Source organism: Camellia sinensis, chromosome 6 (genome assembly GCF_055761805.1).
Source record: "Camellia sinensis isolate YWXY chromosome 6, ASM5576180v1, whole genome shotgun sequence".
Classification (NCBI taxonomy): Eukaryota; Viridiplantae; Streptophyta; class Magnoliopsida; order Ericales; family Theaceae; genus Camellia; species Camellia sinensis.
The window spans coordinates 74,631,874-74,703,962 of NC_138966.1; positions in this window are offsets into that span (position 1 = coordinate 74,631,874).

Sequence of the window (72,089 nt, forward strand, 5' to 3'; positions counted from 1 at the left end):
TTGTTTTCTCTTCTCTCAAGCCTTCTCACATACTATCGTGGGTGTTCTTTCTCTTCAACTCCAGCTTCTAACAGTGTCCAAAATACAGCGACATCAGTGGCAGAGTTTGATAGTGACAATGACGGGTGTTGATATAGATCTTGCTTGGTTTGATTCAGATAAAGTTTTTCAAACCACGTCTATGAGAAGATTAGTGGTTTTTCTCTAGACCATAACTGATTTTTTGGCGAGTTTGTTTTTGTTGTTTGTGACTTGTTCTTTGGTTGTTTATTTGGCCCTTTAGAGCATGTTTGTTTGGATGGCTGGATAAAGGGTAATTATAATCCATCAGGCCGTTAGTCCTGTGATACATTATTCCCAGACTATTTAGTTGGACTGGATTTGTATCCTATTTTTGTTTAATCATGGGATTAGATGTTTAGATTGGATTATTTTTAATGAATCCAATGTTTGGTTAGACGGACTAGATAATGATAAATGTTCAAAAAGACTATTTTACCCTTGTAATTTATAATTTTTATTTAATATATAATTTTAAATTTGTAATCTATAATTTATAATTTAACAATATTAAATTTTTTTAATTTATAGGGCCATAATTTTTAATTTATTATTTTCAATAAAATTTAATTTATATTTTTTATTTTTTATTTAATATATTATTTTAAATTAACAATACTAAAAAAATAATTTTATTTAATATATAAATTTAATATTTTAACAACACTAAAAAAAATTAATTTATAAGGCCATAATTTTTAATTAAATTAAATTTATAATTTATATTTTTTATTTAATATGTAATTTTAAATTAACAACACTAAAAAAGTAATTTATAAATGTTTAAAAGACTATTTTACCATTTTCTAATTGTTTATTAAGTAATAGCATGAGGGTAAAATTGATATTTCACACATTAGTTCCATAGGATACCAATCCCATGGAAATAATCTCACCCCATCCCATAGGATACAACAATCCCTCATATGATGGACTAATAGTCGGAGAAAAAAAAAATTGAACCAAACAATGAACTATTAGTCTAGAGGAACTAATAGTCCAATCACATGGTTCAATCCTTCAAAACAAACACCACATTAAAGTATTGTTGTTTTTTATTTTCATTTATTTTATTTTAATATAACTGTTTTTCATAATATTCTTCAAAAAAAATAAAAAATAAAAAATAAAAAACTCTCTTGGACTACATTCAAATTTAACGTGAGATTTTTATCTATGAAGAGTTCCCCCTCATAAAAATAATAGGGAAAATTATGTAAATAGTTCCTATAATTTATACGATATGTCAATTTAGTTGTTATAATTTCAATTTGTTCGATTTTGACCCTTAATTTAACAGATTATGTCATTTTTGTCTAATAAATAATGGTTGTTAAGTTAATTTAACGGAAAGTCAAACAATGTGTCAATTTGATCTTTGTATTTTCTACAATGTGTCAATTTAGTCTCTATCAAAATCGAGAAAATTGAAACTACATAGACTAAATTGATATATTGTTTGACCTTTCGTTAAATTAACTTAACAACCGTTATTTATTGGACTAAAATGACACAATCTGTTAAATTAAGGGACAAAATCGAGCAAATTGAAAACTACATGGATCAAATTGACAGATCGTGTAAACTACAGGGAATATTTATATAATTTATCCAAAATAATAAATAATAGTGAGAAATTTTTTGTCATGGGTGAAAATTGATGTATGTGTAAAAATATATATTAGAGTTTTATTTATTTACTTTTTTATATTATTTGAACACAGTACAATTTAAAAGAGATAGGGATCAAACTTTTTGTATCTAAAACTGAAATTTTATTTCAAAAACATTAGGATACTAGTCTCGTTTGGTAGAGTTGTGGGAAAATAATTATAATTTATAACTTAACAGTTTATAGTTTATAGCTATAAACATAAACTGATTTTTGACATATAAATTAAGTTTCTCCTCCTCCACTCAAAGAATAAGTTGATTTTTGACTTACAAAAAGCTATAAGCTGTATAGTTTTTTGTAAATCAAAAATCAATTTATGTTGTTAAGTTGAACCAAACACATCAAAATAGTTTAAATTAAGCTAATAGCTGAAATAAGCTGAAAATAAGTTAAAAATAAACTCTACCAAACAGGGCCACTATCATGAGAGTCATCACTAAAAAGTTGTCACCAAAAGTCAAAAAAATAACTTTTAGCGATAATTTTAAAATGTCAATAATAAAAAAATCATAAAAAATGATTTGGTGTAAAAAAAATAACGAAAATTTGGTCTAAAAAAATAATAATTCATCAATAACTATCCAATTTCGTCACTAAAAAATTTAAAATGACAATTTTGATAATTAAGATATTTCAATCAATAATAAACATTTTTTTTTTTTTTTGGTGTGAATTGATGTTCTTACATTCTAATTCCTTCTCTTTCGTTCCAAAAATGTGGTTTCATCTTTGAAATTTGTCTTTATTGACAATAACTAACACTTATAAGACGGTGGTTAGCTTTGAAGTAACGTTTTTTATTAAAGAAAATGAAAATAATCCTTGATTTACATTTGCAAATTTTTATTTATTTATTTTTTTTGTTACAGGGAAATCTTTCTACCCTTCCGCAGGTCCAAAACAGCGCTTCATAAAGAGATCACCAAAGTGTCTTATTGTCCGTTCCGAATAAGTGAGTATAACCTAGCCTAACCTAATTGACTTAGCCAACCTAGCCTAACTACTTCCATGATGAACACGTTGGCTAGCTCAGCTTTAATTCGAAACCGAGTGACGAGACGACCGACAGACGTAGACCCACACCATACTTGCCATTCAAACCATTTTGAGATGTGAAAATGCGACTACAACCCGTATATCTAACTTTACGCGGCTCTTGCGGAATACTTTAGAAAAAAAAAATTATTGAAAAATCTAATTTAAACAGAATATACGCGTTAGATTCTATGAATATTTACTTATTTAATTATTATTATTTTTTTGAGTCAGAAGTACACTCTATATAAAATATTATAATGAGAAATAAATTTTGTTATTTTAAAAGATACTAATTAAAGCACACGTACAACGCACGTGAATATTTTGGTCCAATCTATTTTTCACCAATTGTAGCAGGTAGTTTTCATGAATTTAAGTAAAATTTTGTAAAAATTTGAGATCAACTTGTGAGGGATACTATTTGTATGTATATCATTTAAAAATGAAATTAAAGTTAGGTGAAGCAAAAAATATAAATTAATATGTGAATTAACGTATGTGTAGTTGTTTACATTGCATAAACTAAATATAGGCATAAACTGTATGTAATTTGGACATAAACATCTAAAAATGTATGTTTAAACATAGTATAAGATTGTGTGCCACAACCACTAAATCAGCCAGTCAAATGTAAATGAAGATTTTTTTTTCCCTCCCTTTTTTACTAATTGATAAGAAAATATAAATGTAGAGAAAAGAAAACTGAAGAAGTTATCAAGATTGAAATCTATTACACAATAAAAATTTAGGAATTTTAAAAAATTTGACGAAGTTCACACAAGACTGAGTTGTACTCTTTGTATATAAAGTTTCACGTTATGTAGGTCTTACTCCTTGTAAGATCTTTGTCTCATTCTGTATTTGGTACTTTGTGTATTTAGACTTATTAGGATAATTCTGTGTACCCAAAAAATATTAAGTACGCCCAATTTTTTAATACATTTTCATTAAATTATTTAGAGTTATAATTTACTCTCAATACACCCTATATATATATATATATATATATTTTTTTTTTCCAACTTATCCTTCAATGTACATCCAAATCCCAAATTAAATCACTTTGAAAAATCCTTTAAAAACTCTTTAAATAGATTTCTCATTACAGTTATTCATTTGGAATTTATTACTCTTCACATGTTCTCTCATTCTTCTATTCCACAGCCAACCTAAAGCTTCTTGTAGTAGTTGTTGTTTGTGTTGTTGTTTGCAATGAGGAAGAAGATGCAAAAATAATTGAAACTTGGAAAAGAAGATGAATAGAGTTAAATATGAACAATATGTATAAGTGGTTTGGAGGTACCAGGAGAATTTTTTTTTATAATTTAATCTGTATTGTCCTTATTAGTAAATTTATGGGTGCTTTTTCAGTAAATCCATTATCTAAGAGTGTTATTCCGTAAGACCCATAGTGTTTTATAATAGAACAATGCTGGGACCCTTAGTGAGGGGTGACCCTCAGTACCCCCACCTCCATGTGGGAGACTGTGAGAGTAAGACAAAAAAATAAAATAAAATTGAGCCAATCAAAAAACAGTGGGGGTCCAAGTCATTTTTGTTTATAATATTCCATTAGGTCCATTTCATACCAACAGACCAAAAAAACCCTCAAACAAACACGCGCCTATGTGTCTTTCAATCTAATAACTTTCTCTCTTCCCCTCTATTCTTGCACAGGAAATCACGCACAGTATCTCTACCATTCCAGAAATCCAAATCCGTATTTCATATCGCCTCAATGCCCAGAAGATTGTCTTTGTTCCATCGTCGCATCATCTCATCATCTTCTTCGTCATCCCTACGCCATCGGTCGCCGAAATCGTGGAATCACCATTGCTGAACATCCATAAGGTCCATCTTCGTCAAAATCACCTTTGACGACTATTTGTGACAACGTAACTGTCGAAATGGGAAAAAAATGTAAGCATTCTACTCATTCGTGTATTTAAACCCTAAATCTCTTTTTCAACAAACAATATTGTGAACTTTCACAAATATCCCATATTTCTATTCATACAATATATACGACTTTATATTGTTCATATCCTAACCTTTAATCTGAACCCCTCAATCATAATCCCTAATTATATTTATTTTTTCAGTCAAAAACATTACAGTTGCTATTATGTTGTGTTCACAACTGTGAACATTCAAATGGTTTGGAAAGATGTTGGCCAAACCAAATTGTTTCTGTTGTTGAAAGCTGTGAACATTTACATTGATTGAAAATGTTTGGATAATCAAATTATTCCAGATAATATTGGTGGTGTTGTTGTTAATGCTGTGAACATTCACATGGATTGAAAATGTTTGGCCAATTTTGTTGTTGTTGTTGAAAGCTGTGAACATTCACATTGATTGAAAATGTTTTGATAATCATATATTATTGGTTTTGTTGTTCAATGCTATGAACATTCACATGGATTGAAAATGTTTGGCCAATTCTGTTGTTGTTGTTGTTGTTGTTGAAAAATGTGAACATTCACATTGATTGAAAATGTTTGGATAATCAGATATTATTAGTGTTATTGTTCAATGTTGTGAACATTCACATGGATTGAAAATGTTTGGCCAATTCTGTTGTTGTTGTTGTTGAAAGCTGTGAACATTCACATTGATTGAAAATGTTTGGATAATCAGATATTATTGGTGTTGTTGTTCAATGCTGTGAACATTCACATGGATTGAAAATATTTGGCCAATAATTGGGGATATGTAGATTTTTTTCCCCCTTTTGTGAATGTTTGCCTTGTTGGTATTGTTGATTGTTAATGTTGATCCAATAATTTGAACCTTCAATTCTTCATTATTTTACATGAAAGTGGCATGAAATACAGTCCCTGCAAATATTGACACTATCATTCCCCCCCTCTATCAAATTGTTGTTATTAACCATAGTGAACATTCACATTTAATGTTCCTTGTGTTAGATGTTTTTGTGATACATAATTATGTTGTGAAAATTCATTACATGTGTAAATTAATTACACTTTATGAATATTAATAACCGTGTTTAGAGGAAATATATCACTTTTGTTATCCCATGTTTCAAATTGTATTTCAATTTTGAGGTTGTTTTTATAAGATTGGCATTGCATGATTGTAGTAAGAATGTGCATTGCCATACAAATTAGGACTGTAAATGTTCACAACATCTTTTTATATGTTTGTGTTGACATCTACATGTTCTTGAATGTTGTTCATGGTTGTATAAAAATATATTGATTTTTACACACTCACACAATATGTAAATTGTGTTTGTGCTAACACAGTCAATATACACATTCATGTACAGATGTGGATATTCACATCCATACTCAAACTGTGGTCATTCACACCCATGTACACAACTGTGAACATGCACATCAGTGGCAATGCTGTGAATGTTCACATCTGTTCCATTATGTTAATCACATGAGCCTTGACTTAATTTTTTTAAATGCTCCATTTTGCAGATCTTGCACAGAAGAAAACCTCAAAGAGAAAAATAGATGCGTACCATGTCAAGGAAGAAAGCCCACAAGCAAATACTAGCAGCAATGTTGACATGCGGCTTGTGAACTACAGATCTAACATGACCGGACTGGTGAAATTAATGAAAATCACCAAATTCACAGAAGCACAGCTTGGCTGCCTACAACAAACACTTTTTTGGCATTTGTTAGATGCATTGAGAAATAGTGAGATCGACCTTGACAAATGCATGAAGTACGATGATGTTGTTGTGCATGTCCTACAAATGTACAAAGCTTCAAAAGATGCCTTCAACATTGGGGAGAAGAAGATGAACATACACGACAACGACATCAAGCTGATTTTTGGGGTGGACAGTGGCATCAAGCCGATGGACATATCATATGGTGCGAAACCAAAGACTGGCATTGTAAACAAAAGGTGCAAAAATGTCATTCGATTGACTTCAAAATGGATACGCACCCTTTTGACCGAGGCATTGAAAGGCAAAAAGAAAGATGACAACGAAGAAGTCGCCCGACTAGTCTGCACCCAGTTTTGCCTGTTCTTGAGGATCCTTCGAGGTAGAAGGAGATTGGGCGGATGGGCCTCTGCTCTGGTTCCTGTTATCAGAGGAGGAGGAGAGTTCTTCGTCAATATATAAATTGTTTATATTATTTTTGTGTATCCCTAATCTAAGGAAATCGTCTTCCCTCCAAACGGAGAGACAGCAATTTTGACATAACTCGTACTGAATGCAATTTCGACTTACAAACAAAATATTATTTTCTGCCCATTTTTTTACTTCTTCATTTAAGAAAGGAAATGAATTAAAAGGGCTAGTATATGGGGGCCTCTCTCTTTTGTAATGATCCTTGGAAAATGTTTTTAATTGGGGGTATTTTGTGACGTAATCGGTGGGACATCTTTCTTTACAGAGGACAAAGAATTGTTCCTCCGTTTCTGCTTCGCCAAGTATTCCTTTCCAGAGTTCGTCTCTGTTTTTCGAAGGACTTCTCCCCTTAGATGAAAATTCTCCCCATTCGACGACCTCGCCCCCTTTCTGTATATACTGTCGACTTGCTGTTGGTGAGTGGAGTTTTTCTATATTTGGATGGTAGATCCTCCCATTGGTTCCAGTGAGATCAAAAAATCTCGGTTTGGAGGTTTGGATCTTCTTCGTACATTGAACCATGGCATGAAGGTGAGGGTTTCCATCTTCATGGAGCTCCCTTGCGACAAGTACGTAGTATGGCTGACAGGCTAGTTGGAGGAGAGATTGGAGGAGTTCTAAGAGTTGTTCTTTCGGGCATGGGCATTGTGGGTAGGTGAGGAAGACATTCTTGGCATAAAAACGGAAAGAGGCTTGGTGAGGCATTATCTAGCTTATTTAGTGATTAACATTTAACTTACACCGGTGTGAATGTTGTTTGTTGAGGCTTTATATAGGGGGAGGTCACACCAGCTGGGGGGGCGCTATATATAATATTACTAGCGCCCCCCTGTTGAAATTGTACCTGTTAGGCAATTTCATCTGTTGATGGACGAACGGATGGTGACGTGTAAGACGGAGATTAAATCCGTACTCACACCAAATAGTAATCACTATTTGGTGTGAGTGGTGTGAGTAGACGTGGCCGGATCCTGTCCACCCACGTGTCACGATCGGGGTGGTTTTGCTTGGATATAAAGCAAAGGTGCACAGAATTCCGCGTGAATGAACAGTAATGGGCGGGAATTCAAATTTTAAATTCTGAATCTTCGTATTTACAGCTGTCTATATATCTGGGTCCAGCCTCAGATATTTGTCGGTGGAGAGAGATAAGAAAGATATGCTTTTGCAGTTGGAGAGTTATTACACTGAGGTGATTTTCTGGTACCTTGTTTCGTCCCTCCTTTTCTTTCTGCCATTTTTGTCGATTTATTTGGTATACAATGTTGTACTCCTTAGAAGAGTATCCCGAGAATTACGTGCAGTTCACTCAAATGTGTGTAGATTGCTTTTTGACGTGGCAACTAGGACTGTGGGAAGAGAGCCGGCGGAGAGCTCCGGTGAAGTTTGTTCTGGTGTACGAAGATCAGAGGGCAAAAATATCAAAGCTAAGGTGCCTGAACAGAAAGGTTAGCAGAGGTAACAGATCCTGTAGAAGTGTTCGTATAAAAGATTTGGAGTTATTTATAAAAAATGGAAGGAATAGGAAGTAGCCATTACTGGAGCCCTCTTGCGTACCGGAGGTCAAGGACATCGGCGGCCAGTGGATATAGGCGTAGTTACCGTAGTCGTGCACCTTTTAAGACCCAATATGTTCACAGACGGTACGTTCAGAATATTCCCCGATTTATTAAGAAGACTAAGAGGGGAGTAAGGAAATTACAGCTATACGATGAACAATTAAGGGACGTTAAGTTTGATAATAAAGGCGTGGCGAGATTACTTAATGGTATTGAGTTGGATAATAAGAGATCTGACCGTCAATCAGACAAGATCGTGGTTAAGGGTATCAAATTCATTGGTAATGTTCAATTGGGACAGGATGCTAAGGACGAAGTTGTGGTCCACCACGTGTTGTTTTTTGTCATCAGTGATAATAGTCCGTCAGATTCCGTCCCCACACCTGACAAGATATTTATACAATGTGTAACCACCTAAGAATACATGTACACATGTAAGTAAAGCATGCAGTAACGCAAGCAATGTGTATAGCAGGAATGAACACATGTAAGTAAAGTATGCAGTAACGCATATAATGTGTAACCTCCTGTGAGATGCATAAACACATGTAAGTAAACCATAAGTGGAAACGCATGCAATGTGTAAGCAAGCAAGGTATGAACACATGTAAGTAAAGCACACGTCGAAACGTATACAATGTGTAACCACCTAAGAATACATATACACATGTAAGTAAAGCATGCAGTAATGCAAGCAATGTGTATGGCAGGAATGAACACATGTAAGTAAAGTGTGCAGTAACGCATGCAATGTGTAACCTCCTGTGAGATGCGTAAACACGTGTAAGTAAAGCATACGTGGAAACGCATGCAATGTGTAAGCAAGCAAGGTATGAACACATGTAAGTAAAGCACACGTCGAAACGTATACAATGTGTAACCACCTAAGAATACATATACACATGTAAGTAAAGCATGCAATAATGCAAGCAATGTGTATGGCAGGAATGAATACATGTAAGTAAAGTATGCAGTAACGCATACAATGTGTAACATCCTGTGAGATGCATAAACACGTGTAAGTAAAGCATACGTGGAAACGCATGTAATGTGTAAGCAAGCAAGGTATGAACACATGCAAGTAAAGCACACGTCGAAACGTATACAATGTATAACGACCTAAGAATACAAATACACATGTAAGTAAAGCATACAGTAACGCAAGCATGTGTATGGCAGGAATGAACACATGTAAGTAAAGTATGCAGTAACGCATACAATGTGTAACCTCCTGTGAGATGCATAAACACATGTAAGTAAAGCATACGTGGAAACGCATGCAATGTGTAAGCAAGCAAGGTATGAACACATGTAAGTAAAGCACACGTCGAAACGTATACAATGTGTAACCACGTAAGAATAGATATACACATGTAAGTAAAGCATGCAGTAATGCAAGCAATGTGTATGGCAGGAATGAACACATGTAAGTAAAGTATGCGGTAACGCATACAATGTGTAACCTCCTGTGAGATGGATAAACACGTGTAAGTAAAGCATACGTGGAAACGCATGCAATGTGTAAGCAAGCAAGGTATGAACACATGTAAGTAAAGTACACGTCGAAACGTATACAATGTGTAACCACCTAAGAATACATATACGCATGTAAGTAAAGCATGCAGTAATGCAAGCAATGTGTATGGCAGGAAACTGTGACAACTGATGATGAGGAAGTGCATAACGATGTGTGACAAGGAAATGCATGGCAATGCAAGATAGGGAAAATGCATGACAATGCATTTTAGAAATATGCAAAAACAATGCATGTGAACTGGACGGGTGTTTACTGTAACAGACGAATGCTAATTGACAACAACAGAAGAGGAAGACGCTTAATAAGGACATCTTAAAAAGAGACCTCCGGCTTACCTCCCAGAGGGTTTGGGATGCGTCAAAAGGATACACCTCGTGCGCCTTGATTGGTGTAAATCACCGTATATTGAGGATGTGATTCCCGAGTTCCCACGGAGGCGATTCGAATCAATTTTCAAGCATTCCTCGGGATTATTGGGGCCTGGGGACACATACCAAGATCAAATAGGCCAAGAAAGTTGATATGAGGCTGTTGGTCACTAGGGGCAACTGCCAGCCATCGCCGGCCATCAGAATACACTGCCGGCCATCGACAATAGTCTGTCTGCCATCGGTGGCAGATTTGGGCAAAGAGGGCTTTTAAGCCATGGGTCTTTAAATAGGCTCAAAACCAACCCATTTCTTCACAAACTCTTCCATAGAAAACAATTTTCTTCCTTCCTAGGTGTGTCTTCTCTCTAGATTCGCGCATTTTACGCGTTTCCCAACACCCTATACAAGCTTGCATCACTAAGGATTCTTGGTATCCTTCGATTTGAACCGATCAGAAATTGCATCTGAGGCTTCTTTCATCATTTCCCGCATTCAAGGATCATTTCCCCCGATCTTCTCTCGAGGTTAGTTCACTTTCCCGGGTTTTTTAACTTTCCTTGAATTTTCTCTCTCTTAGGGTTTGAGTTTATTCAAAATTTCAACATTTTGCTCACTTTTGCTCATTTTCGCATCATTCTTTTGCATCCACCTCAGATGGCTGACGATGTGCCTCTTGCCGAGGGCTTCCCCGCACTTCCTCCAGTAGAGTTAGCGGCAGAGTTTGCGGCTGAGCCAGAGGTTGAGCCTCAGCCGTTACCATTGGACATACGTCCCTTCGACGCCGCAGTGTACCATCCGGAGACTCACATCATTCCGGTGGTGGGAGGCATCCATGCTTTTACCGATTTCGATGAGGATGTGCCAGACGACCTCTTGTCGAGAGACCCGATGTCTCACTTGTCGGCCATTGCCGTGGAGGTACCATCTCTGTTTTTCTGTAGTATCACTTTCGAATACCTGTATTTCTTGCACTGTTTCAATTTGATTGTGTCGCATGCTTTGATCTTACTGTATTTCATACATTATTGATCTGCACTTGACTGTACTTTACACATCATTGCCCTGTATATACTGCACACAACCGCATCTCATGCGTCACTGTTCTGAATTCAAATGCATTTTTGACACATCACTACTCTGGATGCAACTGTATTTTCAATACATCATTGATCTGATCTGAACTGTGCTGATCTGATTTGAACTGTGCTGATTTGGTTTGAAACTGTACTGATTTGGTTTGAAACTGTATTTTCAACAGGAGGGATCTCGCTCCTTCCGGGGCTACGGCGCTACGACTGCTCGAGATTGGTACGATCTGCTCCCCGCGGGGGTCTGCCAGATTGTCAACGAGACCGGCTTCGGTATATTTGCTGCAGCCTGATGCGGGTTACAGCGAGTCGCCCTCTCCTGGGGGCTCTTGTGGAGAGGTGGTGGGACACCACCAATTCCTTTCATTTTTCCACAGTAGGGGAGATGACCATGACTCCTTTTGATTTTGCTATGATCACCAGCCTGGACGAGGGAGGTGACCCGATTCCCCTAGATCCCGACATAAGGAAGTGGGTGGCTGCATGGGATGTGTTGCTTGGAGCACGTCCACCCCTTGCTCGAGCAGGTATGGTTCGATACTCTTAGTTCGAGGAGCAGTTCTGCGGGGAGGATCCTGAGACCGATGAGGGAGTGGAGCAGTATGCCAGGGGCTTCCTGCTATTCCTTTTTGGTACCACCTTGTTTTCGAACAGGTGGAATATCGTGGGCTTGTACTTCTTGAGCACCCTGGTGGTGCTTCCGCGGGTCTGTTCCTACAACTGGGGCGCAGCCGGCCTCACCACTCTTTATGGATACATGAGCTCCACTTCTCGGATGCGTGGGAGATTGATTGGAGGCTACTGGCGAGCTTGGGAGGTGCACAAGCTAATTTCCCCATTTCATTACTTTGCTTAGCATTTGTACGTTTTGCTTTGTTCAATATTTGTACTTTCCGTACTCACTATCACACTGTATGCTTTCTGCTTTGCATTTTCTGTACACCATACACTGCACACTGCACACCATACACTGCACACTGGATCTAATGTCCGCTTTTCTAGGCTTGCCCTTGTTATGTACTGTACTGCATTCTGTATTCTTGTTCATACGCTGTACTGATCACATCTGTTCAACAGCTTTGGGTATATGCATACTTCCCAGCGCTTGCTCCAGATCCGGTGGAGGAGACTGCAGTGACGGTCCCGTTCTCTGATGTATATGATGGTCCGCTCCGTCGTAGGAGTCGGGAGGGCTTCATGTTCTTTCGGCAGTACTTTGACACGGTTGCAGCGGGCGAGGTAAGTCTGCAATAGGATTATTTCAATTAAACCAATGCACCTGCCTTAGTTATTTTGACGACTGATCATCTTGCTGATTCTCTTTCTCATATTACATGGCGACCATGGGAGGTGATTCCGTCAGGACTCCGGGATCGGTATCGCGTTGCCCAGATTATGTCTCAGTACCGTATCCTCTTCGAGGGGCCGATCTGTCGAGCCTGGTTTCTGAGTGAGCGCTTTGTACGTCAGACTTTGGGGTTACCCGCCCCATTTGTGCCGATGGCGCCTCCACCATCGATGAGGGAGACACACATGTTATCTGCTGACCAAGTGATCCAGTTCATGGTACGGTTGGAGACAGATTACTTCCATGCCGAGGGCGGCTACGCGACCTTCATTCAGACACATCTGATGCCGCCTTTGACTGGTGTCCGAGGAGGAGAGGGAGCGAGGGCTCCAGCTACGAGGGGCAGAGGTGGAGCGACCAGGTCTCGTAAGAGGAGAGGTCCTAAGGAGAGGCAGGGGTCTAGATGACTAGTGATGCCTGCTACTATGACACTTCGAGGGCGAGCTGGAGAGATCTATCAGGTTCCCTTTGCTCCTCCTCCAACTGATCACGAGCTTGTCGGAGGTTATGGCTCGACTCCGGTATATACTACACTATCATCCCTTGTATAGTCATTTGATTTCACTTGATATTCTGCTGAGTACTAATGATTTCAATCATTTTTGCAAGCTCCCATTGAGTACACTCATCAGTCTCTGGCGATGACGGCTTCAGTGATAGGGATGTTGCAGACGAGCATGGACCTACTCAGTATCTACAGCATTCCAGTAAGTTCGCTCAAACTGCACTTCGTGCCATGAAGTCTGTTCTTCACACACCATCATTTGTACGGCTTGCACACTGCATTGATCTGATACATTGTTCCCATACACCACTCACAGCATACATTCACTGCAAATCATTCACTATTCACAGTACATCATTTTTTTTTTTGCATCTGATACATTTTGATTACTAATGCATTTTGGTGGATTGTCCCTCCTTCAGATTCCTTTCTTGCCGCCAAGCCCATCGGGTGTTCCAGCAAGAGCAGGGGTGGGCCCTTCAGCACCTCCTCAAGCAGCAGAGGAAGCAGGACAAGGGACTAGTTCACGGGGGCCTGCCCCTGATGATGATGAGTCTGACGAGGAGGTGATGAGTCCGCAGTCAGATTCAGGGCCAGATGCTGACGATGGAGGTTCTGGACCTTCGTCCAGGAAGAGGACCAGGACGGATTCCCGCACTTGAGACCACTGGCGCTGATCCAGACATTTTGCTACTTCAGATGCTGATCCAGACATTTTGCTACTTCAGATGCTGATCCTCTTTTGTTTTATTTTCCTTTTTACTAATAGTTTTGCACATTGTACTGCGTTAGGCAGATTTGGTTTAAAACCAATCTCTTTTGTGAAAAGAAACTATGACGGAATGAAAACAGCCTTTTTGTTGAAAAATTCTTTTGTTTGTACATGCATCGCATCGCATTGCATTACTTTACACAACAGTGTAAATGAAATCGAAGTTTTTGTTTTGAAAACCAAACGCTTAAATTGCACTAATCAGGTAGTGAATTGACTAATAACAAAACAACTCGATAAACAAAACAAAGCCTAGCAAGTTATAACTCGATAAGCAAATTGCAAGAACTCGATAAATGAAAGGAAGATAATTACAACCTAACACAGAAAAATAAAATAATACGCCTTAAACGAGACACGACAAAGTCCAACAGGACAAAACAAGACCTTGAAAGACACAAGGGATAGGACTCCACTGCAACGGACAACTGGGTCTTCAGGGAGGGAGCCAATGAGCAAGAGGGAAGTACTGCCGGCTATCAATGGAGCCCTGCCGGCCATCAGTGTGCCACTGCCGGCCACTGATGAGCCACTGCCGGCCATCGATGGCAGACTCTCCGAAATGACGACATCTGTCCTCCACTCACTTCCTTATCTTCTGTATGAGTTCCAGCTTCGGGATTCTCTTCATTTCAACTCAAATTTGCACCAAATGGAAGCACTCCTTGCCCAAAACCTCACAAATTGGATCGCTTCTCTAGATGGCTTGGAAAAGTTGAACTTCCGGGGCTTTGGCTTGAATGCACTATTCACGCTGGGCCATACTCCGCTGCACCTTCCTTTCCTCCATGCCGCGACAAGGTTTTGGAATCTGGTAACACATGTCTTTAGCTTTAGCAGGCAAGAGATGTGTCCTACCTTCGAGGATTTCCAAGCTTTGATGGAATCTGAGCGTAACAAGGAAATCTTGCCTCAACTCCGATTTGACCACGTCCAAGCCCTAAGACAAATGTGCGGCCTCACTTTGCATGATGCTCGATCATTGATTCACAATGGGGAGTTGGACATCCCAAGCTTGGTTTGTCGGTTTTCTGATGCTGGCGATCACGGCGACCATTATCGACAGGGCCATCGACGACACGTGCTTTGCCTATGCTTGCTATCTCATTTCTTGTTTGCCCTAGGCTCCGAAGGATTCAGTGTCCGGTTGATTGAGATTGCCCAAGGCTTGAAGGAGGGCAAAAGCTGCGTTGTCATGACTCTGGCTGAGACATTGATGGGCTTAGACGCCTTCTATCGCCGAGAGACGACCAGATTTGCAGGGAGTCCACTACTACTGCAGGTAATGTTTCCCACCCAATCTTACATATGTATTGCTCATATCACTCGGCTCTCAGGCTCAGTTTTTCTCGCAAAGCCCTTTTCTCACTTTTCTCTCATCGCACATCTCTCTATTCTTCAGTCTCTCATTTTTTATCCCTCCCCCAGGTGATTGATGGATAAACAAGAAATTGTGGGCTCTTGTCCCTAGCTTGCTGCTAGATTCTTTTTGTTCCACTCACAGCTAGTGAGTTCCTCCCATAGAGGGGTTGCACTAAGACTGGGTGTGTAGCAAATCTGCAACTGACATCGGTTGATGATGCTTTGCTGGGGAGTTTGGACGTGATCAGATCTGTCCAGATGATGGAGTGGAATATCTTGCCCCATTTCAGTTCGTGCTTTGCACTTGGCTTGATACCTCGTTGCTTGAAGGATGTAAGAGCTTTCTGCCCTTTACTGATAGCTTCAGCTCTGTCCTTTCTGGCAGGTAGAGTGCCCTTTCTTGGCAAGTATGGTGCCCTTCCTGGCAAATGCAAAACAGGGAAAAGATAGGAAGCCTGACTCAACTGTGCCCCTAGTTCACCATTTTGACCATTTTTTGTTTTGGTTTTCCACTAAGACAATTTTGACCAATATGAGAGTTAGATTAACATGCTTGTTCAACTTTTGATTTGAAATCATGCAAGTTAAGCTATGAGCACTGAAAATTTTCCTTTTCTGGATCCAAGGAATGGTTCGGTTTTGAAAAAATGGAATAATTTTTCGAGAAAATTAGTCAACCTCAGTAAAAATTCTCAAAAACTATTTTTGCAAACGGCCACTGCTCAATGAGCACGGAACCTAGTCTTGAGATGCACAACCTCAGATCCAAAGGAAAATTGCCCCTCGCTTGAAAAGAGTTGTATGGCAACGGAAAGTTGCCCCTTGTTTAAAAGGCACCGCAGCACACTGAATGGCAACGGAAAGTTGCCCCTTGTCTGAATGGCACCGCAGCGCATTGAATGGCAACGGAAAGTTGCCCCTTGTCTGAATGGCATCGTAGCGCATTGTAGTCAGTCCTCAGAGTGATGAACACAACCAAATTCTCGGATACAGAGAAGGTAAAGATGGTCAAAACCATTACATGGACACAATTGATTTGGAAGTGTTTGTGGCTAGACTTCAAAATGAAGTTGCCTACGTATCCCAAAGATGGGAATCAAGCCTTGCGTAGTTCGGAGTTAAGGTACACTCGGGTATTAACCTCTCCTTTTGCGCTGTAACTTTTACCAAGGTCGCCCTTTCTGGGTTTTCAACCTTGCGAGCTTTGTTCTTCTTTTCTTTTCATTTCTTTTCTTCTTTTTTTTTTTTTTCTTTTTCATCATTTTTCTTCCTTTTTTTTTCATTCTTTGCATTTTTCTTTCTTTTTTTTTCTTCTTTTTCTTCTTTTTCTTGCTCTAACTTTTGCCTGGGTCGCCCTTCCGGGTTTTCGGCCCAGCGAGCCTCTCAAGGGTAAAAGTGTAGCTTGGTCCATGTCAAATGGTTTTGAGATCCTGAAGTCATCTGAATCGAGGAGAATGGCTGCTGTTCGCTGACGATGCAGGAGTCCATCCAATGGGGGCTGAATTTGTCCCTAGTGTTGTGGATAGGAACTCGGTTGTCCTTCAATAGTATTTTCTTCTTTCCTCCCTTCTGGGGTTTGGCATTCTTGCCGATCTTCATTGATTTGTGGAATGATCCATCTTCGGCTCTTCGAGCACAATCTGGCATCTTTTGCCCCTAGTTCGAGGGGTGCTTCTGATCTAGCTTTGCAAGCTCCTTTTGATGACATCTGATCTTCTTGATCTGACTTGCCCCTAGTTCGAGGGCTGCTTCTGATCTAGCCACACGGGCTTTACATGGTGGTTGACCGTTGAACCTTCTGAATCCAAGTTCAAGGTTTGAAGGTGAGGGGTCGAGCTTCGAGGCTGAGAGCGATCCTAGGCTGCACAATCTCAAGAGCGATTCCACACAGGTCTTCGTAGGACCGCGCAAAACAATTTTTTTGAAATCTTTTAAGAAAGCGACATATCGCTCGTGCTGAAGACAGTGTAGAACCAATCTGGATCAAGCTAGGATCCTTCCTATTACTCACACTAACAAGCATGATCTCATTCATTAAGGGCTTGGCACGCCTCTCTTTCTCTCAATTGATCAAAAAATTTTGCAAATCTCGAGGAATTCCTTCATCTTTGTTTTCCATCACAATGTTCAAAAGGTTTTAAAAAACTTAGGTCCATGCAATGAGTTCGAGGCACAGAAAAGTAGGCAAAAGGTACTGCCGTTTCATTTAAACCTTTTGGCACAACTGGCGCAAGGCAGAAGCAAACACAAGGGTGTGAAAATCACTGTTGTTTCATTCAGATCTGTTGGCACAACTGGCTCCCTGGCAAAAGCAGACTCAAAAGAAAACAAAAGGACAAACACAAAACAAAATAGTGATATCCGAAGTAACACCCCCGGAATCACCCGACTTCTGTACAACAGGATTGACTCGATACAACAAGACAGACCCTTAATAAAAAAGAATGACCCAAAACAAAGAAACAGACTCAAAACAAAACCACAGAACTGACTCAACACCCATGTCAGAGGCTACAAAAACCAGCATTCGCAAATTCTCAAAACAGTGCGTGCCACACGCCACATCTGAAGTATACCGAGCGCCGCCCGCAGGTGGTCTAACCCCTGATCACATACTCGTGGTATCCTCAAAGTCCAAAAGCTCAGTGGTGACAGACTTTGCTGAGGTAGGTGGGAGGATGACCTCATTGTCGATCAAGTCCTATACTTCATGGCGAAGACGGAAGTAGTTGTCGGTGGCATGACCGGTTTGCCGATGGTACGCGCAGTACTGAGTAGTGTCATGGCCTGCTGGAAGATGACTAGGGAGAGGCCTAGGCTCGAGGGGTTTAAGAGGCCCCTTTTCAGCCAGGATTTGAAGTGCCTTAGACAGAGGCATGTAGAGGGCGTGAAAGAGTCTGTGCCCTCGGGGCAGATACTTCGAAGTCTGTGGATTCTTGCTAGATGCACTAGCGAAAGGGTCGGCAGGCACTGCCTTGGCTTTCTGATCTCTTCCAGGTGCAGGGTTATGAGTGGAAGGAACTGTTCTGGCATGACGAGGCTAATCCCAATTTTTCGTCTGGCTTGAACTGCCCTCGGTTGGAGTAGGGAATGCATCATCAACAGTCTTGGCCACAACTGCGAATACCTGCTGCTTATTCATCCCCCCAGCTTTCAAAGCCTCGACTGCCCACAACAGTTGTTCAATAGGATCGGTGTCTGCCTTCATTTTGTTCTTACCTCTGGCCTCAGCTTGATTAAGCGTTTGGGTTGCTGTTGACATGTCATTGCAATAGCTCGGGACAGCCTTAGGTTAGCTGAGCTCGATCACAATTCGCCCTAGTAGCGGGGGCTCCTGCGTTACAAAATTTTTGGCATATGATGCAGTTGGTGGCGATGCTGACATTCCGTAAGCGAGATCCGCCACGGACCTCTGAAGGTCACCAATCATTCCCATTAATTCAAACGTGGTAGGTTCACGGGCCTGAAACAACTGGGGCTCCCAGATCGGGCGCGCAGCAGGCGACCTGGGTGGATGTGGTACATCAACATTGGTCTCGCTTTGCAGGATGATTCCTTGGTGTAATGCGGCTGCCATAACCACGATTTCCTCTGAATTTTGCGTCATCATAGATCCGCTGAACTGAACGGAGGTGGTGCAACTGGTGACTGACGGATCAAATACCTGTCTTGCCTCAGCAAGGGGGAACACTAGCTATTCTGAACTAACTCTCTGAACCCCCCCGCCCCTGGAAGAGAAAACACACAGCATTTCAGCCCAAGGAAAACAGACATAAGCATAGCTGAATCACTGTACTCTACTACTGATCACTGTTCTGCAAAGTCGCTGTCCCAAAATTGAATCTAATACCCGCAGATATAACTGATTCCCAGATACTGATAGTGGTGCCCTTAGGCCTGGTTCTCAGATTTGCAAACTGATACGTGCATTCTCTGTAGAGGCCAACTCTAAAGCACATAACAAACAAGTGAGAGCCAAAACACCCCTATGTTGAGGTAGGGTTTCCCTGTCCTATTTTGTCAGGAGCTAGGGTTTCACTACGCACGCAGCGGTTTCAAACAACCTAAACTCAGGTAAGCAACTTGTCCTAGCTTTGGAATGGTCACTATGGATTCTGAATATGCACTAGGTCGAATGGTCAAAAAGGGAGCCCCAGTAAAACCGGGGTTTGTGTTCCCGTCATGGCAGAGCACGCAATCGGTCAGTCTTATGGCACGCTTCTCGAAGCGAGCCTCCGGCAAATCGCTCAGGAATAGCATACGGTAAACACGGTGTCCTAGGCGCACCAATGTACATGCAATGCAAAGAAACACATAAGTGTGATTAAAACAAGATATCATGCGTTCGAGTCAAGCTCTCTAAATCCCCAGCAGAGTCGCCAGAAACTGTAGACGTCCCCGAACGTCCCGGGAGGAAATCTCCCGTTTTGTTCATTGGGCTCACTACAGTTCAGGACTCAAAGTCATGGTCCTGTATCTAATCTCGCAGAGTGCAATGCAAGACCGATGAATCATCAGAGAGTCCAAATCCGGCAAATCGTTTTTGAAAACAGATTTTTTTTAAAAAATGCCAAACGTGGACTGCTTTGCCAGATACAGAGTTGCCACCTACATATTTTATTTTGGGAAATTTAGGAAACCCTGACTCGTTGCCTAAGGCCACGTGTCCGTCATCACCAAAGTTGCCTCGGCTCGGGAACTTGGGTACGATTAGATAAGGTCAGCTATGAGCACCCCTGCTCGCCCGATCAAAGATCGGCCTCTACTAACCATGATATCGAGTTTTGAAAACATTATGTGCTCTTATTTCGGTTATTAGCCTAGAATTACTATGTGATGCACACAGCATACAAGTATAGACTGGATTGCCTAAGTTGGAACAAAGTATTCCACATCCGTTTGTTTTGAAAATGGATTGAACTTTGCTACTCACAAGTAGGCTAAAACACGGGTTTTGACGAATTATCCCAACTCAAGCAACCCAACCTTCACCCACAGGCATTCAGACAGTTATATCACATAAGCAGTTAGCCTCATGGCAAGCATGCTATCATGTTAACACTCACACTCATGCAAGATGCTAAAGCGTAAAATCTTACCTAGTACTCCGAGCCAAAATAGAAACTAGTAGTAATCAAATGCATGATCCTAGTTCATGTTAAGATGGCTAATGTAACACATGCTAAATGCGACTAGAAATTGGCTCGGCTATTCTAAGACGTCATGTGAAATGCAACTTGATACATGTATTCAAATAGGAATTGAAATACAATGCAGTTAGTATGATGCGCCGAGCCTGGTGTGTGCAAGACAGATGAATGATGCACGCATCCATAGCATAAGGATGCTAATTGAAATATGCCCTAAATCTAACCATCGTAAGCGGTTAAATAAAAGAGAGAAAGACGTGGGGTTAGAAGACATACGTCACACGCATGCACACTTGTTACAACATTGCCCTCGCTCGGAGGGTCCGAATAAATAATACAAGCCGCCTAATTAACTAGCTAACAAGCTACTTAATTATTACAAAACCCTATGAATAACTAGTTACAACTAATTATTACACAACTTAATTAATTAACAAATTAATTATTACAAATAAAAAATGCTAACTAACTAGTAAGCAGTAAAAGAGAATTTCTCCAGCTCTGTTTGAAGAAGAGGGGGTATGCATGCTCGCTTCGGTTCCTTGCCTCGAAACGCCTTCCGGTTGCTCTTTAGAGGCTCTGTTTGCAGGGTGTCTTCCAGTGTTTGTTGCTGCAACTTACCAAAACACTGCTGGGGAATTCACCAGTGGCCTGCCGGCCATGAAAGGAGAGATGCCGGCCAACAACAGGGCACTGCAGGCCAAGGGTGTGACACTGCCAGCCATCAGTGGTGCACGACCGGCCACTGGTGTGCTATGACACCAAACTGCAACAAAGCACAAAATAGAGGAATGGGAGGGTCTCCCAAGGGTATATACGCACTATGCCACCCCAAATCACCTCAAAACATCAAGGGAGAGGCCTAGTCGGATCCACGACCATCAATCACGCATCCCGATGCATGATGGCCAAAGATCCAACTTGTGCAAATCAATATGAAAATGAATGCACAAATAAAGCAAGTAAAGCCTAGAACTCTATCATGAATCATCAAGAGCTTTGGCGACTGGGAATTGAGACGCGTTCCATCACTCGGAGTATGAAACGCCCCTCGTTCCTCATGTTCGGATTAACACTTAATCCAAACAATGCAACGCGTAAGGATGGCAAACATGCAATGTAAATAACCTAACAAGGCTAATGACATGCAACAAGCACATAGGCATGATGTGAGGTGACAACCTTGAACAACATGGCAAAATGCAACATGGATATGCAAACATGCAAGGCACTCAAAGGTGGACAAGTATGCAACAACATACAAGATGAAACAAGCATGTGACAACTTGGTAAGATGGGCTTACACCAAAGATGGATAACTCTCAAATAGGTCCAAATCAGTAGCCATAAGTGATGAATTGATGGCATGAAAAGCATGAAATGGCAAGGCAAGCATGCATGCTAAGTGGCTCAAGTATTAAGGCACAAAGAGGACAACTCTTAAGCACACTTAAGGAGCAACAATCACGGATGTATGACAATGAGGTAAGCTCTGAAATTTCATGTAAAGTGATGCCAAATCAAATCAACCATGCAAGCATAGCATGTCATGATGCTCAAAGCTCAAGGTAAGCAAAGGGACTTAAGCCACGGCCATACAAGGCAAGCTCCAAGGGGCCGAGGGGAACCTAAAACAGTCCTAGGGTTGGTCCAAACAAGACCAAAACTAAGCTCAAAGCTTGCCAACAAAGGCTAGAACAGAAAGCCAAAAACATAGAGCATGCAAGGCTTTAAAGAGGCAATGCACTACACCTATTGAAACCAATCGTGGCATGACTTGGACGACATAAAACATAGTTACATCATGGTATAATAGGACCCAAAATGCACTGAAATGATGAGCCAAAGGCTTAGGCTTAATGGCATGCACAAAAGCTCATTCTTGAGGCATAAAGCACAAGCTCTATAATGCATTCAAGGCATGTCAAATGCAAGTGTGTGACAACATTTCATGGACCGAAATAGCATATGGAATGAGGGCAAAGCATGCAAACATCACATGTATGGCATGGTAGGGGCCTCAAAACCTAAGACTAGCCTAAGCATTTACATTATAGCTATACAAAGCACGAGTGATATGGCCATGGCCGCCCAAAACAGTCCTAGAACACTTCAAAATAAGCATAAAATCAAGTTTGAGTAAAGCCAAAATATGCTAGTATGATGAGTCAAAACATCATGCACAAATGGCTAGTAAACAAGATTTGTTCTACACCTATATGGAGCATGCAAAGGATGATCAAACCAACTATGGATAGGGTCATAACATGCCAAATGATGACTAAATATATGCTGAAATGTAAACCAATCAAGCTAAAATGACATGGCATGGCATGGATCATATGAAGCTAGTTTAGGAGATTTACACTACAAGTGTATCATGCAAGCATGGAGTGACAAAACCAACCAAAAATAGGTTCATGGCATGGTAAAACATCACTAAAAACCCACTGAAATGGACTCAACACAAGCTAAGCACACATGCTACTTTGATGAGCTATGGATGGAGTTACACTACACATACTATATGCATGCAAAATATGACCAAACTAGCCATGGACAGGGCCAAGGCAAGTCCTAAAAGTCACAAAAATAGGCCTGAACCAAGCCTCAAAAATACACAGAATGATGGTCCTTTGGAAGGCCAAAAATGCAAGCAAAGAGGAACCAAAAGAGAGGGGGCCACCCCCTCTGATTAAGGACCTCAAAACCACACCTTTACCACTGAAAATCCGCTAAATTTCAGTGGTAGGAAGGCCAAACCAAGGCTAGCTCAAAACAAAGCCAAACAAAGCATGCAAGAGGGCTACACACCCCTAACAGTAAAATGACCTTAAACAAACTTAAAAAGGACTTAAATACAAGACTTTTTCAGTTATAAGAAAAGCCTAAATCAATATGCAAAGAGGGCTAAAGTAAGGTGCAAGAAAGTGCAAAAACTTCAGGGGGTAGAAACTCACTTTCAGACCTCAAGAAGACCTCCCAAGAAGCTTTGTCCAGTGGTGGTGGTGTATCTCTATGTGTTGTAGTGTAAAAGTGCAAGGAAATCCAACTTCTAAGCACAAGACACAAACAATATAGAGAGAAAGAGAGGTTTTTTCTTCCAAAGTTGCAGAACCCCTGGCAAAGAGGAAGGTCTCTTGCTTATATAGAGGAATGCAAAGCCAAAGCTTCTTCAAAAAGCTTTACAAGGGCTTCATCCCTCCATACACGTGTATGGAGGGGAGCAAACAAAAAACCAGCTGGCTCAAAAGATCTGGAGGAAAACCAGCTGAGACAGGGGGGGTGCTGGCCATCATCAATGGCCGGCAGTGGCTCACTGATGGCCGGTAGGGCATCACCAATGGCCGGCAGGAACAAGGTAATGGCTGGCAGTTCCATGCCATGGCCGGCAGTGCACCAAGAAGGTCACTTTGAAAGGACCTAGTCAAGGTCCAAAAAAAGGCAGAAAGGATACAGGGTCCAGGAAGCTCGAACCAGTGACGTTCCGCCGCGACAGTCGAGTACTCAGCGAGCAATCGAACTAGTTGTTGGGTGTACCTGCAAGCACAACCAAGTCTCAAGGACGGTCAAAAATGGGGTGTCTACAATGTCTTTATGGACAAAATATTTTAAAGTGAACTTTTGAACAAACAAAATTTAAATTTGAATTTATGGACCGAGTGCCCAAAATTTTATTAGTTCACGTAATTTACTTGCACATACACTATAAAGTGTAAATGGTTTGATTCAATCGATGTTAGAAACAAAACCGTGTACAGGCTGCATTTTAAAGATTTTGAAAATCCAAATACTACTTTTATAGAATATTTTAAGGATGATTATCAAGACGTGCTATTACATATACTTCTTTATAAGTTCTGAGTAAATTGATTTTTTTGGGGGTAAAATCCCGAAACACATTACTCCTGAGAGGGTAATTTATATGAAAATTAGGCCGAGTTGGGTAATGAGCCGTTATGGGTCACAGTACGAAGGGCTGAGTAAAAAGGCCATAAAGTTACTCCGGTCCAAAGGAGGCTTAAAGTTACTCCGGTCCAAAAGATGCTTGAAGTTACACCGGTCCCAAAGAGCATACAGTAAGCTCGGTCATCACACAAAGTTATCCCGATCGGGACCACGTTATTGGTTATCCCGGTCGAGACATACCATGGTAAGCACTGGAAGAAACCGGGGTAAGAGCAGTGAACTGAAGAGCCGAGCTAAAGTTAGCTCGGTCTAGTCTGCGGCTTAGCATAGCCATGCTTACCTTGGTCATATTGGAATCCGACCATGGTAAAACCATCTCGCTTGGTTTAAGCAGTGAGGAGGGTGTTGAAGGATAAGCATTATCTTTCAGGAGTATGACTCCTAGGAGGACTCTACATGGAGGAGTAAGAGTCCTACTAGGATTGTGCCACGCGGAACCTATAAAAGCTCACAACATCACCTATGGAGAGGTAACACAACTTTGATTTTCAAATACACAGAGCTTTTGTCTATTTGTCTATTTTGCTGACTTAAGCATCGGAGGGGTATCTGGCACACACCCGCCGGCTAGTTCACGTTTGTGTTTTCAGGGAGTAAAGCAACGACGTATGAAGGAGCGCAAACTTGATCAACAAGATTATACGAGAAGGTTTGTTTCTTTCTCGTACAATTGGCACCGTCTGTGGGAAAACCAGACAAGGAACAATACCTCTTGATCAAGTTTCCCTCACTAATTGAATGGCGCACAACGAAGATTTGCCACAGTCCGCCATCGACGGACAAACCCCAAAAGGGGGTGGGAAGCGAGAAGGATTGCCTTCTATCCCTCCTATGGCGGACTTAGAGCCCCAACAACAGAATCCCCGGAGGGATACAAGGGGGAGGCAGAACAGCAGTCCCCGTCGCTCTCGCTCACAGAGTCCTGAAAGGCAAAGGCGAAGAATCGACCCTCAAGCTTTGGAGGATCGCGTAAAAGAGCAAGACGAACTGATAAGGAAGATGGCGGCAGACATGGAGGCCATGAAGCGCCAGATCAAGGGAAAAGAGGTGGTGACGAGAGAGGGGCGCAAAGGCAATACACCGCCTCGCCACTCTGAAGATCGTGGTAGGCATATCACGCCATCGCAAGCAGATAATAGAAGCCTCAGGACAGGCGACAATCAATCCAGGACTTCCAGAACTCGTTACTCCAGGTCTGAGAAAACGAGATCATTGAGGTCTTACACAGAGGGAAGTACCTATCGGCCCTCACACACGCACCATGCATCATCCAGGCAAACGAAGTTACCTAGATCGTCCGACTTACGGACTGTGCTTGAAGAAAGGGCGCGACAGAAGGAGGATGCTAGGACACGCAATCCACGTAGAGTTTCAGCCCTTCAGCGGTTGGCTCCTCGGACGCATGGAAGCGTCGAGGTTGGGATGCCAATACCGCACCTTGCCTACAAACCAACAGACAAAGCGTTGGCAAGACTCCATAGCTCGTCGTTCATTCCGGCAATTGAGAACGCACCATTACCCTTAGGCTTCATCCAACCTAAATTTACCACGTATGAAGGGAAGACAGACCCTTACATGCACCTAAGCCACTTTCGTCAGGTTATGGCAGTATACCGACGGAACGAAGCCTTAATGTGCATCCTCTTCCAATCAAGCCTTGGTGACCTAGGCTTGACTTGGTTCAAAAAACTTCCAGAAGGTAGCATAGCCTCCTGGGCGCAATTGGTGGAGGCATTCGTAACTAGGTTCAGAACGAACACCAAAACTCCGGTGGAAATTGATCAACTGCTCTCCATCGATATGGGCAAAAAAGAGTCATTAAAATCCTACAATAGCCGCTACCGGGAGACCTTCAACCAAATTGGGGACTGCCCCACCAATCTCGCCATCGCACAGTACAAGAGAGGCCTTCCAGTCGGGAACAATCTAAGGGACTCAATCACTATGACACCACCTCTCACGATGGAGGCCTTAATGGAGAGAGTGCACCAACACATTCGGGTAGAAGAAGATGGCGCTCATGCTAAAATAAAGTCTAGCACGACCACAGTACTAAAGACCACGGCAAAGGTCAACGCGGTAGAACGTCTGAACAAAAACGGACGAGGTAGGCGAGACAACAGAGAAGACCAGGATAAAAGATGGTTGAGAGTCCGCACTGCCATTACCACGGTATTCAAAAAGCCAATCTACCGGATTCTAAGCGAGATACGCGATGAACCTTTGGTTAGATGGCCTGCCAAGCTAGGAGAAGCTTAGAAGGACTACGACGAAAGATCACGGTGCACCTTCCATAAAGAAAAGGGGCACCACACTGAAAATTGTACACCATTGAGACAACATCTAGAGGAGTTTGTGGCGGCCTGTCACTTGGACAAATACATTGAAGGAGGGGCGCAGCCAGCCCCCCAGAATGACAACCACCCGAACGGAATGCCAATCGACGCCCCACCTCAAGGCGTGATAAACGTAATACATGGGGTATTCGAGCCTGATCGCGTATGTGAGCTCAGGGGCATGATAAAGAAGGCTGAGCACTTGAGGGAGGTATTAAGTGCCCAGCCCACCATTAAAAAGGGGAAAACAGAAAGCACGAACGTCATATCTTTTTCAGATAGAGACTTGGCAAGGATATACTACCCTCACAATGATGCACTGGTCGTCACTCTCTGAGTCAAGGATTTCGACGTCAAGTGGATTTTGATTGACCAAGGGAGCTCGTGTGAGATAATGTACTACGACACCTTCAAACAACTGAAATTTGAGGACAAAGACTTGGCACCAGCTGTATCCTCCCTGATTGGATTCAACTCAATGCCAAAGTGGCCAGTCGGCAAGATCATCCTTCCAGTCAGGGCAGGAAGCATGACAAAAAAAGTGGAATTTTGGGTGTTAAAGGTCCCTTCCACTTACAACATAATCTTGGGAAGAACATGGTTGCATGCCATACAAGCGGTAGCTTCATCCTACCATCAAGTAATGCGATTCCCCAACAAAATCGGGGTAATTAAAGAGGTCTTTGGAGACCAAATTATGTCCAAGCAATGCTTTGTCACGGTTAATGGCAGCCGTGCTGCCAAGGGATATGTTCATTTGGTGAAAGAACCTGAGAGCAATGAACTGTTCGCAGATGTCGGCAAAGCAGCTGATCAAAAAGCGGTGGAAGACTTGTTAGAGGTAAGAATAGATAAAAAGAACCCGGATAAGTTCTTTTTGCTCGGTCCGTCGTTGTCCAGCACTGAGAGATTAGAGGTCTTGGAATTCTTGACCTCTAACATCAAAGTGTTCGCCTGGATGCCCTACGACATGTCAGGCATTGATCCAAACTTCATCTGTCACCAACTCAATGTCCAACCATCCGCCAGACCAATCATTCAGCACACTCGCAGATCGGCACTCCACCATGCCGAGATAGTGGTAGAAGAAGTGGGAAATCTGGTAGAGGCAGGTGCTATCAGAGAGGTGCACTACCCCAGATGGATTTTCAACACAGTCGTGGTGCCAAAAAAGAATGGCAAATGGCGTGTCTGCGTCGACTATAAGACAGTCAACAAAGCATGCCTAAAAGACAGCTTCCCCCTACCACGGATAGATCAACTGGTAGACCTAGCAGCGGGGCATAACCGACTTAGCTTTCTTGATGCATACAGAGGCTACCATCAGATCGCCATGTACGAACCAGACCAGGAGGTCACATCCTTTAGAACTCCAAGAGGACTGTATTGCTACAAGGTCATGCCCTTTGGCCTAAAGAACGCAGGGGCAACATTCCAGAGAATGGTCACCAAGATGTTTGAGCCGTTGTTAAGCAGAACAATAGAGGCTTACATCGACGACATGGTGGTCAAGAGCAAGGATGAGAACGACAATCTAAGGGACCTAGGTGAGATGTTCTAGATTCTGAAAAGGTACAAGCTGCGCCTTAATGCATCTAAGTGCGCGTTCGGTGCAGGATCTGGAAAATTCCTGGGCTTCCTAGTAACCAACTGAGGTATAGAGGCAGACCCCTCCCAGATCAAAGCTATTTAGGATCTGGAGAGGCCTAACTCAGTAAAAGAAGTGCAGCATCTCACCGGCATGGCAGCTGCACTCAACCGATTCATTAGCTGGTCGTCAGACAGACTACAATCATTTTTTTAAGCATTAAAAGCCAAGTTCTTGTGGGACGAAGAATGCGACCGCGCTCTGGAAAACTTGAAAGAATATATGTCTTCTCCACCACTACTTGTCACCCCAATACCTGGAGAAGAACTCTTCATGTACTTGGCAGTCTCTTAGCACGCAATTAGCGCAGTGTTGGTCCGAGCAGAAGGACTCCAACATCTGCCCATCTTCTATGTCAGCAAGACATTGCTGGGCGCCGAAACAAGGTACTTGCCACTGGAAAAACTGGCCTTGGCCTTGATGATGGCCTCAAGGAAGTTGTCGCACTACTTTTACGCCCATACCATAGTCGTCCTCACAGCTTTCCCATTAAAAGCTTTGTTTGATAGGGCAAACTTTTCTGGGCGAATCTTGAAGTGGCCAGTAGAGTTGGGACAATTCGACATCAAGTTCTAACCCAGAACCGCGATAAAGGCCCAAGCTTTGGCAGACTTTGTCACAGAATTTATCCCAGGAAGTCATCATATCTGCCCAGTCAACCTGACTGATGCAACCGAACTAGGGATGGAAGTTGACGTCGGAATAGCGCAACCCCTGGTGCAGGATACTCAGTCAGACCCCAAGGCAGACCAGAGCAAAGAGAGCAAGGCAGAAGTGAACCATGCTACACCAAGCTAAGACTCACCAACAAATAAAGACTTGGCTCAATCAGATAGCGAGGGGCAGACAGCGAGCATGGACCTTGAAGAAAATACCAACAACATTCTTGACCCCACGGCATCATCTGATCCCTCCACTTGCTGGAAACTGTTCGTTGGAGAGATGTGGAAGCTCTTTGTGGACGGAGCATCCAACCGGCATGGTGCAGGACTTGGCATAGTCCTCATCTCACCAGACGGCCTGGTTGTGGAGCAAGCAGTCAACCTTGGCTTTCCAGCATCAAACAACGAAGCGGAGTATGAAGCGCTTCTTGCAGGTCTCAAATCAACATTCTACATGCAGGCCACCGAGCTAATGATCTACAGCAACTCACAGCTGGTGGTAAACCAAATTTCTAGCAACTACGAAGCAAAGGATGACAGGATGGCCAAGTACCAAGAATTGGTCAGAATAGAGATCAAGAAATTTCAAGTAGTAAGGATAGAACATATTGGCAAGGAGGAAAACAGCAGAGCAGACGAACTAGCAAGCTTTGCCTCAATGGTAGATACATCCATCCCTCATCCACTACTAATTGACTACCTACCAAGACCAAGCATTGAAGACCCCGAAGCAGAAAAGGTATGTTACGCCGAACTAGGCCCCTCATGGATGGATCCCATCATACTGTTCTTAAAAGACGGCGTCTTACCGGAAGAAAAGAAAGAAGCCAACAAAATTAGAGCAAAGTCGTAGCGATTTTGGCTCTCCCCATCTATGGCATTGTACAAAAAGTCATTCTCAGGACCTTATCTAAAGTGTGTCCACCCCAGCAAAGTAGAAGCATTCTTGTTCGAGATACACGAAGGCGTATGCGGAAGCCACCAATGAGGAAGATTGTTATCTTATAGAACCATTTCGCAAGGATATTGGTGGCCATACATGCAAGCAGATTCAGAGAAGTATGTAAAAAGGTGCGAGAAATGTCAGAAGTTCGTACACCAAATACATCAGCCAACCAGAGAACTTCTACCATTAACTAGCCCATGGCCCTTCGCAATGTGGGGCTTGGACATAGTCGAACCACGTCCAGCAGCACCTGGCAACAGGAAGTTCTTTCTCGTAGCAACAGACTACTTCACAAAGTGGGTGGAAGCAGAAGCATTGGCATCAATCAAGGAAAAAGATGTGAAGAAGTTCGTCTGGCAGAATATCATTACTCGATTCGGCATACCTAAAGCCCTCATATTAAACAGCGGCACTCAATTTGATGGCAGAATCTTTAGAGGCTTTTGTGAAGAATACAAGATAGAGTTCTACAATTCTATACCGGCATATCCCCAAGCCAATGGCCAGGTGGAATTATCAAACAGGGTCATCTTGGATGGACTGAAGAAAAGGTTAGAAAGAGCAAAAGGCAAATGGGCTGAGGAACTTCCTCATGTTTTATGGGCTTACCGCACCACACCTCGACGATCAATAGGAGAAACCCCATTCTCTTTAGCCTATGGCATGGAGGCAGTAATCCCACTGAAAGTTGATCTCCCCACAATTAGAAGCGAAAATTTTGATCTAGACTTGAATGGAGAAGCCATAACATTGAAGCTCGATCTCGCCGAAGAAAAAAGAGAAAAAGCACTGGTTCACATCGCCTCATACCAGCAAGAGTTGTCCAGAAAGTATAAGAAAACAGTACATCCAAGACAATTCAAAATCGGAGATTGGGTGCAGCGCAAAGTGATGGGAAACACCGTGGTACCAGGAGATGGCAAGTTAGGGCCTAATTGGGAAGGACCCTACAAAGTGGTCGGATTAGCTGGCAAAGGGGCATACCACTTAGAAGATGAGGACGGCAAAGCAATTCCCAGGCCATGGAACACTGTCAATCTCAAACTATTTTATTTTTAGCCTTTCTTCAGAATACTTGTAATTTTTTTTTCCCCAATAAAACAAGTAGTTTTCTTTTTAGCATAAGTGTTTTATTTCGTAAAAGTTGTTTTAGTGAGTTAGGGGCATTGAAAACATGGTTGGCTAAAAAAACCAACACCATTCCTAAGCCCAGGATAAGGATCCAGGCTACAGGACGTTTGGTCGGAATAACTAAACACTTTACTCTAGGCTGGCTGGAAAAACCAACTTAGAAGTTGGCTGGAAAAACCAACACCCTTCCTAAGCCCAGGATAAGGATCCAGGTTGCAGGACGTTTGGTCGGAATAACCAAACACTTTACTCTAGGCTGGCTGGAAAAACCAACACCCTTCCTAAGCCCAGGATAAGGATCCAGGCTGCGGACGTTTGGTCGGAATAACCAAACACTTTGCTCTAGGTTGGCTGGAAAAACCAACACCCTTCCTAAGCTCAGGATAAGGATTCAGGCTGCAGGACGTTTGGTCGGAATAACCAAGCACTTTATTCTAAGATGGCGGGAATATACAATTTAGAGGTTGGCTGGATTAAACCAACCCTTGGTACTCTTTAGCCGAGGTAAAGATCTCGGCTAAAGAGTGGTTGGCTGGATTGGATTAAACCAACCCTTGGTACTCTTCAGCCGAGGTAAAGATCTCGGCTAAAGAGTGGTTGGCTGGATTAAACCAACTCTTGGTACTCTTCAGCCGAAGTAAGTATCTCGACTAAAGAATGGTTGGATGGATTAAACCAACTCTTGGTACTCTTCAGTCGAGGTAAAGATCTCGGCTAAAGAGTGGTTGGATTAAACCAGCTCTTGGTACTCTTTAGCCGAGGTAAGTATCTCGGCTAAAGAGTGGTTGGCAGGTATACTTATAGTTGCAACGATAAGACCGGGATAAAGTATCTCGGCAAGAGAATGTTGTACCTCATCCAAAACTTCAGTTAGAAAGTAAAGCATGAGCATGGAGATCAACCGAAATAAGAGTTAGAACTTAAAAACAGACTTCATTAAACACTCAAAGCAAGTAAAAAGGGTGGGGTCTCAGCCCGGCTACAATCTGTGTTCAAAAGCAAAGAAAAGAAAATACAAAAATCAAGCAAAAAGAAGAGAAATGCAAAGTCAGGCAAACAGATCATCAAGATCAGCATCAAGTTCAACTCGCAGCCCGGTTTCAGCTGGAAGCTCAGTTTCGGCCGGGAGTACGGTCTCGGTTGGAGGCACGGTTTCAGTTGGTAGCTCGACGGTCAGGTCTTCCACCAATGGCTCCGCCCGAGCTGATTGATTGACAGGTTCATTGACGACCGGGGTATCGTTGGGCACGGTTTCTTCTTCACTATCCGAATCTTCAAGAAATTGTTGCTGAGTGGTAGCAGCATACTCCGCCAGTGAGCTCGGTATGAAGTATAGAGGAGGTTTGAAGACCTCGGTCTCAGGCCCACAACCGAGCTTCACTACAGCACCCCTTCATCTGCACTTAAAGAAGAGGTCCTTTGCGGCTTCACACTGCTTAATGTACAGAGCTTCGCCTTCTTTAAAGCCACGGTCTTCCGCATCTTCCAGTTTCTTTTCGAGCTTGGTTATTTCGGCATCCTTTTTTCTTTCAAGCTTAGCCAACTCGCGCAAGTATTTGTCTTTCATCACGGCAAAGGCCTTCTGTTTATCAGCATCAACCGAGGTAACTAATCCGGTTAGACAGGTAACCTTGGCCTCTAGCTCGGCCGTCTTCTGTTGACATTCTTTCAACTCGGCCGATTTGGCATCCGCTTCTGCCATGGCCTGCCTTGTTGTTTTTCTAAGTTCCAACACTCGCTTGTGCGCGATGTGGTTTTTCTATATAGCCTGCAAAAGGATAGAGAGTAACTTTTTTAACCGAGCAGACAGTTGAGAAAATCAAAAAATAAAGAAAAAAGAGCAACTTACCAGCACCATGGACTTTGTGGATGAGCGAAGGGCCTTTAGCTCGGTCAAGTGGTCGTGGTGCCTCATGTCGGCTGGAAGGCAAACACCTTTAGCCAGGTTGAATGCCATCAGGTGATCTTTCTCTGTGACCACTGAGTCAGAATCCGTGATAGCACGGTTCTGAAAGGTGATTTTTGGAGCCCACTTGGAGGAGGTAGCTTGGCCAGAGCGCTCCAGCTGTGGGCTCGGTGGAGGAGTTGGTAGAGTGGTTTGTGGAACTACGGTTTCGTCTTCGTCAACTAGACGTTGCTCGATTGGAGTAGTACGGGCACGCTTCCTTTGACGAGATGATGAGGGTTGATGAGATGGAAGGGCCACCACGGTCTCCTGAGGTTGACCGGCTGGTGGTACCTCGATTGGGTTTGTTTCGGTGAGAAGGGCTCGCACGGCTCTCTTCTTGGCCATTTCTTGTTCAGCAGTAAGTGAGATAAGGTTGATTTGAGGTAGGGATGGGTCCGGTTCGGCTGAGGCTTCTAGCAGAAAGTCAGTTACCCTAGTCCTTCGTTTTCCACTGTATCGGTAGGTCGGTTCAAAATTCAGCTGGTCAGTCCAACTCCGGTCTGAATATCTCAGCGCGGCGCGAAGCACGTTCAAGTCGGAGTAGCTGTTTTGGGACTTAAGCAAGTTCCTATCTGCAAAAAAGAAAGACAACATTTAGTTCCATTCACAATCAGAAAACCAAAATAACAAGAAGAATGCAGTAAAGCCGAGGTAACTCTACCACTACACCCTTGTTCCAGTTTATTCTGTGGCCTGGGATCTGTGCTTGGTGGTCTTCAAAATTCCCAGATACCCAGAAAAAATGATCATCGTTCAAGTCTTTGTCTGGTGTGTCCTTTATTTTTTTTTTCACGCTGGTGCTTTATTCGTAAGTAGTAAACCCAGCCATCTTTGGTTGATCCTATGGAATACTGGTGAAAGAGCTCGGCGAGACCGAGGTTAAGGCCAGCCCGGCGGTTTAGCTCGGCTATTCCGTTTATTATGCGGTAAGAATTGGTGGAAAGTTGGGTAGGGCAGAGTTTGGTTTGCCTGAGGAATTCACAGAGTAAGGGTTGTACAAGGAAGCGTAGACCGCACTCCACAATGGAAATAACATTAAAAGGGACAAAGCCCTATTTACCCTGAAGAACAATTTCTAGGTCGGCTAAGGTGAGGTGAACATCATCAGGGATGTTATAATCCTTTCGGAATTTAGCCATACCACCAGGCGTGTTTACTAAAAACCTATACTTTCCCATTTGTGGTTTAAGTTATGAATAAATTATACTTGGGTGTTAGCTCGGTCGGAGAATGGTGCCGAGTAGCTCGGTTGAGCGCTCAAAAGAATGTCTGGGCAACCTAAGTCTGCAAAGTGAAAAACAAAGGTTAAGCACAGATCGTTGGACCATGCTAAAAGAAACATAGGCAAGATAAATGAAGTCCTAGCCCAGCTATATGAATTGCTTCGTGTCTTAGCTCGGTTTGAGCAAGGGGTCTGTTAGCTCGGTTTAAGCGAAGGTTTGCTAGCTCGGTTTGAGCACGGGATTGGTTAGCCCGGTTGAGCCTAAGTGGCAGCATTCTTAGTTTGGTTTGAACTAAGAAGGCTGGTTTAGCCCCAGGTTGTAGCTCGGTCATGGTCGAGGCTTTCAAGCATACTATTACAAATGTAGCACGGATCAATAGCCCGGCTAAGATAATTGAAACAAAAGATGGTTCGACCTGATGAAACTACTAGTTTAGCATGAAGTGCTAGTCCGGTTGGTAGTCTAGCTAGATTGACATCAACTACAAACAACTTCCTAGTTCGGTTATATTGTGATTTTGGATCAAATACAGTGTTCTACAGATTGCTTAGTGAAATACAAGTGGTTCTTGTAAAGTTTTCCCTAGAAAACGCAAGGAAAAGTAAAAATGTGTTTTGCAAAAGGCACATAAATAATATGCTGTGGATTGAAAACAATACAGTGTAAAGAGAGAACAGATTTGTGTTACTTACCAGGTTAAGAGGAAGGAAATGGAAGTAGAGAACAGCAAGGACCACAAGCTTCACAATTGCAAAGTTGAAGAACAATGGAGGCTCGAAGAGAGAAAGAAAAGGAGGTGAATAGTGGTATGAGTGATTCAAAACAAGGGTCTGTTTTGTGTAGAAGAAAGGACGAAAAGGCGGGAACTATTCAGAAAAACACGAGGTACGAAGACGGCGTGACAGCTGCCTTCAGCCAATGAGAGCATGCCACGTGTCCTTGGAATGAGAAGCGATACAGTTGCTGTGATTAAAGAGACGTTTTGACCGGACAGGTACAGCCCGGTGTGAATTTAGCTCGGCTAGAAAGGCTAAAAGAGTTTTAGCTCGGCTGGAAAAGCTTAAAGGCTTAGCTCGGTAGTAAGATTAAAGTTTTTAGCTCGGCTAGTAGACAAGGTAATCCCTATCATGCTGCGCAGATGGAATTAAGGGGCAATTGAGAGGGTAATTTATATGAAAATTGGGCCGAGCTGGGTAATGAGCTGTTATGGGCCACAGTACGAAGGGCTGAGTAAAAAGGCCATAAAGTTACTCCAATCCAAAGGAGGCTTAAAGTTACTTCGGTCCAAAAGAGGCTTGAAGTTACTCCGGTCCCAAAGAGCCTACAGTAGGCTCAGTCATCACACAAAGTTATCCCGGTCGGGACCACGTTATTGGTTATCCCGGTCGAGACAAACATGGTAAGCACTGGGAGAAACTGGGGTAAGAGCAGTGAATGGAAGAGCCGAGCTAAAGTTAGCTCAGTCTAGTCTGCGGCTTAGCATAGCCATGCTTACCTTGGTCATATTGGAATCTGACCATGGTAAAACCATCTCACTTGATTTAAGCAGTGAGGAGGGTGTTGAAGGATAAGCATTATCTTTCAGGAGTATAACTCTTAGGAGGACTCTACATGGAGGAGTAAGAGTCCTAGGAGGAGTAAGAGTCCTACTAGGATTGTGCCACGCGGAACCTATAAAAGCTCACAACATCACCTATGGAGAGGTAACACAACTTTGATTTTCGAATACACAGAGCTTTTGTCTATTTGTCTATTTTGCTGACTTAGGCATCAGAGGGGTATCCAGTACACACCCGCCGGCTAGCTCACATTTGTGTTTTCAGGGAGTAAAGCAACGACGTATGGAAGAGCGCGAGCTTGATCAACAGGATTATACGAGAAGGTTTATTTCTTTCCCGTACAACTCCACTTTAGTTTGAATATATGCAAATATCTCCTTTGTAGTTTTGGACTAATGTACAATCAAGACATCGTTAACGGTATATGTTAAAAAGGCTAATTTACCATTACATAAAAAGATTGCTCTCTCTCTCTCTCTCTCCCCCTCACACACACACATATAATTTTCTATATTATTCACATATTTAACAAATTAAATAATAAATTAACTTAAACACCGTAACTTATTACCATAAAATTACCCTAATTTTTTAACCCACTTTTTTATTTAATAACATTTAAACCCCCCCCCCCCCCAACACACACACACACACACACACAACAAATTAAACTAAACACCCTAATTTGTTACCATAAAACTAATGTATTTAATAATATTTTAAATTAAGCATATACATATACATATACATATATAAATTATAAATTAATCTAACTGCCTTAATTTATTATCACAAAATTACCTTAATTAATTTTAAATTTTTAACTTAATTTCTTATTTAATAACATTTTAAATTATGTATACAAACGCCTACCTTTTTTTATTTTTATTTTTAATTTGTCTAATTTTGTTTCTACTATTGTTCAAATTATTAGAAACATTGCAATATCTACTACTGATTGCCTCTCTTTTCTAATTTTAAATTTTTAATTTTATTAAATAAAAAGAGTTAACAATAAAAAAATTATATTAAGGTAATTTTATGATTTCATTTTATGGTAATAAAGTGTTTAGATTAATTTATGGTTTAACTCTATATATATAGACGTATATATTTGTATATATAATTTAAAATGTTATTAAATAATAAATTAAGTTAAAAAGTTAAACATTTATTAAGGTATTTTTATGATAATAAATTAAGATAGTTAGATTAATTTATAATTTTATTTGTTATAAGTAGCAACCTATTTAACGTCATTTTCTTATTTAGTGAATAATAAGATTATTTTCATCTTTTCGACAAACCATCTTTGGAGGGAAAAGCATCAAACAGAAGCATATTTGCGCATTAGGCGCGTCTAGCACACCTCTAGTTTGTTTGGACGAAAAAGCTAACAGTTGCACATCAGTCTAAAATCACAGAGGATGTGCCTGCATATATTCAAATTACAGGGAGTAAAGTGCTTTTTAACCCTTTTTTTTTAACGTATTTGTGTCTTGTTTTGACAATGAGAAAATTTTAAGACTTTTTAAACATGTTTTCTGTCTATAGAACAATCCTTTGATACTAGTAATGATACTGAAAAACTTATCAGAATGATAAATTATTGAGACATTTTAACTTTTGTTTGGGAATTTTGATTTAATTTTGATTTTTTGATTTTTATTTTGACTAAGTCAATTTTGTTTTTATTTTTATGCACACGCCTTCCCCCATTCACTCGCAAACAACATTTTTTGTTCCGCCCTTGATTGGGGTTGAAGAAGAATTTGGTACCGAATCAAACTTTTTCAATTTGATAATGAGGAACTGAAATATACTGTATGCAATGGTTTGATTTTGCCAGTTTTTTAGCGAGGGATTCATATGATGTTTTAAAGGGTTCAATAAAATCTTTTTAAAAATTACATTGAAAACAAATGAAGAAACAAAATAATCGTTGTTGTATAAGTGGCTCACTTCATAACTTTTGTTACAAAACACATTATTGATCATTTATTTTTTAATGTTCATATAATTAAAATATAGAAAAACAAACTTCACTTTATCCCCTCTGGTTTGGGTTATGTGCGATTTATTCTTTTTAATGTTTAAAAATGATCACATAATCCCCACATAATTTGTAGACTGAAGTACACCATTATTAAATATTTCGTCTAACTTAACAGCAAATATGAAACATATGGCTGACATAAAGCGGTCATACGCTCATTTTCAAATTTTAATGGGATAAATTGCACATGGAATAAAGCACAAGGGGTTAAATCACACATGAAATAAAACACAGGGGGTTAAAGTACACTTGACCTTCCAAACAAATGACGAAAATATAAGGATATTTCAATATTTTTAATTAAATCCTTAACGGACTTAACAGTGTATTTTAGTCTACAAACTAAAGAAATTTATGTGGTTATTTTCAAACGTTAAAAGGACAAATAACACATGGTCTAAACAACGGGAGGTAAAAAAAAATTTGCCCTATATAGAAATATCTAGATATAATATCTCAATTAGTTCAATTTGTATTAGTGTAAAAAATCTCAAAAACGAAACAAACTATTCATTATGAAAAGTAGGCCGAAAATAAAAATTTCGGTTAGACTCGAGGGTTATTAGTTCGATTTCATCAATTTGTCTTATACCCCTACTCATATTCTATGGTCTTTTTTTGTTTTCTCAAGGCTCACTTCTGTAGTGTCAGTATGCTTTATAAATGGACATGCCAATACTGTTAATAGTATCGTTAATTAATGATAATGACAATAAGGTCTTGTTTAGGAATATGTTATTTTAGTAATTTTTTAATTTTTTAGTTAAAATATGAGGTAAAAAAAATAATATGTTTGGAGATTTTTTAACTTTTTACGAAAAGATGTACAAAAAATAAAAAGAAAAGAGAATCTTTGACTTTTTTTATATAGGTTATAGGCTTTTTGATTTTTTTAATAACTTTTTTATTTTTGTGACTAAAATAGCTACTTGTCAAATGAGACCTAAGTCAAGTTAATATTATTTATATCAAGATTGAAGTGAAAAGCTGGGCCTGAATTAGGATTTCAATTAGAGGAGGCCTAATCACAAGAAAAATATTTTCACAAATTGATAAAATATTTATTATTCTTAAAAATATGAAGACACTTCCCAAGTTAATCAAGTAAAATATATTAAGATTATAGACTACGTTTTCTCTTGGAAAAAAAAAATTAAAAAAAAAAAATTCTTAACAGAAGATGAATAAAAAAAATTTAGTTTCATGTTTTCACTCAAGTATATATCAAAGTAGAACCTACGTTACACGGACTCGGGTGCGGGTATTGGATGCGGGTACATATCTAGGGGTCGGGTACTTCAAAATTAAAAATTAAGGATACGTGGATATGGATCCAAACGAGGGTACGGGTACGGGGATACGTTAAATATTTAATTTTTAAAATATATTTATTATATAAAGATAAGTTAAATACACATTAAAAGTTTTTTTTATCAATATTTTTTTAATACACATTAATTATTTTATTTATTTATTATATTTTTTAAATAATGTGTTAAAATATATTAAAATAAATAAAAAATAAAAATTGGAGAGTGGTGAGTGGTGAGATAGACACAAATTATATTATTTATTAGATTTATTATATGTATTATATATATATATATATATATATATATTTTATTAGACACAAATATCTTAATATAATTTATTAGATATATATTTTATATAACAAATTAGATATATATATTTTATATATAACAAATTATATTGTTATAGGTTGAAAACGGGGGGGGGACAGACAGACGCACGACAAGAGAGAGAGAGAGAGAGAGGAGGGAAGGTAGATCGAAGGCGAGGACATGGCGACGCCGCCGGAGGAGCTGACGAGTCTCTATGACTCCATCTTTGACAAGTTCGACTTCGACAGGAGCTGAGCCGTGGACATCGATGAGTTTAGATCGAGATCGAAGGCAAGAGGTCGATCGCGAGCAGAGATCAAAGGCAGATCGAAGGCAAGAGACAGAGATCGAAGGCAGATCGCACCAAGTTTCTCTCTCTCTCTCTCTCTCTCTCTCCCCTTTACGATCCCATCTGCCGTATCCGTTTCTAAGGAGCCATATCCCGGTCGTATCCCGCACCCGTACCGGTGTCGTGTCGTGTCGTGTCGACACGGGTACCTTCAAAATTCCAAAGAGTCCGTGTAACATAGAGTAGAACTTGACGCTTATTCAAATCTTTGTTTAAGATTAATTCAAAGTTATAATTCTATTTCAATTTACCTTCCAATGTACAAAAAACAGTTGAGACAAATGATTTTAATATATAAAGTCACACAATCAAGACAATTAAATTTCATTACAATTTTTCTTAATGTGTTGTACAAAAATGATATTATCGTCATAAATAAAGCATCCCAACCATCATCTCTTAATTTTAAAAAATAATATTTTGTTGATGAAACAAGACAGATAACATTTAAAATATCATGAATTTTATGTCATTTAATCAGCTAAACGGGAGACGATAAACACAACCAAGATGAGCTTGAATGTGAAGTTCATCACCACTAAAGGGCAATAACAGAGACCCTCCATAAAAGACAAAAGAAGTAAAGACACAAAGTAAGCCATATACAAAACCTTAAAACTCTCCTTCCATTTTTCTCTCTAAAGTTACCTAGCAAAAGTATTGAAGAGACTGTACCCGGTACTACACTCGTGCCCATGCAAGACTCACATCTTGTCGTACAAGTTCGTCGAATCACAGTCAAGCCAAACAAATCTAAACATCATCGGGAGGTAAAAAATTGTGTAAGATAAAGATGAGAGTTAGATTTTCTATGTCTATGTTGCTCAAAAATAATACTATGATAATCATATTATTTTATTACTCAAAAAATACTACGGTAATCACATTATTTTAGGAAATCGTTATTCTCATTTCACTTTATTTCAAATATATTATATTCTTTGTCTTTACTATACATAGTTATTTTGTTCATTTCACTTTGTTCTAAATATACTTCCTTCCCATATAGAGCAATGTTAGGTATCATGAAAAAACTTTCATGAAAATGATCATGAAAAATTTATGACCATTGGATTACACTTAAAATAAAACACTACACACTAATCAAGGTAATCTAAGAGTCATAAATTTTTCATGATCAGTTTCATGAAAATTTTTTCATGATCCGTATCTTTTCTCATATAATAAATACAAAGAAATAAATGTAGTTGAAACAACTTGAGGTGGGAATAACAATTTCCTTATTTTATTGCATTTTATATATCACGCGATGTGTCACTACTATAGTGGTGAGACCCATAAATGATTATCATATATAGGACATATAAAATGTGATAAGATAATAGATTCATGATAACATTATTTAGTAAAAATGAGACCATTTTTTGCTTTTTTTCCTTTTCTTGGAAAGGTTATATTGCGTTAACATAAGAAGTAAAATAGTCAACAACATCAAGCAGCATCAAACCATACACCAGATAACCCAAGAAAATAAGCAAACAACTAGACACGTGCAAAACAAAAACAAACACATAACCTAAAAGCCATAATTGCTACCAGCAACTGCAACTCAATCAGTAATCCACACACAGCTACATCACAACCTTGCAAGGATAACAAGAACACACATAACTGGGTGAGCACAATCCGAGCTATTGAATCCAGAAGCTCGGCGTCGAGGTGGTTAAAAAAGACTTGGGTTATTGAAGCTACCGTCAATCTTCGACTCCCTCTTGCGTTTGCTAGGATCAGGGGCGTGCAGCTGAAGAACATCAGTTGAATTGGTCATTATATCTGGACCTGAAAAGCAGTATCTTGTAGTTCAACTATGTTTAGAGCCACTCGCACAAACACGGACAATATGAGTAAAGTTTGGTGCTAATACAACAGGGGAATTTGTTGCTTGCAATTGCTCGTCAAGTGCTTGAGAACCTGGGGATGGCAGTGATGATGATGCAACTTCACTAGGATCTGGTGTGGTAGGCGGAACTTCAACATTTGGGACCACTGGGGAGTGTTGTTCAGAGGTGGAACTATCCTTTTAAAGTTGTTGAAGTGGTTCAAGAATGTGAAATTCTGACATACCAACTAGCATGCCTGTTTCGAAGAACTCTTTTGATTGAACCTCGACAACAGCCAAACTAGACTGATGTAAAAATCGAAATTTACCATCTTTTAGAGATTGACAGAAATTTCGATCAATGAGTGGATAATTTTTGCCCATGATCACTTTTTTCATTCGCCTCAAAGACGTTTTTAGAGCAGGCCCCTAGTTATATCCCCTTCAATCCTATTGCCACTACCTACAACAAAACCTTGAGGCCAAGATGGGCCCTTTGTTTTTAGACAAAAATGTTTGAATCTTTATATATTTTTTATAGGATTAATTGGTGAAAAGTTCATTCCTATAAAGCCATATGTTATTTGATCAAAGGTTTAGGTAACATTTGGTAGAGTTTTCTAAATATAATTTGAGAGTAATAGTTGTATTTTTAGTTTGTGAGTTTTGGAATTATGATTTGAGTGTGAAAAATTTGTCTGGTGAAAGAGTTTTTAAAGAGTGGGAAATTTTTAATATGACATAATATTTGATACAAAAACTTACAACTCATAACCAAATACACGACTCAAAATTCTATTCAAAACTCAAAAAAAAAAAAATTAAAAATTTTGATTTTTTTTATTTAAAATATAAAAAATATCAGGTGGTAATTGTGTAAAAAAAAAAAATACTGTTCCAGTCAATCGGCTGAACATCCAGGAGGACAACTGGTTAGCTCAAATTTTCCCGCCTTGGACAGAGTTTTCAAAAGTGAGTGTAGAATTATTTTTGAAATCTGTAAACAACCATTACGTGCAAACCAAAGGGTGGAACTAAAATTCCAAAACTCTACCAAACAGTGCCTTAATCTTTTTTCGGTGATAAAAAACACATGTTGAAAAATTGTCAGAAAAGTCATCAATGCCGAAAAAGTTGCTAAAGTTGTAGGTAGCCAACCGTGGCCGGTGTACATATAAGTAATATTAAACAGATAAATGATACGTATACAGATAGTGAAACAAATAAGTGACAAATGTACAAATAAGTCACATTTGAATAGATAGCTAACATTTGAATAGATAGACATAAAATAAAGAAAAAATTGTGGAAAGGTCCAACCTAAAGAGGGTATAAAACATTAGGTCCAATGGATTTTTTTTTTCTTTATTTATTTATTTTTATTGGAGAGAGGTCTACCCTTTGTGAAATAGTTTGATGAGAAATCATATTGTTTGTTTTGAAGGACATTTTGTTTCTAATTTTATCCCTTAATTTATCTGTTGATTTTTTTTTTTATTTGTTTAATTGTTTTTTTGACTATCTATTTAAATTATTTTCTATGTGTTCATTTTTTTTATCTGTTCATTTTTTTTTATCTGTTATAATTTTTTTCCTATCTATTCATTTGTTTATTTGTTCAAGCCTATTTTCCCTATCCATTTAATTTCATAGAGCCTATTTTATCTGTACAATTTTTATTTGTTGAAATTAATTTCAAACCAAGAACCAGATTCATATATATATATATATATATATAGAGAGAGAGAGAGAGAGAGAGAGAGAGATAAGAATAGGGAAATTAGGAGACGGCGATGAAGCTCGATCGTATTCCTCGATGAGATTAGTGAGATCTTCATCGGAGGTCATCTCCTTTAACCATTCCAGTATCATCTTCCATTTAAATTGTGGATGTTAATTTCCGACCACACAACCAAACAGGGAACTCAGTTGGAAAGCACTGGCAGAATAGATTAAGCCCGAATAACCTGTCACAGAAAGATAAGAATTTGGCAATGGTTTGTCCACCTGGGGGCACTTCGATGATCAAGTCAGTAATCAAATATCTCTCAAATATAACAAATTGTGCTTAACTCACAAGAAAGAACTTTACTGCTCACCGTATATCACACATACCTGAGATCCACAGGGGTACCCTACTTTTATAGCCAGCACTGGCCTGATCCCTATAGAAACCTCACTTCAGTGGACTCAAGTTCAATGCTAATCCTGGACTCTCATCTAGATAGGGATAAACTCCCCAAGAGCTTTATCTCTATTCAGACCGAGATCCTCCTATATTCTAGGACTCTTGTCCCTTTTCCGCTCATCTCGAATTCAGGTATCTCCGCAGATCACCTCGCCATAGCCGAGATCACCTCGGCATTAGGACCATGCAACGTGGCACCTCGGCTGACACTTCGGCATCACCTTGGGCACATGTTGCCATTCACAAAACACTTCTCCACAACTGCCCCTTAGGTTCTATTACCTCGGCATCCTGAGATGATGGAACCTACATCGCTAATTCATATATTATGTCGGCTAAAATTCGTTCTTTCCTTCGACCGAGATCACTCCTCTAGCCGAGATTTTTGCTTCATTTAATCAAGAATTCCAAGAGTTTTGACTACATATGAGCTGTCACGCACGGTTTACTCAACAGTTTCCTTCATCTGTCCCTTTCTTATTGGTTCATACCTGAGACACACCATTAGGTTGCGTCACTTCTACACACGCCGCTTGAGAAGCACGTTGTCCAAGGCATTTCATTATGGTTTGCCGCCTTTTTGATTTTTTAACAAAACTCCCTCATTCTCTCTCTTTGTCTCTTCACTTTTTATTCTTCATTCTCTCTTTGCCCAAATTTTCTCTCTCTACAACATTACCATTTTCATACCTTTAAAGCTCTACAACCGTGCTCTATTTCGCTCCTCCGGCGCATTTTTCATTGTTTCACTCCAACGTTTACCACCGTCTAACTCCAGCGAGTATTACTCCGGCCTTGTTTCCTCGGCCTTATTCAGTAAGTTCTTAATTTCTGTCTTTTCAAATTTCTGTCTTCCACTGTTCTGAATACACCTCTGCTTTGCCACATGTTTTGTATGCTATATCTGTTGCCATTAAATCTGGTATTCATGACTATACCTTGTCTTCTTTCTATTATGAATCAATTTCTTGTTCTTGAATCTATTTTGTGCTGTTCAATTTTCATTTGTGTCTTCATATTGTATCAGTTAATTGCACATGTGTTGCTGTTAAGTCTGTACTTTGAATTTCAATACCAATATGTCAACTACATATACTTGATGTTTGCACATTGCCTTACTTATTTAATACCCGTTGATTTTGTTTGTTCTGGGTATGAACATCTGGTGTGTGTGTGTGTGTGTGTGTGTGTGTGTATGTGTGTTTTTTTTTTTCTGCTTCATTCGTGATTTCTGAATTACATTTCTTTTCTAGTCTTCTTGCTCTGTTCCAGATTCTTGCCTCTGATCCCTATTTCTACATAGATCATAGGTTTGGGATTTAATAGAAACCACATACCTAGAAAAATCGAAACACAATCTCCCCTAAGCAACAAAAACCCTCTCCCTAGTTCCATTTAGGTTTTAGCTGAGGTCCTGAAATCTTTACCAAAACTTCTTTTACCAAACAAATCTGTTTATTCAACCCCTTTTTGTCGAGATAATGAGCATGTTCAATTAGAGCGTAGACACCTCTACCAAACTAGAATATTTTAGGCAAGAGTTCTCCATTCTAGCCGATGTTCAAATTCGGTTGGCTGGAGAGGATGACTTCATCATACCTGGAGAGGACTACATGCATTTCCTAATGGTCTCCATTGTTGAGGGTGGTGTCAGGTTCCCCGTTGACATTCTTTTTAGGGAGGTCCTTTACTATTACAAGCTCAATCCCATGCAACTAGCTATAAATTCCTTTAGGATCATCAACGGTATTGCTGAGTTGGCCCACCGACAGAGTGCCAGAATTACCCTCTCGACATCCAGTATTGCTACACTATGTGTGACCTAAAAACCAACTCCAGCTACACATACTACCTTAAGCCAAGATCTACACAGTACAAGCTGATAGCCAATATACCAGACTCAAATAAGGGCGTGGCTGACAACTACATGATTGTCTCAGGCAATTAGGAGTTCGTGCCAGATAATGAGCTCCATCATTTTCTCTTATGCCGTGAGGTTTTTAGGGATGATAAGGGTAAGGACTTAGTCCATCCCTCCGAAAAGTCCTTTATCTTTTGCCTCATATAATAATCTTTTACTTTTCTATTCTTATGATTTCTTTGTTTGTCTTCCAGCTCTTCCTTAACCAGAAAAGAATTTCCGCCAAACTCACGTTCTCAGTGCCGACCCCATACGCCTTTTTTGCCTCCCTATTAACGACCGCAAGTCACCACTTCTTCTCAACTATGTCCTGATATACCGAAGTCCTCTACCCGATGTTCCTAGAAAGAGCAAATCTCCTTTATCCACTACCACTCCTCCAGCTGCTTCATCTCCAAGGCCAGATCAAGCCTTTACCTCTGATCCTGTAGACCAAGCATCTACTTCTGCCCCCCAGCTAATTCCTCCATCCCAATGCCAACGCCGATGTCGAGCTCCAGTTACCGCTCCTACTGGCAGAACTCGCAGCCGTCGACACTGAGAATCTGAGGCATCGGCTCACTACGCTGCTAACCCTTCCATAGCCCTTCCAGCAATTGTTTTGGCACCAAGGTCACTATTACCGCTACCACCGAAGAAATAGAATGCGCTAAAATCATTCCAGACGACCTTCTTGTCAACATTCCATGCATTGTGTCGGTCCATTCCTCATCTCCTTTTCAATCTCAGTCAAAACCCAAGATCAAAAGGGCTAAAAGGGCTATGGCCAAACCTAGCACCACCGAGGTAGAATAAGAGGACATAGTGCCAATTTCCAAATTAGCTGAATAGAGAAGTCTGCCTCTGCTGAGAAGAAGCCTGTCGAGGCCGAGGCATCTGATCAACCGTAATCCAAAAGGTCGAGGTCCTGTGGGGTTCCTCAGCCCGTTGTTTTCCATGCCGACGAGGTCTGGACTCTGGAAGTCAAGGTTGGAGACCGACCTCTTCTAGCCGGGGATAGCGCACTCGATGGTGAGGAAGTTGGCACTGCAGTCTCTACCATCGTTCTTCTTCTAGCCGATATCAATCTGATGGCTGAGCTCTCAGAGTACGAAAACTGCACCTTGATGATGTAGCACTGTGTCTTGGTATAGTTTCAACACTTGTAACTTTTTGTTTAATTTTAACTCTGGTTTTTATACTTAACGAATTTTCTTTCTTTTTTTTTTTTTGCAGGCTATCCAGCAGGGCCACTTCCTTGTAGTTAAAACCGAGGAATTTAAGAAGGAACTGACAAACAAGGCAAATGAGGTAGCCAAGCTCTTGTCTTCTCTAAATAAGGCCGAGGCCCGCATTTGAAGTTTGTAGAACCAGGCAAAAATTGCCCAACTGGCCCAGAGCAAAGCCGAGGATCACACCAAGGCTCGCATCGAAGCTATTGAGAATATGGCTGAGGTCACTAAGGCCTAGGCCAAAGAAGCCAAGGAGAAGGAGTCTCAAGCCCAGATTGAGCTCCAAGCAGCATTGGCTACCAAAGCGGCCGAAATCAAGGCGGCCGATGAGAAGACCTATGCCGAAGGGATAGCCGACGTGCGAAATGCCTAAAAAAAGCAAGTCAACTAGGCATGCAACAAAGGGTACACCCTGGGCTGGATAGCTGCTTTGAACGAGTTGGCCATTCCCGACGACTCGCCTCTTCGAGATACAAGCCTACTTGTCAAGCCCTTCCCTCCTACTCCAAGCCAATCTGAGGACAAGGCTGAGGTTGACGCTGCAGAAGTTGCAGCTGTTGGGGTTAAGTCCCCAACTCTGAATGAGCAAGTCCTAGACTTGACTCAGGATGACGAGGACGAGGTTTCCAAAACTACTTCTAAAGCCAAGATCGAGACTGCCAATAGGAGCCTGGATGAGACTTTTTGTGACATCGACGCCGAGGTCCAAGTTGAGAGGTCTGTCCAGTTGCCTGCAAGGCTGACACAATGCCAATTGCCGAGGCAGGGCAGATTGAGGAAAATGTCGAAGATGCATGTATTTAGGATTTTCTCCTTTTTGTACTTTCTTTTCTTACTTTTGAGCGGTTGTAACATTCTACCAACTGAGCTATTTTACTTTTCTTTTGGCTGATGTGCTTGTTTGTAATCTAAACAAGTTGTTTCCTTGGCCAGGCCGAAGTGCCTTTTTGTCTTTGAAATAGTTTCTTCTATGAATGCATGCTTTCTTTTGGCTAAGTGTTGAATGCTTTTTTCATACATGTTTATTGCTTTTCTCTTTATGCCTTGCATGCTTGTATGTTTCTCCATACTTAAAATATTTTTCTACTTCTTCTAAGTATATTCTATGAATCACTTTAGGGTCGAGCATATCGGATAAGTATTACCTCGGAGTTGTCCTTAGTTGACCACCTTGGTTTTAAACCTTGACTGTTTTTCTCGACCAACACTTAAAAAATATTTTATCAAAAGATTTCCATAAGTGTGCTGTTTCTTAAAACTTATTCAATCAAGTATTGCTTATTTGCTTCCACTTGCCGTCTTCTATCAAGACTTCACCCTTCCAAGCTTGACAACCTGGTTGGTTATCTCGGGTAATATGTACCTCGGATACTTCTTTTCTTATTACCTCGGCTAACTTTAACCTGGAAATTGTTTTGAATCTTCAACAAGTGTCAAGCCCATTCCAACTTGTAAATTTCTTCTAAAAAATTTAAGTGCCAAGTTCTCAAGCTTATTTATCATTCCTGCTCCCTGCCCCCTAATGTGAACCTAAATTCCACTTAAGTTCACATTAAGCATGCATCTATGGTCTGCTACTGAAGTCAGACTCAAACAAAGACTAGCCGAGGTGTTCGACCTTGGTTTCCCTGTTAATATGACTAAAGCGAACTTAGTTCGATTCAGGGTTTAACTCTGCCGACATGGCAAGTCTAGGTTAACTCAACCTAGCTCAACTCTATTATATGCAAGTATAATTCAACTCTGCTATATAATAAGTCTAAGTTACTCATCATGTTTCATTCAGAAACATCGCCAACTTAGTTCAACTCTATTATATGCAGGTATAATTCAACTCCACCATATAATAAGTCTAAGTTACTTGTCATGTTTCATTCAGAAACATCGCCAACTTAGTTCAACTCTATTATATGCAGGTATAATTCAACTCTACTATATAATAAGTCTAAGTTACTCATCATGTTTCATTCAGAAACATCGCCAACTTAGTTCAGCGCTATTATATGCAGGTATAATTCAACTCTGCAATATAATAAGTCTAAGTTACTCGTCATGTTTCATTTAGAAACATCGTCAACTTAGTTCAACTCTATTATATGCAGGTATAATTTAATTTTGCCATATAATAAGTCTAAGTTATTCTTCATGTTTCAATCGGAAACATCGTCATAGGACTGGTCAATCTTATCTCACAATTTTCAAATTCATAAAAATCAAACTAGCACTTTATCATTACTTCAGCTAATGAAATTATGACATAAACTTCGAAAAACAAAAAACTAATGATAAAAAAAGCTTCAAATTGCAAGTGTTCCAGGGTCTTGGAAACTCTTTGCCATTAGTGTCTTCAAGCCGATATGCCCCATTACCGGTAATCGAGGCAATTCTATAAGGCCCCTCGTAGTTTGGGCGAAGCTTGCCCTCCCTAGGATCCTTCTTGTTGCTAAAAACTTTTCTTACCCCAACCTTGAACTCTCTTGGGTTGACCTTCTTGTTGTAAGCCCTAACAAGTTGTTGCTAGTATGCCCCCAGCCAAATTGCTGCTCTCTCTCTTCTCTTCTTCTACAAGTCCAGATCTCGGGTTAGAAATGCCTTATTAGTCCCATTCTGTACTCCCTGGGTTTTGATCCCAGGGATGCCAACTTCCAGTAGGATAACAGCTTCAGTGCCATAAGCCATGGCAAAATAAGACTCCCCAGTTGATCTTCTCGGCGTAGTCTAATATGCCCAAAGCACATTAGACAACTCTTCCACCCACTTCCCTTTTGTTGCGTCCAACCTTTTCTTGATCCCATCCAAGATAGTCTTATTAGATGCTTTTGCTTGACCATTGCTCTGAGGGAAACTTGGAGTAAAGTAGTAGTTCTTGATTTTGTACTTTGCACATAAGCTTTTGATTGGCTTACTGTCAAACTATGTACCATTATCTGCTATTATTGCCCTTGGGATCCCAAACTTGGTGATTATGTTCTTCCATATGAAGTTCTTCACGTCAATATCTCGAACCTTTGCAAGGGGTTCAGCCTCTACCCACTTTGTGAAGTAGTCAGTTGCTACCAGCAGAAACTTCCTTTGCCCAATTGCTAGGGGCAGTTGTTCAAGAAGATCCATGCCCCACTAGGCAAATGGCCAAGGGTTGGATACTGGGTTCAAATCTGCTGCTGGTTGATGTATTAAAGGTACAAACCTTTGACACTTCTCGCACTTTTTGACGTAGGCTTCAACATCCTTCTACATGTAGGACCACTAGTACCCCTAAGTAATGGCCCTAAGAGCAAGTGATCTTCCCCTAAGATAGTTTCCACAGACTCCTTCATGAATCTCATACAGAAAGTCCTCAACTTGGAAGGGATGTATATATCTCAAAAGGGGTCTAGTAAAGGATCTCCTGTAGAGATGCCTATTTGCTATTAGGCGGAACCTGGCCGACTTCAATCTGGTCTTATGTGCCTCTTTTCGGTCGTCTGGAAACTTGCCATTCATGAGGAACATCACTATTGCGTCCATCCAACTTGGACCCATATCCACACACATTGCCTCATATTCTGTTATTTGAGGTTCCACACTTGGTCCTATCAAGTAATCAATCATGATTTTCCGTGGCTCTCCCGACTTCATTGCACTAGCCAGGTTGGCCAAGGTGTCGGCATGACTGTTGTTATCTCGGCTAACTTGTTATAGCATGCAATCTTGGAACAAGGAAAGCAATCTGACAACCTCTTTAACATAGGTTATCATTCATTCATCTCGGGCTGCATACTCACCTATTGCCGGATTCACAATAAATTAGGAGTCACAGAAGACTACCACCTCATTGGCCTCCATTGTTGCCGCCAACTTCAACCCTGCAATCAGTGCCTCATACTCTGCTTTATTGTTTGAGGCCTTGAACCCCAGACGAATAGACTGCTCTATCATTTGTCCAGCTAGTGATACTAACACTACTCTTGCCTCCGCTCCTTGACGGTTTGAGCTTTTGTCAACAAACGGGCAGAAGAAATTGCCGATGTAAATGTTGCAAGGCTTTGGTTTATCTTCTTTCTTCTATTTTGCTAGAGTGGGGTTCTTTAGCCCCAGTTGGGTTTTTTCTTGACCCTTGGGCATTCCAAGCCGCAGCTCACTGTAGTCCGACGTGAGATGGCAGTAAGGGTGAACTCGGCTACAAAGTCGACCAGAACCTAGCCTTTGATTGCTATTTTGGGCCTAAATTTCAAGTCATATTGGCCCAACATTACTGCCCATCTGGCTACCTTGCCTGTCAAATGTCCTTGCTACAATAGGGACTTCAAGGGATGCTCAATCAACACCACAATCTTGTGAGCTTGGAAATAATGATTCAACTTTTTGGAAGCCATCACTAAGACTAGTGTCAATTTCTCCAGGGGTAAGTACCTGGTCTCTGTACTAGCTAAGATTTTACTCACAGAGTATACTGCCCTTTGTTCTCCTTTCTCTTCTCTGATTATCACTGCACTTACTGCATGCTCTGAAACTACCAAGTATAGGAACAATTCTTCTCAAGGTATTAGATTTGACAGAATTGAAGACGTTGTTAAGTATTTTTTTAAGTCGTCCAAGGCAACTTCGCGCTCCTCTGTCCAGAAAAAATCTATGACCTTCTTTAACAAACTAAAAAATGGTTTATACTTATCTAAACTTTGGCTGATAAACCTGTTCAAGGCTGCGGCCCTTCCAGTCAACATCTGCACTTGTTTTGCAGATGTCGAGATTTTCAAGTCAAGAATGGCCTTGATTTGATATGGGCTTGCTTCAATGCCCCTTCTGGTGACCAAGTATCCCCAAAACTTACCAGACCCGACTCCAAATGCGCATTTCAAAGCATTGAGTCAGAACCGATATATTCTCAGGATATCAAAAACTACCTTCAAATCGGCCAGGTGATTCCAAGGTTCTTTGGTCTTCACGACCATATCATCAATGTACACTTCTATTGTTTTGCCAATTAGATGTCTGAACATCTTGGTCACTAACCTCTGATAGGTTGCTCCTGCATTTTTCAACCCGAAAGGCATCGCTCTATAGCAGTACAACCCTTTTGGGGTGATAAATGCAGTCTTCTCCTTGTTAGGGGAATACATTGCTATCTGGTGGTATCCCCTGTAAGCATCCAGGAAGCTCATCCTTCCATGCCCTGAAATGGCATCCACCGGTTGATCAATTTTAGGTAGAGGGAAGCTGTTTTTGGGGCAAGTCTTATTCAGGCTGGTGAAGTCCACGTAGACCCTTCACTTGTCGTTTTTCTTTTCACTACCACAGTGTTGGATAACTAAGTAGGGTAGGTCACCTCATGAATGGCTTTGGCTTCCAGCAGTTTGTCCACTTCCTCATCAACTGCCTCAATATGCATTAATGGCAGCCTCCTCTCTAGCTGGATGACTGTGACGCCCCAAATTTTTTTTTGAAACGTCGTAAGATTTTAAATAATAATAACTTGCTAGATAAAATTTTAACTACTAGTTAGGAACTTTTAAGTTCTTACAAAGCCAAAGTCCAACGACAAAATAAAACTACGAGTTCACACACAACGTCACAACATAGTTTAATCCTAATACAAGGAATAACAGGATTTTATTCTGACAAAATCTTGACTCTAAGTCAGCTAAGGTTCGATATTGGCAGCAGCTCCAATTTCAGCCTCAGTCCCTTCTTCAACATAATCTGGCATGAAACGCCAGGGCAACAAAATATATGCCATGAGTTTTGCAACACAGTAAGAAAACGTAACCAACCTACCATTCTTTTTAAGAGACAAATAATAATATTCTAAACATGAGATAACAATATAATTATACATAGAAATTACAACCATTAGAATAGTTTCAGTAATTTTAATAAATTAGGTGACACTCGAAATCTCACCAAAGAGATTTAACTTACCAACCACTAAGCATGGCAACGGTTAATTTGAAACCCTCCCTTGGTCAAATATTTAAGTGTTACCAACCGTAACTACCAGGGATGCCCACGTCCGGAGTTATATACCCAAGTAGTGGCATCCGTGGTCTGCCCCAAGGAAACGGTCTGCCGGGGGTAAGCAACCTCCCTGTGTGCCACCTGCACATCCACCCTTATTCCAAAATCGAATACCGAAAAGGGTTCAAATAAGTCCCGTGCCATCATAGAGTTTCGCAACACAATTTACATGAGAATTCTCAAAACCAGGGCTCACCCTGAACAACCGGTGTTAACCGTCAACTCTTAATTCCGTACAGTCTTTAAACGAAGACTCACCCCGAACAACTGGTATTAACCGTCGATTGTTAACTTTGTATATGCCGTTAATCATTTCAGTTAATTTTGATATTAATCACAAATAATTCCAAATTTTTAATCACAAGTAATGTTATACCAACTCATTAAAATTCTCAATCATAAAATATTGCATGTGTCACACAATACTAAATAAAAGTACAGAATTTAAATAAACAATTTATTTAAATCATGGTATGAAATAATAACTTAGAGACAAGAATTAAACCCTAAATATACACATGCACAAAGTTTTGATTTACAAAATTAGACTAGCATACTATTAAAGTGGTGGTTTTATTCTGTCCAGAAAAATTTTCAGAGTATATATCTTGCAAATAAAATTATAAATACATTACTTATACAATTCTAAAATTCATATCAATCTACAGGATACTCAATAAACATGTTATGGTTATTTTTCAGAAATCTTTTTCCAAAAATAACTTATAAATATTCTAAACAAATTCCAAGGGTGTTTATGACACAGATTTGTCACATTTCCTTACATTAATTCCATGCTTAAATTTATAGATCAAACCCATAATCTAAAAATTTATTATGAAACTAGACTTCTCAAATTTCATCTTCTAGTTAGAAATTACCAGATTTGGCTTAATATAGAATTTTAAATAAATTTTCAAATACATGGTAAAATCTGTCTCACAGTTTCAGATTTAGTTAGAAATTTTTATAAATTCGTAGAAAGCTCGAAAATTGTTTCCAAAAATTTATGGATAAACTAGACATCATTATCAATAACTTTGTAGAAGAAATCACCTCGAAATTCTGAGTATAAAATTGTCTAAAAATTCGGGTAACATGCTGGCAGATTCAAGACAGATTTCTCAACACAGTTTCAGGTTTAGTTAAAAATTTGTATAAATTCGTAGAAAGCTCAAAAATTATTTCCAAAAATTTCTGGATAAACTAGACATCATTATCAACAACTTTGTAGAAGAAATCATCTCGAAATTTTGAGTATAAAATTGTCTAAAAATTTGGGCAACATGCTGGCAGATTCAAGACAGATTTCTCAACACGGTTTCAGATTTAGTTAAAAATTTGTATAAATTCGTAGAGGGCTCAAAAATTGTTTCCAAAACTTTTTGGATAAACTAGACATCATTGTCAACAATTTTGTAGAAGAAAGCATCTCGAAAATTTGAGTATAAAATTGTCTAAAACTTCGGGCAACATGCTGGCAGATTCAACATGGATTATCTTCAACACAATTTAGACAATGTATCATATGTACACAATCTGAAAATTTCAATTATGTAAAAAAAAAAAAAAATGAGAGGATTGAGAGGGTTTTCTTACCTAGTAATAGGGTGACAAAATGGTTGAGAATTTTGGCTTCCTTAATCTCCTACTCTTCTTCCTCTCCTATCACTAAGCTTGGTTGCTTTGGGGATTTCTCTGTTCTTCTTTTTTTTTTTTTTTCCCCACCAAATGCTTGCATGCACAAGGAAGGCTTGCATGCATATATATAAATTGAAGACATCTCTCTCTCCCTATCATTCTTTCCATTATTTTATTTTCTCAAAAACATTCCATTCCCTTTCTCCAATTTCTAAGAACAAACTTTCTCTAATTTTTATAAGTTCTTCCCTAAATTTTATAAAGGATGGTGGGTTTGGTAGGAGCTGTGGGTTGTTTGCCCACGGTTTGTTTGTTTGTATTATTATTACTATTATTATTTTTTTTTTTTTTTGTGGGTTTCTGAAAATTGACACACTAAGATTAATTAATTAATTTTCTTTAAAGAATAATTAAAAGATGGGTTTTCACAATCTACCCTCCTAAAAGAGAATTTCGTCCTCGAAATTAATTTGTACCTTTAGACTCGAATAGTTGAGGGTAATTGACACGTATCATATCTTCTCGCTCTCACGTTGACTCTTCCATCCCACGATGTCTCCAGAGAACTCGAACCAATGGTATAGTTTTGCCTCGTAATTTCTTCTCGTGACGATCTAAAATCTTTACAGGCTTTTCTTCAAATGTCACGTCTTCATCAAGATTAATTTCCACCCAATTGATGATGTGAGAAGGGTGTGGCTCGTATTTCCGTAGCATAGAGACGTGGAAAACATTATGTACTCCAGCCAGTTGAGGCGGTAGAGCCAAACGGTACGCCACTTCTCTTAATTTGTCCAAAATTTCAAAAGGTCCAATGAAGCGAGGTGACAACTTTCCCTTCTTTCCGAAACGAACAACTCCTCGACGAGGCTGTATTTTCAGAAACACATGATCTCCAACTTTAAATGCTAAAGGTCTTCTCCTTTGATCTGCATAGCTTTTCTGCCTACTCTGAGCGGTCTCAAGCCTTTGCCTAATTAGTTTCACCTTCTCGGTAGTTTCTTGAACTAACTCTGGCCCTAAAAGAGGTGCTTCTCTGACTTCTGTCCAATATATTGGTGATCGGCAAGGCCGTCCATACAAAGCTTCATACGGTGCCATACCAATACTTGCTTGAAAACTGTTATTGTAAGAGAATTCGACTAGTGGTAAATATTTCTCCCAACTACCTTTAAAGTCCATCACACAAGCTCGAAGCATGTCTTCTAAAGTCTGAATTGTTCTTTCCGATTGACCGTCAGTTTGAGGGTGAAAAGCTATACTAAAACACAACTCTATACCCAAGGCCTTTTGCAGACCTTGCCAGAACTGTGACGTAAAACGAGAATCACGATCTGACACTATTGAGACTGGTACTTCGTGCAATCTAATGATTTCTCGAATAAATAATCGGCTTAAAGATTCGAGTGTGCCTGCTGGTCCTATTGGTAGGAAATGTGCCGTCTTAGTTAATCGATCAACCACCACCCAAATGGCATCATGGCCTTGCGGCGACCGGGGTAATCCTGTAACAAAATCCATTGTTATGTGTTCCCATTTCCACTTAGGTATTGGTAAGGGTTGGAGTTTCCCTGCCGGCTTTTGATGTTCTGCCTTCACTTGCTAACACGTCAAACACTTAGATACGAATTGAGCAACATCCTTCTTCATTCCACTCCACCAATACTGCCGCTTAAGATCCTGGTACATCTTATTTCCTCCCGGATAAACCGCAAAAATCGAATGGTGAAATTCTTTAAGTACTTCCTCTCTTAATTGTTTGATGTTTGGCACAAAAATTCTACCTAAATACCTTAAACTACCATCTTGATGGAGTGTCCAATCCGGTGAAGATTCCTCGGTCACTAATCGGGCCTTGATGAAGTCGGTCTCCTGATCAAACCTTTGGGCTTCCAACACTTTGGTAAGAAGTTGGGGTATTGTAACTATTGTAAACAACCTACCCTTCCCATTCTGAGTCTCTGGTTGTAACTTAAACCCATTCACAGTGCTTACCATTTCTCATTCTTTAATTGATATGTTGGCTACAATCTCCCTTGTCTTTCGACTTAGTGCATCTGCTACAACATTAGCCTTTCCGGGATGATAGGACAAGGTAAATTGGTAATCTTCAAGGTACTCCATCCAGCGTCTCTGCCTCATGTTCAAATCTCTTTGTGTGAACAAGTACTTCAAGCTTTTGTGATCGGTAAATATCTCAAATTTTTCGCTATAAAGGTAATGTCGCCAAGTCTTAAGTGCATAGACCACAACCGCCAACTCCAGATCGTGAGTAGGATAATTTTTCTCATGATTCTTCAATTGTCTTGACCCGTAAGCTACTACCTTCCCGTTTTGCATTAACACACTACCTAACCCTTCCTTAGAGGCATCACAATAAACAGTGTACCCAACGTCACGTTCGGGTATGACTAATATAGAAGCGCTTGTCAGTCTCTTCTTGAGTTCTTGAAATGACTGTTCACACGCTTCGTTCCATTCAAACTTTACTCCTTTTTGCGTTAGGCGTGTCATCGGCTTGGCTAATTTGGAGAAATCCTGAATGAATCTCCTATAATAACCTGCTAATCCCAAGAAACTACGAATCTCAAACGTATTCTTAGGTTGTTTCCACCCCATCACTGCTTCTACTTTAGCAGGATCCACTGATATCCCTGATTCAGATACAACATGACCTAAGAACTTTACTTCCTTTAGCCAAAATTCACATTTGCTAGCTTTAGCATACAATTGGTTTTCTCTTAGAATTTGCAAAACGGTCCTCAGATGTTGCTCGTGATCTTCCTCCGATCGTGAGTATATCAAAATATCGTCAATGAATACTACCACAAATTGGTCCAAATAGGGGGTAAAGATTTTGTTCATTAAACTCATGAATACCCCAGGAGCATTCGTCAAACCAAATGGCATTACCACAAACTCATAGTGGCCATAACGAGTTCGAAACGCGGTTTTGGGTATATCTTCTCCTCTAACACGAAGTTGGTGATATCCCGACCTAAGGTCAATTTTGGAAAAACATTTTGAACCTCTTAATTGATCAAACAAGTCATCAATTCTGGGTAAGGGATATCGATTTTTAATGGTGGCTCGATTTAGTTGTCGATAATCGATGCACAATCTTAAGGTTCCATCCTTCTTCTTTGCGAATAATGCTGGCGCTCCCCAAGGGGACGTGCTTGGTCTGATGAACTTTTTATTCAACAGTTCTTGCAACTGCTCCTTCAATTCTCGAAGTTCAGCTGGCGCCATACGATGTGGTGCTATTGAAATCGGTGAAGTCCCAGGTTGAAGCTCAATCATGAAATCTACATCTCGTTTTGGAGGTAATCCTGGTAATTCGTTAGGGAAAACGTCAGCGTACTCGCACACCACATGGGGTAATCCTGGATCCTCTCGATTTTCGTCTTCCAAAATTAGGCTCGCCAACCATCCAGTTAGTTGATCATGCCATCGCGACTTGCGACACGTTGGAGTTAGAGAATCTTGTCTATCCCCTTTAAATTGGACTTTCGTGCCGTTAAGGGAGGATGCTGTCACTGTCTTACAGTAACAATCAATAATGGCTCGATGAACTGACAACCAGTCCATTCCTAGGATGACGTCAAAATCCGACATATCCATAACTCTTAGATCACAGATCAAATGTGAACCGGAGATTTCTAGCTTGCAAGATTTACATACTAGATTTACTCAGGTTTGACCTCCTAAGGGTGAAGCGACACTCATAGCTATCTCTAACGCTTCTGGCTTTAAACCCAAACTTGTCACACATGCAGTGGATATAAAAGAATGCGAAGCTCCAGAATCAAATAATACTTTAACCCAAGAATTCATAAGGATTAACATACCTTGAATTACTGATGGGTTATCAACATCTTCTTCTTCTTGGAGAGTATACATTCTTCCTACTGCCTGTTGGTTAGTCTCTCCCGGTTTCTTTCCATTTCCAGCTCCTTGTGGTTGTGTTCTTGGTCGGCCTGCATTCTTAGAGGCTTGAGGCTGCCCCTTGTTGGTCTGGGCATGTTGAGTAGGCTTAGAACCTTGCCCTGGTTGGCATTTGTTGTATGGTTGTGCCCCTCGCTGATCCATAAAATACTTCCCTCCTTGAGGACACTCACTTCGACGATGCCCCTATTGACCACATCCGAAACATCTTCCTTTCCACTCACGTACAAAGTTTCCTCCTTGCTGGTTTTCTCGATTCTGTCTTTGTTGCTGTTGCATTCCTCCAGCATAAGGTGCTGGCGCAGGATGGTTTCTGGGGTTGCGGACTGGGCCTCCTCCGCGTGGTTGGTTGTTGTTCCTTGATCACTGATTTCGAATGCGTTCAGAATCTGCTAACTCTCGTTCCACAATTAAAGCTCGATCCACCATTTGGGCATAAGTGGAGAGTTGTACTGCGATCAATTTTCCTCTAATGTCTGTGTCCAAACCCCATTCAAATCGCCTAACCTTATCCCCTTCATTTGCTACTATGGCTGCAGCATACCGTGAAAGAGCTTCAAAACGGTTCGCATATTGAGCGACTGACATTTTTCCTTGTTTCAGTTGAAGGAACTCTTGAATCATTTCTTGTCTTAGCGAGTTAGGAAAATACTTTTCCATGAACAGGTCTTCGAACTGTCTCCAAGTTAATGTCTCTACTTGTCGAGTACTTTTGATCATTTCCCACCAATGATCTGCTTCCCCTTCCATTTGAAATGCCGCTATAGTCACTCTATCTTGTTCATTTCAGATATCGGAAGTATCTAGCAACTTCTTAATTTGTCTTAACCAAGCTTCAGCTTCATGGGGGTTTGATCCACCAAGGAATTTGTGGGGACGTAGCTTTTCAAATTTTTCTATCATCTCCGATTTGTTTTGATCTTGGTTTCGGGGTGGTATATTGCCTACCCTATCAGCAATCGCGCGTATAATTCGAGCAACATCGCCATCAGGCACTCCATCGCCATTACCGTTGTTATTATTTCTTGTTCGTCCAGCCATTCTACATGACGGGATTTTCTTGTGATTTATTCACTTATTTATTATCAGTATTATTATTATACTTATGTGCAAGGACAGAAAAAAAAAAAAAAAAAAAGACTTCATTAATTAGATTAGATAAGCTACAATTAGCAAAATACAAATAGAACAAAGGAAAAGATTAAATAACATACTACGGGCAAGAGATAGCCCCTACAATCCGAGTTAACTCCTACACTCACAATTCTAAACTAGGCAATTTCTTTTACATGTGAGCATACAAAACAATCAGTTAGCCTAGTTTATAGTTCCCTTAAGACCCCTTAAAATAGCCAAGGAAAGTCTCTCCACACCAGGGCTTCCGGCTCCCATGTGGCTTGGAAAAGTCCCATGAATCGCCATAGCACCCTTACGAAGATAGCAGTTTCGCACACACGATGCCCTAGCAGCAGCACCGGCTCCTCCCGATAGGTCCTCCAGTCTCTGAAGTCCACCGACCCATCTCTCCTCACAATTCTGCTTGGGTCGGGCATGATATATTGAAGGCTCCAAAAGTCAAAAAGGTCGCCCACTCTTTCAGTGAAACCATCCGGGAAAGGGCCTAATTGATATACCCAGGGAGTCTCTTGTCTTAGAATCTGGATAGGTCCGATATAGGTGCCCACCCAACTCTCATTTTTCCAACCACAACCTCCGAGGGGATAAAGTCTGACATATACAAAAGAGCTAATCTGCAACCCGTTTTGCACATCCCAACCCTCAAACGTGGCTCCTATATCTCCAGGGTTCCCCTCGGTATTGCCTTCCATAGACTCGTCCTCAGTGTCTGACTCAATCACAATAACCTCCGGGGGGTTGTATATTGGTACAACTTCTTCAACTTCTTCGGACTCAGGTTCAGGCTCAAGTTCAGGATCAGGTTCAGGGTCAAGCTCAGGCTCAGATTCATAGTCTTCTATAGGCATTTCGACGTCTTCACTTGGGTCAGATTCTATGTCATAGTTTTCCACCGAATTTTCCTCGTTAGAGTTAATGTCTGATGACCCTGGCATCCTACAAATAAAAAGGTTCTAACTTAGTTAGGTCACCGAGAATTACAAATTAACTTAAGGTTTTCTTAATTGTAAAAATAATAAACTACTACCCATGGCCCAAAGGTTCAAACCTAGGCTCTGATACCAGGCTGTGACGCCCCAAAATTTTTTTTGAAACGTCATAAGATTTTAAATAACAATAACTTGCTAGATAAAATTTTAACTACTAGTTAGGAACTTTTAAGTTCTTACAAAGCCAAAGTCCAACGACAAAATAAAACTACGAGTTCACACACAACGTCACAACATAGTTTAATCCTAATACAAGGGATAACAGGATTTTATTCTGACAAAATCTTGACTCTAAGTCAGCTAAGGTTCGATATTGGCAGCAGCTCCAATTTCAGCCTTAGTCCCTTCTTCAACATAATCTGGCATGAAACGCCAAGGCAACAAAATATATGCCATGAGTTTTGCAACACAGTAAGAAAACGTAACCAACCTACCATTCTTTTTAAGAGACAAATAATAATATTCTAAACATGAGATAACAATATAATTATACACAGAAATTACAACCATTAGAATAGTTTCAGTAATTTTAATAAATTAAGTGACACTCGAAATCTCACCAAAGAGATTTAACTTACCAACCACTAAGCATGGCAACGGTTAATTTGAAACCCTCCCTTGGTCAAATATTTAAGTGTTACCAACCGTAACTACCAGGGATGCCCACGTCCGGAGTTATATACCCAAGTAGTGGCATCCGTGGTCTGCCCCAAGGAAACGGTCTGCCGGGGGTAAGCAACCTCCCTGTGTGCCACCTGCACATCCACTCTTATTCCAAAACCGAATACCGAAAAGGGTTCAAATAAGTCACGTGCCATCTTAGAGTTTCGCAACACAATTTACGTGAGAATTCTCAAAACCAGGGCTCACCCTGAACAACCAGTGTTAACCGTCAACTCTTAATTCCGAACAGTCTTTAAACCAAGACTCACCCCGAACAACTGGTATTAACCGTCGATTGTTAACTTTGTATATGCCGTTAATCATTTCAGTTAATTTTGATATTAATCACAAATAATTCTAAATTTTTAATCACAAGTAATGTTATACCAACTCATTAAAATTCCCAATCATAAAATATTGCATGTGTCACACAATACTAAATAAAAGTACAGAATTTAAATAAACAATTTATTTAAATCATGGTATGAAATAATAACTTAGAGACAAGAATTAAACCCTAAATATACACATGCACAAATTTTTGATTTACAAAATTAGACTAGCATACTATTAACGTAGTGGTTTTATTCTGTCCAGAAAAATTTTCAGAGTATATATCTTGCAAATAAAATTATAAATACGTTACTTATACAATTCTAAAATTCATATCAATCTACAAGATACTCAATAAACATGTTATGGTTATTTTTCAGAAATCTTTTTCTAAAAATAACTTATAAATAATTCTAAACAAATTCCAAGGGTGTTTATGACACAGATTTGTCACATTTCCTTACATTAATTCCATGCTTAAATTTATAGATCAAACCCATAATCTAAAACTTTATTATGAAACTAGACTTCTCAAATTTCATCTTCTAGTTAGAAATTACCAGATTTGGCTTAGTATAGAATTTTAAATAAATTTTCAAATACATGGTAAAATCTGTCTCACAGTTTCAGATTTAGTTAGCAATTTTTATAAATTCGTAGAAAGCTCGAAAATTGTTTCCAAAACTTTCTGGATAAACTAGACATCATTATCAGCAACTTTGTAGAAGAAATCATCTCGAAATTATGAGTATAAAATTGTCTAAAAATTCGGGTAACATGCTGGCAGATTCAAGACAGATTTCTCAACACAGTTTCAGATTTAGTTAAAAATTTGTATAAATTCGTAGAAAGCTCAAAAATTATTTCCAAAAATTTCTGGATAAACTAGATATCATTATCAACAACTTTGTGGAAGAAATCATCTCGAAATTTTGAGTATAAAATTGTCTAAAAATTCGGGCAACATGCTGGCAGATTCAAGACAGATTTCTCAACACAGTTTCAGATTTAGTTAAAAATTTGTATAAATTCGTAGAGGGCTCAAAAATTATTTCCAAAAATTTCTGAATAAACTAGACATCATTATCAACAATTTTGTAGAAGAAATCATCTCGAAATTTTGAGTATAAAATTGTCTAAAAATTCAGGCAACATGCTGGCAGATTCAACATGGATTATCTTCAACACAATTTAGACAATGTATCATATGTACACAATCTGAAAATTTCAATTATGTAAAAAAAAAAAAATGAGAGGATTGAGAGGGTTTTCTTACCTAGTAATAGGGTGACAAAATGGTTGAGAATTTTGGCTTCCTTAATCTCCTACTCTTCTTCCTCTCCTATCACTAAGCTTGGTTGCTTTGGGGATTTCTCTCTTCTTTTTTTTTTTTTTTTTTTTTTCCCACCAAATGCTTGCATGCACAAGGAAGGCTTGCATGCATATATATAAATTGAAGACATCTCTCTCTCCCTCTCATTCTTTCCATTATTTTATTTTCTCAAAAACATTCCATTCCCTTTCTCCAATTTCTAAGGACAAACTTTCTCTAATTTTTATAAGTTCTTCCCTAAATTTTATAAAGGATGGTGGGTTTGGTAGGAGCTGTGGGTTGTTTGCCCACGGTTTGTTTGTTTGTATTACTATTATTATTATTATTATTATTATTATTATTATTATTATTATTATTATTATTATTATTTTTGTGTGGGTTTCTGAAAATTGACACACTAAGATTTTTAACTAAGGTATTTAGTAAGAATAGTTATTATATTGAATCCTAATTAAAATAATTTATAAACAACAAATATTGAATACTCACAAAATTATTATTCTTAATAATGTCTTGTTAGTGATTGAATTGAGTCGATTTAAAACTAACTTTTACACTAATATATAATTCAGATAGACTGTGGACAAAATTAATTAATTTTCTTTAAAGAATAATTAAAAGATGGGTTTTCACAATGACAGGTTTAGCCGACCTGTCTACATTGAGCATATGGCATGTAACCTCGGGGTCAATGCCGAGCATCTCGTATAGTGTCTAGGAAAATACTTCTATGTTAGCCCATAAGAAAGTCTCCAACTCCCTCTCCTCCTCATCGGCCAAGCCTGAGCTGAGAAGGAAGAAGCGCTCTTCATCCCTTTTCTGGACCAGAATTCTCTTCAAGGCTTCCTCGCTCTTCTCGGCCGGTTCTTTGCTGACGTCATCCAGGACCTCCATGTCCTCGTCTTCAATTTCTACTTTTCCTGCCTCTCACACGTTGCAATTGGATTTCATTGCTCCTATGGAGCAATTCTTTGCCTGCACTTGATCTCCTCTGGCTTCCTCAATCCCATGTTTAGTTGGAAATCGTAACAACCGGTGCAGTGTTGAAAGAATAGCCTTCATTGTGTGCAGCCACGGTCTTCCCAATATAGCATTGTAAGGGGAGGGGTTCTCAATTACTATAAACTCCGTGCTTACCTTCTTGGTGCCTGCCTGTACCTCCAAATTTATTGCTCCCAAGCCATGTTGGCATTCTATTGAACTCGATCATTGGGCTATCGGACTGTTCCAAATCATCTTAGTGAAGGCCTGGCTCCTTGTAACATCTGACATACATGATGTCACACGAGCTGCCTTGGTCGATCAGAATGCGCCTTACTTCGTATTGTACAACCTTGAGGGTTGATACCAGAACATCGTTGTGTGGATATTGCACCATGTCTAGGTCTGCCTCAGTAAAGGACACCATCGGTCCCTAGTACTCGTCTGCCATAGGCCTCTTTCGTTGGACCTGATACACATGTTGTAAGTGTCTCACCTTTTGGGTCTCTCCTCGCATATCATTCTCATTCACCTTCTAGTGAATCACATTGATCACCCAAGATTCTGCTTGCTGTGGCTGTGGCGGTGGTGGTGCCATGTCACGACCCAAACCCGTCCCTATAGGTTTGGCATCGTAACCGGCCAGTAATCCTGGGATTACCGAAAGTCTTTGAGATGAATTAACATAATATTAGGGGCTAGCAGAAGTAAATAACAAATATACAACGTCCATTGAGCTGTGCAGACTTATATATACATATATACACATCATCCTTACGCCATAATATATATACATATTAGGCAAAAAGGGACTAGTCCCATTTACAAAATACACAAGACTTGTTTGACCAACCAAGAAAGCAAAACTTAAACTTTAAATCGCATAGCCATAATCATTTGACATATCTGGAACCTCCACCGGAGGCACATAGGTTGGCTGACAAAAACAGATTCTAGGCAGATGCCTCTAAACCTGGTGACACGCCTGATCACCGGCATACATAAATAATACAATGAGCTAGAACCCAATGAATAATAACAGAGTAAAGGGTTTTAATGAATGAGTCCGTACAGATTCAGAAATCATAATTCAGTTTCGTATCAAATTCATAATTTGTCCAGATCATATACAAAAATCATAAGTCATGCTTAAGCATACGTAATACATCCATTAGCACTAACAGAGCAGATGCAGAACAGAGGCAGACACGTGATGGTTATGGATAACCAGTTCCATAAAAGAACCTCCGGATCCAGATAATAGAGAATAAATACGCTGAGCCCCCATGACGGGGCCTCCGGTACGGGTAACAGAGTGCAGACAGATTAAGTCCCATGATGGAACCTCCGATACCGGGTAACAGCCAACAGATATCACATGATGCTAAGGATGCCATGAATATATATCAGAAATTGGATAATCATTCATTGTACAGAACATATCATTTCAGAAAACAAATCTTAATTCATCACACAGAAAATAAATAAAGTTGAACATAACTTTACTATGTTATTACTCACAGATAGCTGCAGAAGCGAATCAGACAAACTGGACATATCAGATAAATCAGGCAGACAATGACGCGTAATCTACACAAGCACATAACACATACACATTGAAACACAATAACAATTCCTTGATCAAGCTTGACTTTTCTTGTCTTTTTCTGCCCAAGTAGTCCGAGATTCTACTACGTGTATTCTTCATTTAGTTAAATGAATCGGATTCTTATTTCACATATCCTTTCATTACTAAATCATTCTTTTCTGAATAAACCAATTTCTCACTTGGCTTCTTAATCAAGTATCACTAAGTTAATGACTTATTCTTTAATCAACTAATTAATGTTGATTGTTAACTTATTAATCCTTATAGATTCATAAAATATGTTTAGAATGCTTTGGAAAGAGATGAGAATAAAAATGTGAATTAAATGCGATTTTTCAAAATATGCTGAAAATAGGGTCTTGGCTCGAGCCCCACTTTGGTCGCTCGAGCAGATTGTAAAATTTGAAAAACTTCTGCGAGCTCGAGTTTCACGCTCGAGCGAGACTTCCCTCGCTCGAGTGGATAGTGTAAATTCTAAAATTTTTAGAATTGTAATTGAAGTTCAAATTTGATATTCAAAGCCTCAAAACATGTAATTGCGGTACACAAATATAGAGGACCAACGTATAATTTAGTAAACACTCTCAATTAGAAATTATTTATTCAAAATCATGCTCCAATTGTCCAAATTTAGTTTTAACTCAATTCCTCCATATCAAGCCAAATTCCAAACCCAAAGTGATTAATCTCTAAATTAATCTCCATAAATTGAACATAGCTCCAATTTCCTATTTTCTTTAGTTACTCAAAATTGACTTCAAGCTCTTTTTATTTTCCTTCAAAACATGAAATTAAGGTCATAAACTCCTTATAAAATCATTCACAAATATGAAATTGACCTCAAAATTACTAATTTTATATTCTGATAAATTTTCCAACTAATTTCCATATTCAAATCGAATCATAATTTAATTCTTGATTTAGCCAAATTTTAGATTTAATTAATTTTCTTCATATCACACCCAAAACTTAATTCATAATCATAGATGCTCCATAACATATTTAAATTTTGAATAAAACTCTTTCATTATATTACATGCATGGGTTAGAAATCAAAATCAAATCAATGTCTAATTTTTCATAAACATGAGCCTACTTTAATTTTCTTCATATCTATTCCAGATTTAAACTTATAAGTCTTTCACACATGAATTTAAGTCTAAAACATTGAAATTTCAACATGCATGTAAAGATGAGTTTCAACTTCATGAAGAATAATAAGAATCATACCCAACTAATTACTCTCTAAATTTATTTCCATAATCTTACACTAAACTCAATTTTTCATCATCTTCTTGCTAATTCTTTTTAATTACAAGATATTGATTCCAATTACCTCTTGATTTCAGCTTCTAGATGATTTATCTACAAGATTTGAATTTTAATTTCTTACCGAAAATCTTCAATTAATGAATTCTTGACAATATCATGAACTCCTCTTCAATCCTTTACTTTCCCAAGCTTTTCCTTAGCCTTTATTCATCATTTCCAGCACAAGAGTTCCAAGCTTTGAACTCTCTCTCTCTCTTTCTCACTCCCACGGGTTGCCCAGAACAATATGAAGTAACACTTTTTTTTTTTGCTCTCAACTTTCCTCCAACATAACCATAGTTCCAGCAAGTAATAGTAATAAAAAAAATAAAAATAAAGGAGTTGCCTGCTCTCTCTGTTCATATACACACACACACACACTCATTCTTCACACTACACAGGTGCACTCATCTTTGGGTTCCAACACATCACTCACATGCACACACATACACATATTTGCTTAGTACACACAATCGCATACACTCCCAATTCTCAATTCTTTCATAATTCAATTTATATTTTTTCTTAATTTAATTGAGAAACACTTAATCTTAATAAATTTTGATTAACACAAAATTAGTTAATTATAATTAATCTCAAATCCCACATAATTTAATTAGTCTAAATGACTTCCCTTAAGGCCCAATTAATTATATTTAATTTTACCAATCTGAAACAGATTTTTCCCAAAAAACTCTAAATATTAAATTAAATTTATTATCATTATCAATTTTGATTTCCCAAATCATTTAGGCTTTCAATTTCTGATCAGACTCAAATTTTCATTAATAAATTACATATTCAAATTAGACACCTCATAATTAAATTTAATTTATGGTAACCACAATTCTCAATCCTCATGACTTAATCAACTCCAATTAGGACCTAATTAATCGAATCTCAATTTTACTACACTGAATCGAATATTTAATTAAACTCCCAAATGGGTCCGTAATTAAAATTAAATTGATTCAACTTCTCAATTTTACTTCCTTAAGCCATTTGGACCCTTAATTTCTAATTCCAAAGTAAGTACTTAATATAAATGAATCAATCTCCATACTTTTCGTAAAACCCAAATTAAATTGGAATAATTGGCAATTAAATTTCAAATCTCCTTAATTAATTAAGTGCTAATCATTGTATGTGATGGGGTCGTTACATGCCACTGGTGCCAGGAGAAGCCTTGCATGTTCTTTCCTCGTTCTGGCCTCATCTACTAGGTCCCTTAAATGACCCTATTTGACCGGTCTTCCAAGTGTGTCTTCAGGGCTCTGCACCCCTAAGTCAGGTGTTTATCCGCATTATGGTAGGCATAGTGCTTCCCAAGGCTCCTTCCCATGAACTCGCCGGGGACCTACTCCGGTGCTCTATAATACGGCTAGTTCCTAATTCTTTCTAGAACTTTGTAAACCGGGATCTGGAATACAGTGGTGATTACCTGTGCAGCCCTTAGCCCTGTTTCCTGCGTGTTAAAAATAGTATTCCCTCGACCTCGCTTCGGCGAACTGCTCCTCTTCTCCTGTTTCAGTGCCTTCGTTCCTGGTGTGTCCTCTTCTGCTCTGGCATATTTCTCAATCTGTGCCATGAGCTCCTCCATACTCTTTCTCAGAGTTTTTTCCAGCGACTTTTGAAGTGGGCATTCATTTTCCAGGCTGTTCTTAAAAGACACGACCGCCAATTCCTGGTTGCATCCCGGTATTCAGTTGAACACCTCATAATACCTCTTGCATAAGCCCTGAGGCCTTCACCTCGCTAATTTTCAAAGCCATCAGGCAGTCTACCCTTAGTGGCTGCAAATTTTTTGTAACGAACCTGGCCACAAACATCTTGGCCAGGCCTTCCCAACTCTTCATAGTTTATTTCGGCAATTTGTGAAACCAATCCGATGCAATCTCCTCAAAAGATGAGGGGAACACCTAGCACATCAACGGTTCGTTCCCAATATACAAAGCCATCAAATTTAGGTATAAGCTGACGTGAAAGTTCAGATCGGACTTACCGTTAGAAATTTGGAACCTCGGCATATAGAACCTTTTTGGGGCCCCAAGCCTGTCCAACTCAATTGAGAACGGCATTCTCAGCTTGACGAGAGATATAAGCTCGGCATTCTGTCACTTCCTTTAGAGGTAGTCCCTCAAATCCTCTTTAGTCTAACCAGGAGCTCGGCTGTCAACAGGTTTTAGTCTTTTTGGTGCACTGCTCCTAGTGTCATTGTGTGTCCTCTTGGACTTATCTTTATTCGCCGTGTCAAAACACAGGCCCTTCTCCTGTATATTCCGGGGTTCTTTGACATATGTTAACCTAGTACAAGGTGTCATCTGCTAGTCATCTCTGACTAACTCTCCTCGCCCAACATCCCGTGAAAGCCGATGTGAGGGCTCCTTTTCCTTGCCATGCTGCGGGACTGCTAGGATTGTTTTGCGCCCCCCTTTCTAGGCATCAGTCTTGGCCCCTGGCATCGGCATGTCCTGCAATAGAAACAATGGTTGCATGACGTTGTTTTTCATCATGAATTGACAACCGATTGTAGATCTGCCAACTTGTTAGCCATTCCCTTCATCTCGCCGTTCCTTTTTAAGCATCTATCTTTTCCATACCTAGAGGTCGATTTCGTTATAATACTCATCTTGGCTGATTTCTTCGGGAGGTCTGCCTCCTTGCCAACGTCCTTATCCCTGGGATTCTGATCCCGTGCTCCTTTATTATGATTTTCTTCCTCGGTGTTAGGATCGGCATGTTTATCACTCCCACATGGGACGTCATCCCCGATCTTTTCTGTCTGTCGTTGGCCATCTATTCTCCTTACGTTTCCACAGACGGCGCCAAATTGTGGGGGTTGATTTTCGACCACACAACCAAACGGGGAACTCAGCTGGAGAGCACAGACAGAATAGATTAAGCTTGAACAACCTGTCACAAAAAGATAAGAATCCGACGGTGGTTCCTCCAGTGGAGGGCACTTTGACGCTCAAGTGAGTGATCAAATATCTCTCAAAGATAGCAAATCTTGCTTAACTCACAAGAAAGAACTTACTGTTCACTGTATATCACCCATATCTTAAACCCACGGGGGTGCCTTGTTTTTATAGCCAGCATTGACCTGATCCTTATAGAAGCCTCACTTTAGTGGACTCAGGCTCAATGCTCATCCTGGACTCTCAACTAGATAGGGATAAACTCTCCAAGAACTTTATCTCTATCCAGACTGAGATCCTCTCCTATTCTAGACTCTTGTCATTTATTCGCTCATCTCGAATTCCGGTATCTCCGCAAATAATCTCGTCCTAACCGAGATCACCTCGACATCATGACCATATCACGTGGCACCTCGGTTGACACTTCGTCGTCACCTTGGCCACGCGCTGCCCTTTACAAAATACTTCCTCACATTAGTCCAAGCACTTCAGATTCATCTATAGGAAAATAAAAAGATTCATATATATATATATACCCATTTATTCAAATATATATATACACACAGATCCATATATATATGAACATATCGAGTCAGCTACGATCGCCTGCCAATCTGCTTTGCGTGAATGGGCTGAGTCAGAGCTCAGTTTTGTGTGGCTGCACCGGCATCAAAGTTATAGGGAGCCAACGAACCAGAGATGAAAAGACAAAAGCTGTGTTTGGTGGTTGAGATGAGAATCGATGCAGAGTAAACGGAAGTCAAACCTCGGGTTTTATGGAGAGAGAGAAATGACAGATCGAAAGGAAGCTTCGCGAAGACAATTCCGACGATGAGAAGAAGACATCGCAACACTCGGAGGAAAGCGAGGACAAGACGTTGTTCGGCAGAGACGAGATGTAGGGAAGACACGACGAGAACGCAACCACCGTGTTGCAGAAATCTTCTAATGGTAGACCTTGATGGGGGTTAGGGTTTCGGCGGTGGACTTGCAAGTGCCCCCACTCCGTGGCGGCGGCAGAAGTAGAGGTGCCGATAGTGAAGTCAATCTAGAAGAGAGAGAGAGAGAGATTCAACGGCCTTGTTTAGTTTGTGTTTCTCAAAAAAATTTGAAAGAAATTTTTTACAAATAAGTTTTTAAATGTATCCAAATCAAACAAATTTTTTCAAAAAAAATTTCTAAAACTTGTTTGGTTTACAAATTTTCTAAACAAATTTCTCTCTCATACACATTAAATTAATTACTTTTTCCAAAACTCTCTCAAAATAATTTTTCAAAATATCTTTTGAAAAAAAATCAAACCAAACAAATTTTCATACTTTTTATCTCAAAATATGTTTCTCAAATACAAACCAAACAAGGCCAACGTGTTTGGTTCTTGTTTTTCAACATTTTTTTTTTTTTGAAAATTTTAGAATTTTAGTTTAGTTTAGTTAAGTTCAAAAAAAAAATTTAGAAAAAAATGCACGTTTGAAAATAGAGATGTAATTTGATGTGACTTTCTTTATTTGTTTTTTTAATTTTACTTTTTGATGTAAATTATTCTTTATTGTTTTGTTTTGTTTTTTTTTTTATTATTATTTTTTGGAATGTTGTCGAATGGTAGATAAAGGAAACAAATGCCCATTGTACAAGATAAATAAAAATAATAATATAAATAATTATCATAACTTTTATAAAAGAAATTTACCAGATGAACTTACGCCCACTCTTCAAAGACTTAATAGAAATTTAAGATTTTTTGAAATAAAATTTTAATTAGATACGGTCTTTTACTAATTTATAATATTTATGACATTTTATTTTATTTTTCTAATTGTTTCAGGAATTAAATAAGTTTCAATTAAATATTTTAGAGACTTAATAGATTCAATCGATAATTTAGAAACTAAATATACTTTGATTTATAAATTTTAAGGAGTTGGTAGACTCAACCAATAGTTTAGGAGCTAAGTAAATAATTTCGCCGTAATTTAAAAGTAAAGTGTAATAAACCCAAAATAAAATAAAAATTATTACCAATGTCAGTTCT